Source organism: Tursiops truncatus, chromosome 5 (assembly GCF_011762595.2).
Source record: "Tursiops truncatus isolate mTurTru1 chromosome 5, mTurTru1.mat.Y, whole genome shotgun sequence".
NCBI lineage: Eukaryota > Metazoa > Chordata > Mammalia > Artiodactyla > Delphinidae > Tursiops > Tursiops truncatus.
In genome coordinates, this window is record NC_047038.1 from 51,605,851 (window position 1) to 51,677,552 (window position 71,702).

At 41.4% G+C, this 71,702-nt stretch overlaps 1 protein-coding gene across 6 annotated transcripts; it reads left to right on the forward strand.

The window, feature by feature from the left end:
* Positions 1-231: 231 nt before the first annotated feature.
* Positions 232-41,483, forward strand: ANAPC4 (anaphase promoting complex subunit 4). Of its 6 annotated transcripts, XM_019928385.3 has the most exons (28): positions 234-588; positions 3,347-3,452; positions 5,148-5,280; positions 6,808-6,882; positions 6,998-7,024; positions 7,117-7,161; positions 7,813-7,897; positions 8,534-8,638; positions 9,928-10,011; positions 11,083-11,169; positions 11,592-11,656; positions 12,417-12,459; positions 12,569-12,645; positions 14,102-14,202; positions 14,287-14,338; positions 20,703-20,758; positions 23,068-23,114; positions 31,156-31,212; positions 31,540-31,596; positions 33,678-33,771; positions 36,995-37,092; positions 37,665-37,726; positions 37,809-37,847; positions 37,943-38,044; positions 38,857-38,931; positions 39,848-40,021; positions 40,658-40,781; positions 41,148-41,483. In XM_019928385.3, exons 1-28 carry the CDS (start codon positions 460-462, stop codon positions 41,373-41,375), a joined length of 2,427 nt encoding a protein of 808 aa, XP_019783944.1. In that variant the 5' UTR covers positions 234-459; the 3' UTR covers positions 41,376-41,483. The 6 variants fall into 6 exon arrangements, with proteins under 6 accessions (XP_019783946.1, XP_019783947.1, XP_019783945.1 ...); XM_019928387.3 differs by lacking the exon at positions 39,848-40,021 and having other exon boundaries at positions 232-588; XM_019928386.3 differs by lacking the exon at positions 38,857-38,931 and having other exon boundaries at positions 233-588.
* The last annotated feature ends 30,219 nt before the right edge of the window (positions 41,484-71,702 follow it).

Here is a 71,702-nt window from a genome sequence, read left to right on the forward strand (position 1 = left end):
AAATATTGGCCCCATTCCGTATTAATTCTCTTTTAATCGTCTGGGGTTCTGCCTGGGCAGGGTTTTGAAAAAAACAAAACAAAACCAAAAAAACCCACAACCCTCTCTACTAAGCACCCAAGGCTGAGACCCACTGCTTTAGAAACTATCGAAGAGGTTCCGGCGGTTCGAGAGCGCGCCTCCGTGCTCTCGCGAGGAAGTCCGGCTACCGGAAGTGCTCGGAGCGCGCGCGCGCGCGCGGCGGCGGCGGGAGCCGACGTGCTGGGGGAGAACTGGAGGCAAAGGCTTCCCGGGTCGCGTTGCCTGCCGTGGGGCATCTGGCAAGTACCGCCACCCTCCGGGCTCTGTGCGAAGGGCCGGGGGCGGAGGCGGCGCCGCCGCCGCCGCCGGGCCCGGGCAGGGCGGCCCGGGGGGCCCCTGCCGGCCTCCGATTAGGGGTGTAGTTGCAGGGCCGCCCCCATGTTGCGTTTCCCGACCTGTTTCCCGTCCTTCCGGGTGGTGGGAGAGAAACAGCTTCCGCAGGAGATCATCTTCCTGGTCTGGTCACCCAAGCGGGATCTCATTGCTCTGGCCAATACGGCGGGCGAGGTGAGTGAACCGGCGTGCAGCCCCGAGGACACCGAGCCCGGGCCACCTGTGTACCCCGCCCCTTCCTCCAGCCCTGCTGAAAACTTTAAGTGAATCTAAGGGGCCACATATGGGAAAGGTCATTTATACGCCCACCTCCCGCATTTTATGGCCAGAACAACAGTTTTCATGCAGCTTAACGCAGTCGTACAGTCCTGCATCCCCAAGACTTGCAGTTATTTGTTAAATGGGCTTTTTAAAGGCTCATGTGTCACTCATGAGCTAGACATAGTAGTAGGTCCACAGAGTCTGCAGTTAGTTTACTTGCAGTTTAGGCAGAAGAAAGATGAGTTATTGTCAGACTTGAGCTGCGAATGTGCGTGTCTGTAGCTGCCACAGAGGATGTTTAAGAATCTTTATTCTGTTGTCCAAGTTATACAGAATGGGTTGGATAGCCCATTCCTGATGGAATGTGCACGAGTGTTGTCAGTTAGCATTTCTAGTTCACATTGTATTACGCTTCATCAGGTGTAAACGGGTTGTAGCTTTCTGCTGAGAGTTTTGTTACTTGGCAGCCATGTTGTAAGGAAACCTTCACCTTGGCTTCTTTACTCCTTTGGCCTTTTGGCAGGGTTCCTGATAGTTATCTGGCCGGGTGAGAGTTGTGTGGTGTGCAGCCAACCTTGGAAACTAGGTGGTAAAGAGAACTTAGCAGTCAGGGAAACTTAGCAGCCTGCAAAACTGTGTTGACTCTCATGACCTCGTTGTCAGGGTATTGATATCTGCTTTCTCAAGGCCCTCTATGAAATCTTCTAGTCTCCCTCCACTGCCTGGGTGTTTTGGAACGCTGTCCTGGCCCTGAGAGGAGTGCAGTTAGTACAGCCACAGCAGTAGGAGAGAAGGGAGAGAATAGGAGCGTCACTGTGATCAGATGGATAGATGTAATCAATTGTGGGCATTTGTTGCTTCCGTTTTCTCAGTGAAGAAGAAGGGGCGCTGTTTAGGTGTAAGGATGGAGAAGAAAATATTGGAATTTTGAGGAGAAAAGAGAGGTATGAAAAAGCTGACAAGTGGACTGGTGAAACTTGGTAGGATTGTTCGTCAGTATTAAGAGCCACATGAGGTTAGTGATTTTGTAGTGAAACTAGTGAGCATGGTTGTATGTCTCTTCTGTTCAGCTGTATGGGTGCAGGCGTGGTTGGGTTTAACCAGAGTTGTTGTGACTAGCTGTGACAAAGCAAGAGAGATGCAAGGGGGTTGAAGTTATATGTAAGAGGAATGATTGTAATGATGAACTTTGGATTGTAACCTGATTAAGTAGGGAAGTGAGGTCACGTGTTGGGTGAGGGACAATGAGTTGGTCAGTGGTAGAGTCCATGGCTTGTATGTCTTGGTGAGGTTGAAGAATTGAAGCTGGGTATCTGGGATGAGCAGGAGAGATACAGGTGGTGATGGAAAGTGGGAGGTTTGCAACTGAAGATTATGGCAGCATTTGTAGTTGTTGGTAACGACAAGGTCACAGGCATGACCCTGAGAGTGACTGAGGTGAGGTAGAGGATGTGATCATTGAAGAAGAGGTAGTTGTGCACCAAAAAGCCAGGACATTGTATCTCTTGAAATCGCCAAGAATGATGATGAGTAGTGTTGGAAAGCGTGAGTGAGCCAGACAGGAGTCCAAATCTCCCAGGAATGGGGGGGGGGGGGGCGGGGGGGGGGGCCTAGGAGGCTATAGGTGACTGCAGTTAAGAGGGATAGCAGGTGGTATGGTCTGATTGCATATGATTCAAAGTTAGAGGATTTTAGAGAAGAGAAGAAAAACCAGCCAGAAATGACATCAAGGAGGAAATCTTTATCTCCTAGCCCAGTAGTAGTATAGGGCACATGGTGTGCAAAACGGCCACCACCTGAGAATCCTGTAGGGAAGCAGTGTCCTCAGGTGAGAAGTACATTTCAGGGAAGACAGTGAAGATACAGGGGATCTTGATACCTGACCATGAATTCCAGAGGGCACAGAGGAAGGGTTTCAGAAGTAAGGAAAGTCAGAGATGGGCTCAGAAAAGAGCACTGGGTCTCGGGGATGAGCGATTCCTTGGGAGTCCTGGCTTCCCTGTAACCAAGAGTGAAGGAAGGATGCTATGAGATAAGGCAGGGAGTGGTAAAGCTGTGAGTACAGGAAACTAAGAAGGTGTGTGTGTGGGGGGGGAATCTTCAGGAGCACATGCAGTTCGAGGCCTTTTCTTCATTTCTACCGGTTGTATAGAGGAGAGAATAGGGACAGTTTTACTTTTGAAGCACAAGGAGCTCCAGGGCGTCATCTTTATCCTCCAAGGTGGGAATATACCCGGTGGAAATGGAAATTTAGAATGACTAAGTGACTTGTCTGAGATCCATGGCCAGTAAGTGACACAGCTGAAATTGTCTGATTCCAAGTTTCGTGTTACTTGATCTTACACAGCTGCCTTTCTAGTTCTGTTTGTGTCCTTTATTGCTTTTTTCGTTATCTTCTTGGACAGCCTTATTCCTTTTCTAAAAGGTAAGTCTCTTATTGACATGAAAGTTAGGAAATGTATAGGGTACAGGGTTAAATTAGACCTTGTTTCAGCCATTTCTTTGAAAATACCTTAAGTTCATTCAGACACTTTTGTCTTCGAATTTCTTCTGATAGCTAAATATTATATTTGATATGATTTTTTAAAAAATTTATAGTGGGTATCTAGTTATATTTTATTTTTGGAAACGGATTTTTTATTATTTGCCATTATTATCTGTTTTGTCTCAGGTTTTACTTCATCGACTTGCAAGTTTTCATCGAGTTTGGAGTTTTCCACCAAATGAAAATACAGGAAAGGAAGTGACCTGTCTGGCTTGGAGACCAGATGGCAAACGTAATGATAGTATTGTAAAAAATACATTTTTGTTTTTCAGAAGGAGTATTCTGTAAAGAGAATTTATTTCCAGAAAGAATTTATTGTTCTTATTATATACTAGAATTCTAAATTTGGGAACTTTGCCTTTTTTTCAAATGCTTTAAAGTGTTTTCATAGAACTCAGATTAATTCTACCATCTTGTTTCTTGGCAAAGATATCTCTAAAACGAAATCTGACTTCTTGGCAAAGATAAGGCTGAAAAGAAATCTGATAGGAATATACAGAGTACTTTGGTTTTGTTCTTTCGCTGTCGTGTTGTCCTGCACTGTTTGCCCTAAGCTTCATTTGTCACTCACTCGTCAGTTCAGTACCATCATGGCCCTTTTCTCCCCAGAATGTGTTTTAGCATTAAATGAGTGGCTCATAAATATTCTCTCTGCACATTTGCCTCACCTGAAGGACTGTCAGTTCTGACCCGCTTCCTGCAACTTCTGTGTGATCTTACTCCTTTTGGTGCCCTGTATGTTGTAGCTTGCTGCATTGTAGCTCTGAGGACTGAACTCTCCTCTTCCATGTGTTGTTACAAGGACAGTCATTGTTTGAGCTGTTGTACATGTCCAGTCAGCACAGGAAAATGCTACAAATCACACAGCTTAAAGTTCATCTGTATCATTGGTGCTTAAAAAAAGAAAAAGAATTGTTTTTGTAAAATGATATGTACTCCCTATTGCTTACTTTTTTTCTAGATAAATATAAGTATGTAAAAATGCCCTGAAAGCCTGTCACTTTACAGTTAACAACTATTTTTGTCTGTACTCATTTTGCTCCGTTCTTGTTTCATCTTTTACATAAAAACAAAGTATGTGTAAAATTAGAGAACTTTTGTAAGTAATAATTTGAGATCTTGCACTATTCATCCAAAAATGCCACGATCTCAAAAATTATGAAAGTCAGTGTGTGTGAAAATGTATTTAAGTAGATGATATTTTTATCATTAAAAAATGTCTTGTGATTTTCGACAGTAAAATAGGGGTTTTTTTTGGTAATGATTATTTCAAGATTGCTTTAAATCGTTTTGAAGAAGAGGAGACTTGGATTGCCTCACATCTAGCAAAGCTGCATATATTGGTATACAGTGAAACTCACAGCCCTCTATTTAGAAATTCTTCAATTTGATATGTTAGGACGATGTTAATGACTTATGTAGAGAAACTATACTAGATAATTCAGCCACAGTGAAAGGAAGAAGACCCATCGGTATTTGATGGCCCTGTTCATTAAGGGTTAGAAATAAAAAAGGAATAAAAAACCTTCCAAGAACCAAGCAGATGGAATCACTTTTCCGCTTTTGGGTGGGGACCAATATGTCTTGGTGATAACGATATTATTGTTTATTTGTTGATGCCTGTTCAGTATTTTCTGCTTGGCATCAAGGTTCCAGTCTAGAGGCTGTGATACGTAAGATGTTAAGAACAGTACACGAGAAAGTAGTAGATTGCTCATGAAAGTCTGAGCATTTGAAAATAAGCGTAGGTAACAGCATAACTATATGCAAAGATATCTTTTAGTTTTTTAATTATTTAAAGCAAGGATTTGGGGGTTAAATCATTTCTATGATTATGTTGTCTTTAAAATAGTAAAATTGGGGAAGCAATGAAATACCTGTTTTTCTCAAATATTGCACTAACTTATTCTGATTATTTCTTCTTTAGTTTTGGCCTTTGCTCTTGCTGACACCAAGAAAATCGTTTTGTGTGATGTAGAAAAACCTGAAAGCTTGCACTCTTTTTCTGTGGAGGCTCCAGTTTCTTGTATGCATTGGATGGAAGTGACCGTCGAGAGCAGGTTGAGTAATAAAAAAAGAAAAACCCCAGTAGTCACAGTAGTATGTTTTTGAAATTCTCATTTTTTAAAAGTGGAAACTTAGGAGTATCTGGGTGTTGAGTATGTGTACATTGCATTTAACTTTTTGTTTTAAGCTTATCAAGCTGCAGTTTTTTTAATGCTCTGTTGGGTTTTTTTTCTCTTGAAAAAATCTCTTTTCTTATTGGAGCAGTAACGCCTCAGTGGCCAAGATTTTTCTTTTCAGTTATTTTTAACGGTTTGTATCGATGACTTATACATTCAAGGAATATTAATTAAAATCATTGATTAGCAAATTGAGGTTCTGTTTTCCTTTTCACCATATATTTCACCTGGAGCTTTGTGTTTTTGTGTCCCAGTGAATATCCTTAGAGTACAAAAAGTGCTGAATTGAGCATTCTGTTTTGATGCTGAATGGGTTCTTTCTGTGTTCATGGTCCCTATAGTTTCCTTATTTTCTGAAAATAGTTTTGCCTTAGTCTGTGAAGTCAAGTACTACGCCAGGTTTGCAGTAAAGATGGCTTAAAGAATCAATGGGCTTAGTGAATACTGAAAATAAAAGTTTCTTTTTTGAGGAAATACGATAATTTTCTTTTCATTCTAATTAAGTTTTAAGTTAATATCAAATGAATTTGTAAATCCTGATTATTAATTGACAAATTTCCTAAGAAAGGGACTGTAAAGCATTAGATAACAAGGTCTAGCCTGGGGTTTGAAATTCACTGTAGATAAAACAGTGATTAATCCATCATCAAATAAAGGTTGTAAATGGTCATGTGAATTCATAGAAGATTAGAGGAACAGAATATACCATGTAATTTCTATCTCAGTCCAGTTACCTGCTAAGTGTATTCCTAACACGCTTTTCATTAAGAGTTCAGAAATATTATGTGGAGATTCCAGGGTCTCTCAGGACACTACTTTTTCACCTTCTTACTCATTTATTTCCAGCCATATTCGGAGATAGGATTGAAAAAAAGGGGGGGGGGGATAAATAAGACTGTTTCAAAATACGTGGTGTCATCTTATGTACCTGCTGGGTTTTTACATCTTCATATGTATGTAAGCTATAGAAGCCATCATTACATTATATAATAATTGCAGTGTTCTTTACAGTTACTCTTGGAACTCATATGTTCAGTGTTGGTTCTTAGAGGAGAGTTAAGTCAGTCAGTCTGTATCTGGTGCTGATACTGAATACATTTGAATACATTTCATATGCTGAGAAAATTGTTTATAAATATTTGTTCCTCTAAATGTAAAGTGGGTAGGCTGATTTTTTTCCCCCAGAAATAACGTTATAAGTAAATGAAGAAATTCCAACTTTTCTATTTCTTGTTTGTGATTGTTATAGTGACTATTTTACAGTGATAAACTGTGTGTGGCATCTGTTTACTTGGTGTGATGTATAAAATTGGGCATTTAAAAAAATTAGTATTTTTTAATGGAAAGAAAAGTAGAATCTTTGTTTTTATAATACTTGTTTTTGTTTTGTTTTCACCTTTTTAGTGTTCTAACGTCCTTTTATAATTCTGAGGATGAATCAAATCTTCTCTTACCGAAACTTCCTACACTGCCCAAAAAGTAAGTATCAGAGTTTAATTTCATTGGAATTAATCTTGCAGATTTCTTTCCTTTCCTTTTAACACTGACAATTTTCTCATGTGTTTTAAAAAATGCATTTCTGGTTTTTTTCTAGTTATAACAACACCTCAAAAATATTTAGGTAAGATATGCCTTTTTTCCTTGCAAGTAAGATACTCTTTTATTATTTGAAAGATATAGTTAAAGATAACCCAATTTATGTTTATATTTTAGTGAAGAAAATTCTGATGAAATTATTAAGCTTTTGGGAGACGTCAGGTAAATCTTGCAGATATCTTAAATATTTAACAAGTCTTATTTTCTTAAATTTGATATTTGATATTTGAGGCAGTTTTTAGACTAAAGTTCCAAGGACAATTTCCTTATTTGTCATGTTATTTCATTGCTGACAAATACCTCTGAACAATAAACAGACAATATCTATTATTTACTCGTTCTTATTCTATGATACTTGGTTGTGTCAAGTTTAATATTATGATGTACTTTCATTTTAAAAAGTAAAGGAGGGTGGAAGTGCTAGAGTTTCTAAAATTTAAATTTAAATGTTCAGGTTCTTTAAGCACACTTAATGCATTTAGCATCAGAGCCATGATAAAACTGTTGGCGCTTTATATTAACTGGAAAAGAGATGATTTTGTTATTGAGAGTATACAAATATAATCATCATTAAAATAATATATTCTTATTTTACTGTAAACTGATGTTTTTTTAGGCTGGATGAAATGTATGTTGTTCCTTTGAAAGAAAGGAATAAGCCCAATGTGATTGAGGCTTGGTGAATTTGTTGTGGGATTCAGTTCCCCCACAAGGAAGCTTGAACATGCAGATTATGTGAGGGCAGGAGCATGTCTTGGTGTAAGAACTCGCTCCTGTCTGTTGTCCTCAGCTTGTTGCATTATCTTTAATTAGGCTTAATATTCTTGTCCTTGGAGGAAGCTCTGCATTTATTGAGCTTTATGCTTATGGAATGTTCAAAATTGCTCGAGTCACTGGGGTAAGTTTTTCTTTAAAATCTTCCTTTTTGTTTCTCTTAGAATACAGCAGCTGACTGATTTGTGGAAAAAGAATAAAACATTACTTTTTTTCTTAATTTCAGTTATTGGAATTATTTGTTCTTAAGTGTTAAAAGGATAATTTTCCTACTAAGAATAGTGATACGATGTCTATGAAGATCAGGGGCTCTTAGTGGAATTAGTCAAAAATTTTTTTCTTAACAAAAAGATTGGTATGATACACTGGATTATGATTTAATGTTTTTCTAGTCTTGTGGTGTTTAAGAGCTACACTTTGTAATTGGAATTTGATAAACATCATCAGAAGCAATCTTATGCTCAGTCTCGGTCTTCTCCGTATCTTTTTCTTCTTATTCTTACAGTTCCCTAAAAGGATAGAAAATGTTATAGGCTCTGTGGGAATGTTAGTTCTCCAACACTTAGTTTGGGCCCCTTGCTGGGGGTGTGTGTTTGCGTCCTTGCAACTAAGAGGACACATGCCTTCATGTGCCACGTGTGTGGCAGGAGCCAGGCATGTGTTTCTGCTTTTTAGAGCTCTGAATATTTGCCTCCTATATTGTAAGCAGATGCAGTCTAGCAATAACACTACATATAATGGAGATTTGACTGTTTTACAGATTGTTGGTACTTGTCTTGCATTATGTCTATCAAGTGATTTGAAATCATTGTCAGTGGTCACAGAAGTTTCCACCAGTGGTACTCCAGAAGTTTCGTACTTTCAGGTGAGTACTGGAACCTAATAGCAGCAGAGGGTAAATATATATTTTTAAAGGTTTTATAGTTTTTTATTATCCATTTCACTGGATTCTAAGGTCATCAAAACAAAACAAAGCAAAAAAATCGACTTGGAGCTTCTAAGACATTTATAGAGTCCTACTGGTGAATACCTTACCATTCCAATGGCACAGCATAGTTAATATGGTCTATTAATGACTATATTAACTCATTGCTATACCAGTTCCATCTTTGTACCAAGTGTTTTCTTAGGATTCTGACCCTAATAATAATAAAAGCTAATATTTATTAATTGTTTAATATGTGCCCAGTACTGAGTGATTCAGTGTAACTCATTTGAATCCTCACAATAACCTAATAAGTAGGTACTATTATCCCCATTTTATAGTTGAGTAAATGGGCGCACAAACTGTAATTTGCTTGGTGAGCATTGGAAAGTGATGCTACGCATTCTGGCTCCAGAGCTGGTGCTCTTAACTAACACATTGCCTCTTGTGTAAGATGACTACTTAATGTTGGGAAAACCCTTTTTCATTGTGTGCTGTTTGTATCATAGATTGTGGAAACTGGGCTCCTGTAGATTATTTAGATTGTAGCCTTGTCTTCAAGAAAATCTTCCCTAAAATTTCATCGCAGATAACCCAGCCACTTAGCCTAAGAACGCATGAGCTCTCAAACAAAAGTAGGGTGAAAAGATGCAAGGTGTGATGCATGTGATGCCTTCCAACATTCGTTGTATTCAGAACATCAGAGAACTCTTAACTTCCTGACGTTTGCTGAACAGTTGTTCATATTTGCTCTTCATCTTAAGGTTCTGTGAAAATGTGATTTCCAGGATTGCATTTGGTGCTGTAATAAAATGATTCACTATTAATGTGAAATTTGTAATAGGTATTTTTCAAACTCTGTTGAGATAATTCATGTACCATTGTAATAGATATTTCACTTGTATTTATCAATAACTATAATTCCTTTAACATTTTTACAGAAATTTGTGATCATTTTTTAAATTCCTCATAAGAGTGTTATAAAATAGATTATTACATTTATTCTAACTATGTAGAAGGGGTTGCTCGCCTCGAGAGGGTGATCTGTGCATAGATAGACACTGCAGATTAGAAAATCCTAAGATTGTATTCTGTTACTCTCCAAACCATTATGCTCAAAAGGAGCAGAGTCTGGCATAGTCTTTCTGATATGTAGTTAGACTTTGACTCTTCTTTAAAAGAAGTAAATATGTCTGCTTGTAACTTACTTTATTATTTTGATTTGACAGCTTGAAACCAATCTATTGTACTCTTTCTTACCTGAAGTAACTCGAATGGCCAGAAAGTTTACTCACATTTCGGCTCTTTTACAGGTATTTATTTATAGCTTGTTTTATGTGACTGTTTACTATAAATTTCTAATGTTCTGTAAATAAAAAACTTGAAAATCTTACTTCTTAAAGCCAACTTTATGTGGCGGAGGTGTCTAGTCTGATAGACAAGTTTATAATGTCTGTTAAAGCAAGAAAGAGAAATTTAATTGAAAATCTACTCTTACCCATCTCTATTTCTCCAAAGGAAAAGAAAAAAAGTAGTTTAAACCTTTTTAAACATTCTCATAAATAAAACAATATTTTGGAATTTTAAGTGTTTTTACAAATAAAGTAGTATGGAAAACATCATATCAGTTAGCTTTTGTACATGATAAATGCACCCCAAATTAGCTTGTGATTGGTGTTTTAGTCGACGATTTGGGCTGGGCTCAGCTAGAAGGTTCTGTTGTTCTGGGCCAGGTTCAGCTATTCGGGGCTGGGCTTGGTCGTACATTGGTGGTCAGCTGGCTGGTCCAAGTGTCCCATAGCTGTGATGGCTTTGTCTGGACTGCACATTCCTCATCTCCCAGCCGGCTGGACCAGGCTTGTTCATGAAGTGGTGGCCACGGCAGGGGTGTCAAGAGTGCAAGTGGAAGCATGCAAAACCTTCTGGGGCCTTAGACTTCTGCTTTCGTCACACTAAGCCCCAAGGCCAGCCCGACTGAAGGACTGGAGAAATTGAGTCTGCATCTGCATAGAGGGGCTACATGTACTTCATGTCAAAGATTTCTGGAGATTAGTGTCTTTTTAAAAGGATACTGTTTGAAAATTGAATAGTTGGCCAGTCAGCATTTTGACAGTTACTGTATATAAAATGCATCTTATATGTAGAAAGCTGGAAAATATCTGTTTTACCAGATAAAAACTGAATTTGAGAAAGTTTGATAGTTAAATGATTATCAAGTGTTAGCTATAGTCTTTTCTTTCTCAGGCTTAACTGAGTTAAAAGTGATTTATAGTAAATTTTGGATTTCTTTGAGACAGTTGACAGTAAGAAACATGTATTATTTAGTTAGCATGTAGACCTAAATATTTTTTGCTACTTTAATATTTTTGTCTTCTTGTTAATAGTATATAAATTTGTCACTGACATGTATGTGTGAAGCATGGGAAGAAATATTGATGCAGATGGATTCTCGTCTCACCAAGTTTGTGCAGGTAATATGCCTGGAGTTTCCCGTGGAAGGTGTTAAAGAATGCACGTTATCCTTGTTTACTTCATGAAGGACATGAGAAAAATCAGTCTGTTTTGTAAAAGGCTCAGATCATGATTTCTTTCAAACGGTTTGGTCTAACCTCATACTGTTATCTCAGAGAGTGATACACCAGCTCTTCCCCTTGGTACAACTTAGGTGGGGACAGGATTGTGAAGTGGAGCTGGTAGGGCTTGGGGATTAAGGACAGGAGTTGGAAGAGCTTTCTGGTTGTTTTCCTGTAACTGCTATTCAGATAATCAATTTAAATATGAATTTGAGAGAAGGCTAAGGGTAATAAGAAAGGGAGACATGTTCCTGTAATTTTGAATAAATATGCTTATAATTTAAAAAATACCTATTACGATTTTATTGATCTTTCTCTAGGAAAAGAATACAACCACATCAGTGCAAGATGAATTCATGGACTTGCTGTTGTGGGGGAAAGCAAGGTAATGAGCTCATATTAGGTACTCTTGCTTTTCCTTCTCTTTTTAAAGTAATTTATTTCAAAAGCAATTCACATTCATTGTAAAAAAAAAAAAAAGAAAGAAAATTCTGGTGCGCAAAGACCAAAAAAGTAGTATATATTTTTCTAGGCATTTTTATTCACGTATTTATTTTTTACATAAATGTGATTGTTCTGAGTGTATGTATAATATATGTAAATATATTATATATGTACTTTTTAAATGTATACAAATTTTAAAATTCTTTGTAGCCAAATCAGTCTTTTCCTTTATTGTATTTGCCTTCACATTATTCTTAAAAAGATCTTTCCCATATTAAGTGTTCAAAGATCTGTATTTTCCTCCAGAGATTTTTTTGCGGTTTATGTTTTTATTCCATTTACATGTTCCAGATGTGATTTATTTGGTCATATGCTGTGGAAGACTAACTTCTTTTTTTTTTCAGTGTTCAGGTAATTGCCCAGTATAATTCATTGAGTATTACACCTTCTTCTTACTGGTGTGAAATACCATTTTAGCATATAGTACATTCTTACATCTACTTCAGTCTGTTCCTAGACTTTATTGTTTCCTGTTTTGCCCATTTCTTTGTGAGTACAACAAAGTCTTAATTTTTGTTGGGCTATTTCTTTTTATTAATTTTGTTTAAAAATCTTGTCTGTTCTTTGAAATTTAAACGTTTTAAGTGATGCATTCAGATTTTGAATAGAGGAGACTAAAAATACTTTCTTTTTCATTCTAGTGCTGAACTTCAGACCCTCTTAATGAACCAGTTAACAGTAAAGGTGTGGTTATCTTTGTATTTTAATGGCTATGAACACATTCTTAATTTTTTTTAGAATGGCATATAGTATCTTACTTGTATGCTGAATACTTTTTTTTTCTCTTAATTAGGGCTTAAAAAAGCTTGGCCAATCTATAGAGTCATCATATTCCAGTATACAAAAATTGGTTATAAGTCACTTACAGAGGTATGAAGGCGATGTAGACTCTTTTGGTATTGCATCTACACGTACTTGGCATTGGTCTTCTTTCTGCAACCTTCTTTTCATCATCTGGCATTCTCTGTTTGAGCCTCTTCTGGCTAAGATTGTTGCATTAGCATTTGAGGGGACTCTTGGTGTGCCCAAGATTTAAAGAGTCAATAATGGTAGTTCTGCTTTATGAAATAACTTTCCAACATCTTTTCACCACCCGAGGCCCTGTCTGGGCTTTTATCTCACCCAGACAGCCATGAGGTATGTCTTGAATAGGGCATATACCCTTTTTTGAGTGGTGAAATTAAGTAAGTTTGTATGTCATTTTATATGTTATGTAAAAGCATGTATATATTTTTGCATTTAACTCCTTGGCAAGGTGTTGGTTATGATTATCCTCATTTAGAAGAAACTGAAGTTCAGAATGGTTATATATGGCTGACCCAAAGTTATTAAGTGTCAGAGCCAAGACTGTCCCAGATCTTCAAGTCTCATGCTGTTTCTAGCTACAGCTACCTCAGTGAAGCAGTTTGCAGGTAGATGTTCAGTGTTTGGCTTAAATTTTGATAAATTTCTTTATGCTGAGACCCTGGGCCTTACTATATCACCTCCCGTTTTGATCACTTTAGGACCCTCTGGCCTGGTCTCTTCCAGTCCACGCTATGCCCCTCAAATATATTCTCCACAGTGGATCTGATCATGTTACTCTTATTTAAAAACTTCCAGTGTCTTCCCATTTCTTAGGACTAATACCTTTGGATGGCTGCCTATCTGCTTCACCTACACTGGTGGCCTTCTCAAACTTGACAGTTTTTCTCCTACCCGGGGCCTTTGTACAGCCCTTTTGCTTTCTGGAACACTCCCACCCTGTTCTTCACTTGCATTCTCTAGCTCTCAGCTCAAATCTCACTTGTTCAGAGAAGCCTTCTCTAATTCCCAGATTAGATCAGGTTCTTCTGTTAGACCTGCACCTGGTGTGTTTCCTTTAAGGCATTTATGGTAGTTGGAATGATATACTGTCTGATTGTATGGTTATGACTGTCTCCCCCATTAGACTGGCAGTGTCAGGAGGACCCTTTCGTTTTGTTCACCATTAAGTCCCCAGTATTTAGCATAGTGCCAGACCTAAAGTTGGAGCTTAATAAATATTTGTTGAATGTTAAATACATAGCTGTTGGGTGAACAATATGACTATCTTAAAAGTGCCAGGACTAACTGTGGAGCATAATTTGATCTTACAAAGTTTAATCTTGTGGTCGTATATTCATCTCACTAGTCATGACAACCAAATGTTCTTCTACAGCTTTTCAAAATAATTTTGAGAAATAATTATTTCTCATAGAAAGAAAAAGTTACTTTCAGTTTTTATTTCTGAAAACTTAGAAATATTCAAGCAAGATAGTAGCTGCCTGCCACCTTGACGATGGTGTTTCTGCTCTGTTTTTGATAGTGGCTCAGAGTCTTTATTATACCATTTGAGTGAACTGAAAGGAATGGCTTCATGGAAGCAAAAATATGAACCTCTTGGACTAGATGCTTCAGGAATTGAAGGTGGTAATTTAATTCCTCAATAGAATGCATTAAATCCTCCCTACTTATTTGACAAATGATATTTATTTATTTACTTCCTTTTAGATGCTATTACTGCAGTGGGTTCTTTCATACTCAAGGCAAATGAACTTCTTCAGTAAGTATTGGGGATAATTGAATATTGGAATCATTAACTTGAAAATGTTTTACTTTTTACTTATAAATAAGAACGTAGCAAATTGTTGTGATTTTCTAAAAATGAGTTTTTAAGTTTTTATCAAAATTATACCTTTACATGATTAAAACAATCCAATAGCACAGCAGTTTCATACATTAAAGTGGTATTTTTCTTGTCCCGCCCATCCTCACCCCAGGTCCTCTTTCCAGAGGGAATCCTTTTAACTATTTCTGGTTTTAGGTCTGTAGGTTACTTCCATATTTCTAAATTGTATGACTGTACTGCCTTTCTTTTACTTACCAGTTTTGAGAAATTATTCTTCTCTGTGTGTCTGTCTTTCCTAGACTCTGCTTGCTTTCTCCTTGCACAGTCTGCCTTGCTCACATCCTCAGGCTCTCCGCCATCTCAGGGGCAGTGTCACACCCCTGGAACTGCCTCTGTCCCTGCTGCCTCCTCCATTAGCCTCCCCCTGCTTGCACCAGCCTGCGTGCGGGCTCCATCTCGTGCAGCCACCGCCCTGGCGTTTTCTTCATTGCTTTCATGGGTTAGATCCTTACTTCCAGGATCTCCTCTGTTTCTTGGTTCATTTAATCACTTTGTGGAAAATATCTTCCAGTAACTTAGAAAACGGATGTGTGAGGGTAAGCTTTGTGTGTCCTTTTGGGTCTTTTCTCCTTCACCCACACTTAATTGATGGTTTTGACTGGGTATAGATTATGGAGGGAGATTCATTTTCTCATAGAACTTTCAAAGCTTTGCTCCATTGTATTTTGGCCTTTTTGTTGCCAGTGGACGGTCTGGTGCTTCTGATTCTCATTCCTTTGTGTGCTATTTTTTTTCTCCTCTCAAAAAGCTTTATTCATCCTTGATATGTTGAAATTTCACAATAGAGTTTTAAATGTGGGTCTTCTCATTTGTTGTACTCATAATAAGAAAATGCCATTTTAACCTGAATTCTATATTGTATTATTATTTTGATAATTTCTCCCTCTCCTTTTTTTAACTAGATTTTTGTTCTAGAAATCTAGTTAGTCAGATATTAGACTTCATGGATTGATCCTCTATGTCTTTTATTTTTACTCTCATTTTTTAAAATATCTTTGTCTTTTCTATTTCCTGTGAAATTTTCTTGACTTAATTATCCAACGCTATCATTCATCATAGACAATTATTTAGCATTTAACTATGTTTTAAACACTATTCTAGATGCTGAGGGTATAGCAGTAAACAAAACTGATAAAAAAAATCTTGCCTTCATAGATATTATATTCTTACATGATGAGACAGACAATAAAGAAATGAATAATTAAAACATACAGCAAGTCAGATAGTGATAAGTAGTGGTGGGAAAAGCTAATGAGGGAAGGAGGACCTAGGGCATGCTGGGGGTAGAAGTGCAATTTTTTGGTCAGGGAAGGCCTCACTGAGAAGGTGATGTTGGAGAGAGGAGGGAGTGAGCCCTGTTACTTTGGGGGCAAAGGAGACAGCAAGTATGAAGGCCTTGAGTTTGGAGCATGCCTGGTATATATGAGGGACCTCAAGGAGCCACTACAGTTAAAGTGACTTGAACAACAATGTAAGTTGTAGGGGATGAATTGAAAGAGGTCACAGAGGATGGGACAGGTTGTGTAGAGCCTGTAGGCAGTTGTAAGGACTGTGGCTTTTACTCTGGGTTTAATAAGCTCTTAGGGAGTTATTAGCAGTGGAGCGACAGGATATGACTTAGGTTTAAAGAGATCCCTCTTGTTATTTACTTGGTATTGAGAATAGATGATATGAGGGCAGGGACAGAAGCCATGAGACAAATGGTGGTCAGAATCAGAAATGGTCAGAACCTGGATATATTTTGAAAGTAGAAATAACAAGATTGCTGAATGGTTGTGTGGATGGTAAAAATAGAGGAGTCACAGATAATTACAAGTTTAGGTCCTAAGCACCTGGTAGAGTATGACTAACATTTACTGAAATGGGGAAGACTTGGGGGAGAATATAGGAAATATATATGTATTTTATGTTCCTCAATTTGGGTTTATCTGATTTTTTCATGGTTTGATTCAAGTTATACATCCCTGGCCAGAATATTACATAATCGGTGGAGTGTCCTTCTCAAGGTGTCAGATCCAGAGGCAAACAGTGTCCATCTACCTCTTCTTATTGATGTTAATTTTGATCACATGGTCAGTGTATTAGGCATATTAAATTGAAATGTCTGTTAGATACCCTGGTGGAGCTGTCCAGCATGTTGTTGATTGTATGAGATTATGTTCAAGTGAGGGATCCCGGCTGGAAATGTAAATTTGGGAGCCATCAGCACATTGGTATTATTTTAAGCCAAGAACCTGGATGAGATAGTTAGTGCGCTTAGAGGAGAGATCTGAAGACTGGGTGATGGGCTTTCCAGTGTTAGAAATGGGGTTGATGTGGAGCTAGCGAAAGAAACCAGAGAGGCAGAAAGACCAAGGAGTGGGTGTCCTGCAGGCTGAGTGAAGGACGCATTGCAAGAAGTAATGAGGGATTGGTTGTCTAATGCTGCTGAGTCAAGTAAGGTGAGGACCAGAAGTGGAATAGATCAGAATATTATCAGAATAGATGATGGGTGACCTCGATGAGAGCCACTTCTGTGGCGTCATGGGAGCAGGTATGATGCAGAATGAGAGCAGATGCAAAGAAAACAACAAATGTAGTCTCTTGAGTTTTGCTGTAAAGGGAATGGCCAGCATTTAAAAATAGTCGTTGGGTTTTTCTTTCTTTTTACAATGGGAGAAATTAGAGCATATTTATTTATGATGGGAATGTTCTTCTGAAGGGGAACAGCTGAGATGGCAAAGAGAGGGAAGATTGCTAGAACAAGAGGATTCAAGAGGGGATGGGATTTAGTGTGTCAGGGAAGGGGCTGGAAAAATAGTTCCTCCATAGTTATAGGAGAGAAGGCCAAGACAGGGGTCAGAGATGCTGGTATATGAGCAGATGAGGGCTTGGGGATGTTCACTTCTAATTGTTTTTATTATCTTAGTGGAAATATGAAATGTTCTGTCATCAGCTGAAGGTAAGGATGGTGAAGTGGTATTGAGCTTTGAGAATAAAGGAGGCGGTGTGAGCCATTTGTCTAGTACAGTAGGAGCGTGAATGGGCTGATGAAGCAGGAGGATTGTCAGTAGTGCTAAGGGCTGCTTGGTTAGCGTTCCCAGGAGCGTTAAAATGAGACCAGCCAACATGGCTGTGTGGTTTTCTCCAGCCAGGGTCAGCTGCTCGAGTGGGAGCACGGAATAGGTGAGCAGTTTGATTTACTAGGCTTGGTGAGTAAAAGGAAGCAAAGGGGAGGCAAGAAATTGAAGCAAGGGCATGATTAAAATGATAAACCTCAAATCTGTACTGATTTAGGAGGGAAGTGAGGACACAGAGGGGGTGCGAGACAGTGAAAGGTGGTAGAACTAGTAGGTGGTAGTCTTGGTGGGATGAATGTTGGGCTACTGGAGAAAAGTCACTGGAAAGATAGTTGCTGGTTGTTGGTGAGCAGGGTGCTTTAAATTGAGATTTAAAAGGTTCACGTTGGTGGACTTCCTTGGTGGCGCAGTGGTTAAGAATCCGCCTGCCAATGCAGGGGACATGGGTTCGAGCCCTGGTCAGGGAAGATCCCACATGCCACAGAGCAACTAGGCTCGTGCTCCACAACTGCTGAGCCTGCGCTCTAGAGAGCCCACAAGCTGCAACTACTGAACCTGCGTGCCACAGCTACTGAAGCCCGCGTGCCTAGAGCCCGTGCTCCACAGCAAAAGAAGCCACCACAATGAGAAGCCCATGCACCGCAACAGAGTAGCCCCCGCTTGCTGCAACTAGAGAAAGCCCATGTGCAGCAACAAAGACCCAACGCAGCCAAAAATAATAAATAAATAAATTTTTACAGAAGGTTCACGTTGGTAATGAAGGTCTAGGGTGTGAACTTTAGAATAAATAGCCCAGGTGGAGTGCAGGACGAGATCTTTGACCTGAACCATGCTATTGAATGTCTTATTATGGCAGTCCCGTCTTTTAATTTCTAAGCGTTTTCTTATTTGTTTAATCATTTTTCAAAGCTGTGCTCTTGCTTTGTGGATGTGACATCTTCCCACAGCTCTCTGAGGACGTTAACTAGAGTTTTAAAAAATCTCTGCTGCTCCCTGAATTATCTCCTCTTTGTGTGTCACTTTGCTGTTTATTTTGGTCTCTTGTTGCAAGCTTTCTTCAAAAACCTGATGCCCGATTGTTTACTCATATTTATTCGTGAGGCAGTTTAAAGTTGCCTGGAATTGCTGGGTGCAGAGCGGCCCAAAGCCAGCATGAGTGCCAGAGCATGCGGACCTGTGCTGTGGGCAGCCAGTGCCGACCCAGAACCGCCTTGGCTCTTCCCAGTTTATTCAGCTTCTTTGAAGAACTCTGTTTTTGTCTGGAAGGAAGTAAATGCCTAGGCATTCATATTTTGGGGGAAAGAGTGTATTGGCCACTCTGTGTTTCAGTTTGTCCTCCTTTGTCCAGCCCCAGATGTCATCCTAATGTCTTCTGTTGAACTTGATGTTTCTAAGGACTGAGTATCCTTGGCGTCTGCCGGGTGGATGACTCCTTGCTGCTCTCTTTCCACAATGCCTGGCACGTGGCCGCCTCTGGTGACCTTCACCAAATCACTAGTCTTCTGTCGGCTTTTGACATTTCTGAAACTCAAAAAAATTTTTTTTCTAGTGTCCTCTTTTTGTGTGTGAGTTTATAACACATCCACCTCTCCCCACCAATCCACCATCATTTTAATGGGCTTTTATTTTTTTTAATGAATTTATTTATTTATTTTTGGCTGCGTTGGGTCTTCGTTGCTGTGCACGGGCTTTCTCTAGTTGCAGCGAGAGGGGCTACTCTTCATTGCGGTGCGCAAGCTTCTCATTGCAGTGGCTTCTCTTGTTGCAGAGCACAGGCTCTAGGCGCACGGGCTTCAGTAGTTGTGGCTCGCAGGCTCTAGAGCGCAGGCTCAGTAGTTGTGGCACACGGGCTTAGTTGCTCTGTGGCATGTGGGATCTTCCTGGACCAGGGCTCAAACCCATGTCCCCTACATTGGCAGGCGGATTCTTAACTGCTGCGCCACCAGGGAAGCCCCTATTGGGCTTTTAGAAGGTAGAGCTTATTACAGATCTGTGTACTCAAAGAACAAAGCAGGAGAAGAAATGATATTCCTTTTCCTGAATGTTGAATAATTTTTTGGTTCTTCGTATTTGCAGAGAGTAAACATAAAATATTAAGCTTTCTGTGATCACCTTTCACCTTTCAGTGGAAGGTAGTTTTTGATTTAACTTCTTCCTCCTTTGAGCTAAGTAGAATATAGCATTATTTTAGGTTATAATGGAGAAACTGAGGCAGTGAGAACTTTGACGTTAGCCTATAATAGATCAGTGGTTGCCTGGGGGTTGAGGTGAGAGTATTGACTGGGAAAGACAGAAAGGAACGTCTTTTCTGTTTTTCATTTTTGCTGCAAGACAATTTTGATCATAGTGATTGGTAACGCAAGAGATGTTACAGTCTTTTATGTCAGGTGTTTTACTGTGTACAGAAAGGTTAATGATGCTGACCTACTTCTCCAGTAGTATTTATGACATTTAATGCTTGGAAGGGACTTTGAGATTTAGGGGTGAAAAGTGCACATATTTGCTTAGAGTAATTATCTTACAGATGTGAGCTTAAAGAGGTTTTTAAAAAAATGATATCCATATTTATATTCAGAGACAGTTTCATCAAAGGGAAGATGACTTCCACTTATAACCCTTAATCTTGGGGGTACATTTGTGTAAAGCCCAAGGAAATTCAAATTTTGAGATTCATTACTGTAAGGATAAAAAATCAACTTCCAAAAGTAATGTCTGTTGATATCAGAGCTAGTGGTAGTGACATATTACAAGTTTATAATAATGATTTTCTTTTGTGTTTGATGTTTTTTTCTTCTTACTGATTAGTGAGTATTTTTTTTTAAACTGAGAATGGTGCCGGAAACTTTTTTTCTAATTTCTTTTATTTCCAAAGTTAGAAAAGGATTTTGTACTTTACTGAGTGCCTGGAAAGGAAAGACTGTTACACAGTTTGTGGCAAGGCTGTTATAATCAGTTAGAATCTGAGTTATTTGCATTTTTTTTTAAGAAAATCAGGATTTGCGTTTTTGAAATTTTATTTTTGGGTATGTGTTTTATTTGTTAAATCTGTTGTAAAGGCTTAAATGTCATCCAGATAGGATACAGTAGAACAAAAAGGATTATTATATTCTACAGTAATTGAACAATGATACATGAACCCCATATAATAATTTCATTTCTGATTTATTTTTATCTTCTAGAGTTATAGATAGCAGTATGAAAAACTTCAAAGCATTTTTTCGGTGGCTGTATGTGGGTAAGTGAATTGAATGAAGCATTCTTGTATTTTTAGCACTTTTTAAAAAAATTGTGGGAGTATCAGTTTAGCATATTTCAATTACTGTAGTAAATTTTAAATACCTATTGAAGTAGAGAGAATAGTATAAGTGATCTGCCTTCTACTAGTCACTCAGTTTCAGCAGTTTTCAACACATGGCCAGTCTTATTCTTCTATACACCCACCCATCTCCACCCCCGCAGATACACCTTCTAGCATTGATTGTCTCTGTCACTCACTGTGAATTGACCCTTATTTACCTTGTAATGTCTCCTTAGGTTAAAATAACATTCTTTAAATCTCTGCTTTGTATTAGGTATTGTTAGGTGTTAGATTTGGGGGGAAAGGGGGAGAAAAAATAAGACAAAACCTCTGCCCTTGAATAGCTTAGCTCCTGTTTTATACTTTGGTCTTCTGTCTCTAGATCTGTGCCCTTCATTATGGTAGCCACTAGTCATGTATGGCTGTTTCAATTAGTTGAAGTTATGTAGAATTATAAACGCAGTCCCTTAGTCATGCTAGCCACATTTTAAGTGCTCAGGAGCCACATGTGGTTAGTGGCTACCATGTTGAACAGCACAGAGCTAGAACATTTCCGTTATCTCTTCTATTGGACAGTGATGCCCTAGCTAAATAGAATGCAGACCACTTGTGGCCTTTCTTTATGTCTCCACAGTATCTTTGCATTTGTAGGTAATTAACAAATAGTTACTGACTTGATACTAAATGTTTTAATGCTCACTCTACAGGATATGCATATTTTATTTAGGTCCATTTGTACTGCTATTTTTGTGACCTCTATTAATATCTTTGAAATAATTTAGCATACATTTCCCTCCAACATATGCAAAATTTAGTCGTAAATGGAATTTATCCCATATTTGTTAAAATTCTAAAGAGTAAAATAGAAAGTAAATTACCTATCATGTGCTAATATCCTTGAAACAAATGCCCAGATCTTTAATTCTCATATTTTTAAAACAGACTTTTCATATTTGTTAGCCTAGTACAATTGCTTTCAATAAAAAAATGAAAGCGATCTGTAGATGTTGACATTTAAAATTCTTATATTTTTCTCAAAACCATACCAACACTAGCCAGAATGGGGAGCCAAAGTGTTTATCAGGCCAGCCTGTTTAATATCAGAGTTAATTAGAATAAATTACAATGTTAAAATTAAACGAAACCTTAGAAGTGACTTTCTTTTACAGAAGTAGTAGCTTGGTTTTACTGATAATTATTGGAGTAATTAGGCAGTTTATATTCTTATTGCCTGTCCTAACTGTAATAAGAAGCTGCATAAGAAGATAAATGAATTACTGCTCAGTCCTTATCATTAGAGCAAAGCACACTGGATTGGAGAACTGGAGACCTAACTGTAACTGGGTGCTGCCACTAGTTAGCGCTCTAACCTTGGTTTGCTCTTGTGTAAAATGCAGTCTCCCTGAAGGCAGGGACTTCTTTTATACTGCTGTATCCCTAGTACCTATATTACACTCAATAATTAATTTTTGGATGGATAAATGAATTAGTGGAACCTAGATTATGGCTGGTTTTTCAGATAATTTAGAAGTTTGAATTAATTAAAAACAGTTTCTTAAAATAATCCATATTTGCAGAATAATGTCCAACGTGCTCTTTCTCAGCCAAATATAAGCATATTCAAAACTATGCAAAAGCACATGCAGCATACTTCTTGACTTAGGTGGATGTAATGTATAGAAAACACGGTATTGATAAAGACACCCCTATGAAAGGACAAAAAGAACCAACCACAATATTAAAGAAAGTATATAAATATATATATACACACATGTAAGTGTGTGTTTACACACATAAGTCTTAGTGCAAATATCTTCATGTAGCAAAAAAGCCCAAGGGAAAGAAATACATCTTTTTGGTATTCTGAGACTTTTGGAGGAAAGAACTGCTTGCACATTTTAAGAGAAGAAACATCACCGAGTTAGGAGGAATCCCTACACACGTAGTCTTAGCTCAAGGCAGCAGTTAGGTTTCTTTGTCTGGAGTGGCAGTGGGTTGAATTGAAGGAGAAAATGAAAAATAATAGTTTAGGATGGCTATACCCAACCATTTTGATCCTGAAAATATAAATCAAATTTAAATTCTTTTAGTTCTTCGAAGAAAAATAAGTTTTCCTTGGTGACAAGAAGCTGTTGAAAATGGAAAATGTAGTCCAGTGAAATACATTTATTTTTTGAAATGCATCTATAATTAAAATTATGTTTGTAGTTTCCCTTTAAAGATAGTTTTAAAATTTATATTTCCAGCAATGTTGAGAATGACGGAAGACCACGTACTTCCTGAGCTGAATAAGGTATATAGTAGTATTTTTTCTCACATCTTTATTGGAGTATAAATGCTTTACAATTGTTGTGTTAGTCTCTGCTGTACAACAAAGTGAATCAGCTATATGTACACATATATCGCCATATCCCCTCCCTCTTGAGCCTCCCTCCCACCCTCCCTATCCCATTCTTCTAGGTCATCACAAAGCATCGAGCTGATCTCCCTGTGCTATGAAGCAGCTTCCCACTAGCTGCCCATTTTACATTTGGTAGTGTATATGCGCCAATGCTACTCTCTCACTGCATCCCAGCTTCCCCTTTCCCCCATGCCCTGAAGTCTGTTCTCTATGTCTGCGTCTTTATTCCTGTCCTGCCACTGGGTTCATCAGTACCGCTTTTTAAAATTCCATATATATGCGTTAGAATACGATATTTGTTTTTCTCTTTCTGACTTACTTCACTCTGTATGACAGATTCTAGGTCCATCCACCTCACTACAAATAGTTCAATTTTATTTCTTTTTGACTGAGTAATATTCCATTGTATATATGTGCTACATCTTCTTTATCCATTCATCTATTGATGGACACTTAGGTTGCTTCCATGTCCTGGCTATTGTAAATAGTGCTGCAGTGAACATTGTGGTACATGACTCTTTTTGAATTATGGTTTTCTCAGGGTATATGCCCAGTAGTGGGATTGCTGGGTCATACGGTAGTTCTGTTTTTAGTTTTTTAAGGAACCTCCATACAGTTCTCCATAGTGGCTGTATCAATTTACATTCCCACCAACAGTGTAGGAGGGTTCCCTTTTCTCTACACCCTCTCCGGCATTTATTGTTTGTAGAGTTTTTGATGATGGCCATTCTGACTGGTGTGAGGTGATACCTCACTGTAGTTTTGATTTGCATTTCTCTAATGATTGGTGATGTTGAGCATTCTTTCATGTGTTTGTTGGCAATCTGTGTATCTTCTTAGGAGAAGTGTCTGTTTAGGTCTTCTGCCCATTTTTGGATTGGGTTGTTTGTTTCTTTGATATTGAGCTGCATGAGCTACTTGTATATTTTGGAGATCAGTCCTTTGTCAGTTGCTTCATTTGCAAATATTTTCTCCCATTTTGAGGGTTGTCTTTTCATCTTGTTTATGGTTTCCCTTGCTGTGCAAAAGCCTTGAAGTTTCATTAGGTCCCATTTGTTTATTTTTGTTTTTATTTCCATTACTCTAGGAGGTGGGTCAAAAAGGATCTTGCTGTGATTTATGTCATAGAGTGTTCTGCCTATGTTTTCCTCTAACAGTTTGATAGTGTCTGGCCTTACATTTAGGTCTTTAATCCATTTTGAGTTTATTTTTCTGTATGGTGTTAGGGTGTGTTCTAATTTCATTCTTTGACATGTAGCTGTCCATTTTTCCCAGCACCACTTATTGAAGAGGCTGTCTTTTCTCCATTGTATATTCTTGCCTCCTTTTTCAAAGATAAGGTGACCATATGTACGTGGGTTTATCTCTGGGCTTTCTGTCTTGTTCCATTGATCTGTATTTCTGTTTTTGTTCCAGTACCATACTGTCTTGATTACTGTAGCTTTGTAGTATAGTCTGATGTCTGGGAGCCTGATTCCTCCAGCTCCATTTTTCTTTCTCAAGATTGCTTTGGCTATTCGGGGTCTTTTTTGTTTCCATACAAATTGTAAAATTTCTTGTTCTAGTTCTGTGAAAAATGCCATTGGTAATTTGATAGGGACTGCGCTGAATATGTAGATTGCTTTGGGTAGTATAGTCATTTTCACACTATTGATTCTTCCAATCCAGGAGCATGGTATATCTCTCCGTCTGTTTATGTTATCTTTGATTTCTTTCAACAGTGTTTTATAGTTGTCTGAGTACAGGTCTTTTGCCTTCTTAGGTAGGTTTATTCCTAGGTATTTTATTCTTTTTGTTGTGATGGTAAATGGGATTGTTTCCTTCATTTCTCTTTCTCATTTTTCATTGTTAATATATAGGAATGCCAGAGATTTCTGTGCACTAATTTTGTATCCTGCAACCTTACCAAACTCATTGATTAGTTCTAGTAGTTTTCTGGTGGCATCTTTAGGATTTTCTATGTATAGTATCATGTCATCAGCAAATAATGACAGTTTTACTTCTTCTTTTCCAATTTGTATTCCTCTTATTTCTTTTTCTTCTCTGTTTATTGTGGCTAGAACTTCCAAAACAATGTTGAATAAGAGCGGCAAGAGTGGACATCCTTGTCTTGTTCCTGATCCTAGTGGAAATGCTTTCAGTTTTTCACCATTGAGTATGATGCTTGCTGTGGGTTGTCATATATGGCCTTTATTATGTTGAGGTAGGTTCCCTCTGTTCCCATTTTCTGGAGAGTTTTTATCATAAATGGGTGTGGAATTTTGTCAGAAGCTTTTTCTGCATCTATTGAGATGAACATATGATTTTTATTCCTTAACTTGTTAATGTGGTGTATCACATTGATTGATTTGTGTATATTGAAGAATCCTTGCATCCCTGGGATAAATCCCACTTGATCATGGTGTATGATCCTTTTAATGTATTGTTGGATTCTGTTTGCTAGTATTTTGTTCAGGATTTTTGCGTCTATATTCATCAGCGATATTGGTCTATAATTTTATTTTTTTATGATATCCTTTTCTGGTTTTGGTATCAGGGTGATGGTGGCCTCATAGAACGAGTTGGGGAGTGTTCCTCCCTCCGCAATTTTTTGGAAGAGTTTGAGAAGGATAGGTGTTAACTCTCCTCTAAATGTTTGATAGAATTCACCTGTGAAGCCATCTGGTCCTGGACTTTTGTTGGTTGGAAGATTTTCAATTACAGTTTCAATTTCATTACCTGTGATTGGTCTGTTTATATTTTCTAATTCTCCCTGGTTCAATCTTGGAAGGTTGTACTTTTCCAAGAATTCGTCCATTTCTTTCAGGTTGTCTGTTTTATTGGCATATCGTTGCTTGTAGTAGTCTCTTACGATCTTTCGTATTTCTGCCGTGTCAGTTGTAATCTCTCCATTTTCATTTCTAATTTTATTGACTTGCGTCTTCTCCATTTTTTCTTGATGAGTCTGGCTAACGGTTTATCAATTTTGTCTATCTTCTCAAAGAGTATTCTTTTAGTTTTATTGATCTTTGCTATTGTTTTCTTTGTTTCTATTTCATTTATATCTGCTCTGATTTATGATTTCTTTCCTTCTACTAATTTTGGGTTTTCTTTGTTCTTTTTCTAGTTGCTTTAGGTGTAAGGTTAGATTGTTTATTTGAGATTTTTCTTGTTTCTTGAGGTGAGCTTGAATAGCTATGAACTTCCCTCTTAGAAGTGCTTTTGCTGCGTCCCCTAGTTTCTGGCTCATCATGTTTTCGTTGTTATTTGTTTCTAGGTATTTTTTCATTTCTTCTTTGGTTTCTTCAGTGATCTCTTGGTTATTTAGCAGCACACTGTTTAGCCTCCAAGTATTTGTGTATTTTTTACTGTTTTTTTACTGTAGTTGATTTCTAATCTCATAGCGTTGTGGTTGGAAAAGATGCTTGATACGATTTCAGTTTTCTTAACTTTTCCAAGGTTTGATTTGTGACCCAAAATGTGATCTATTCTGGAGAACGTTCTGTGTGCACTTGCGAAGAAAGTGTATTCTTCTGCTTTCTGGTGGAATGTCCTAAAAATATCAGTTAAGTCTGTCTGGTCTGTTGTTTCATTTAAAGCTTGTGTTTCCTTATTTATTTTCTGTCTGGATGATCTGTCTATTGGTGTAAGTGGGGTGTTAAAGTCCCCAACTATTATTGTGTTACTGTCGATTTCTGCTTTTATGGCTGTTGTCATTTACCTTATGTGTTGAGGTGCTCCTGTGTTGGATGCAGAAATATTTATAATTGTTATGTTTTCTTCTTGGACTGATCCCTGATCATTATGTAGTGTCATTCCTTATCTCTTGTAACAGTCTTTATTTTAAAGTCTATTTTATCTGATATGAGTATTGCTGCTCCACCTTTCTTGTGATTTCCATTTGCATGGAATACCGTTTTCCATCCCCTCACTTTCAGTCTGTATGTGTCCCTATGTCTGAAGTGGGTCTCTTTTAGAAAGCATATATCAGAGTCTTGTATCCATTCAGTCAGTCTGTGTCTTTTGGTTGGAGCATTTAATCCATTTAGATTCAAGGTGATTATCGATATGTACGTTCATATTACCATTTTCTGAATTGATTTGAGGATTTTTTTGTGAGGTTTTTTTCCTCTTGTGTTTCTTGCTTAGAGAAGTTCCTTTAGCATTTGCTGTGAAGCTGGTTTGGTGGTGCTGAATTCTCTTAGCTTTTGCTTGTCTGTAAAGCTTTTGATTTCTCCATTGAATCTGAATGAGATCCTTGCTGGGTAGAGTAATCTTGTTTGTAGGTTTTTCCCTTTTCATCACTTTAAATATGCCCTGCCACTCCCTTAGGGCTTGCAGAGTTTCTGCTGAAAAATCAGCTGTTAACCTTGTGGGGATTCCCTTGTATGTTATTTGTTGTTTTTCCCTTGCTGCTTTTAAATTGTTTCTTTGTATTTAATTTTTGATAGTTTGATTAACATGTGTCTTGGCATGTTTCTCTTTGGGTTTATCCTGTATGGGACTCTCTGCACTTCCTGGACTTGATTGACTATTTCCTTTCCCACATAGGGAGGTTTTCGACTGTGATCTTTTCAAATATTTTCTCAGACCCTTTCTTTTCTCTTCTTCTTCTGGGACCCCTATGATTCAAATGTTGGTGTGTTTAATGTTTTCCCAGAGGACTCTGAGACTGTCCTCAGTTCTTTTCATTCTTTTTTCTTTATTCTGCTCCCTGGCAGTTATTTCCACCATTTTGTCTTCCAGCTCACGTATCCGTTTTTCTGCCTCAGTTATTCTGCTATTACTTCCTTCTTGAGTACTTTTAATTTCATTTATTGTGTTGTTCATCACTGTTTGTTTGCTGTTTAGTTCTTCTGGATCCATGTTAAATGTTTGTTTTATTTTTTCCATTCTGTTTCTGAGATTTTGGATTATCTTTACTCTCATTGCTCTGAATTCTTTTTCAGGTAGGTTACCTATTTCATCTTCATTTATTTGGTCTTGTAGGTGTTTACCTTGCTCGTTTGTCTGTAACATATTTTTTTGTCGTTTCTTTTTTTTTTTTTTTTATGAGTGGGGCTGTATTTGTGTCTTATTGGATGTTTGTTTGGCCTGAGGTCTCCAGCACTAGAATTTGAAGGCAGTTGGATAGAGCCAGCTCTTGGTGCTGAGATGAGGACCTCTGGGAGACCTCACTCCGACTAATATTCACTGAGGTCTGAGGTTCTATTAGTCTAGCAGTTTGGACTCGGAGCTCCCACCGCAGGAGCTCGGGCCCAGCCTCTGGCCCGGGAACCAAGATCCTGCAAGCCGTGTGGCATGACAAAAAAAAACAAAAGTAAAACAAGGAGCAATATAATAACAAGGAATAAAAAGCAAAATAAAATTAGAAAGATAAAAAATATATTAGGAAAAATAAAAGTATAATTGAAACAACTGCAACAAAGTAAAATAAAACCACAACAGAAAGAAAGCGGGGGGGGGGGGAGGGAACAAGCCAAAAGGAGAACAATAACAAAGTATAAAGAATAATATAAAATTAGAAAAGTAAAAGATTTATTAGAAAAAAATAAAATATAAATGAATCAAAAAGGTAAAACAGAACCCCAGTCTAAAAGAGGAAAAAAGAAGAAAAAAAAAAAGCCGTGGCTATGGGGGCAGAGCTCAGGCAGGGGTAGAACTTAGGGGTGGGGCTTAAGGTGGGGCGGAGCCTAGGTGGGGTTGGGGGTGGTGTTTGAGCATGGGGCGGGGCCTCTGCTTAGGACCTGCGCCTTAAGGGGAGAGGCAGCATCTCCAAAGGAGAGCCTTCCAGCTGTGGAGTTCCAGAGTGTGGAGGCGGGGCCCTGGGTGGGGGAGTGTGGGTGGGGTTTAGGCCCAGCGCAGTTGGAGGGGTTCTCAGAGGGCATCTCTGAGTGTGGAGGCGGGGCCCTGGGTGGGGGTGTAGGAGCGGGGCTTGTGTTCTGCACGGCAGGAGGGAGGCTCTGAGGGCAGAGGATTAGGCCCAGGAGCCCAAGAGGCTCCCTGGTGCCTAAGTGGGCAGGGAAAGCACTGGCCACATTCCCTTCCGTTCCTCCACGCCCCCCCACCAACAGTCTCCCTCATCCCCACTGGACCCCTAACCATGGGAGGGCCTCTCTGGCTGTAGGAACTCCTCCCCTCCCCCAGCTGCCCCTCAGGGGTGCCGGTCCCATAGGTCTGGCCTTTATTTTTGCTCCCCCTTCCCTCCCTCCTGCTCCCTCAGGACCCACGGCTGGAGGGGGCCTCGGTGGGCAGGGGCAGCCTGGCCACGCTCCCTTTTGATCCTCTGCCCTCTCAATGGTCCCACAATTCCCCCCTTTGGGCGTGGGATCCCTTCCCATCCCCCAGCTGCCCCTCAGGGGCGCCAGTCCCCTCCTGCCTCCACTTCTGCTCCCCCCTCACTCCCCCCACACCCCACGTTCTACCCGGTCGCTGGGGGTTCCTCTCATCCCCTTAGGTGTCCATGGTCCCCCACTGTGCCTGGTAGGTGCCCTAGTTGTGTGGAGACAGAAATTCTCCATCCTCCTAGTATGCCATCTTGACTCCGCCCCTCTCCTAACATGTTAATATTGCCCTGGTTGAGCTCAGCTTTGCTGGTCATCTTGGTAGTCTTATGCAGTTATTAGTTAACAAGATGTTAGGCTCTAGACACAAGACAGATCCTAGTAAGCCTTTTTTTTTTTTAATTTGCGTGTTTGATATTTTTTTTAATCTCACAGAACACCTTTATTATGGCTAAGTTTATTGTTTTCATGTTTGTGTAAGATTTTGTAATCTATATAACATAGGGTGTTTGGATTCCTTACTTTAATTTCCTAAAATGTTAAATGCATTTTTATTTTCCTTGGAAAGCTAGTACTTAGGTATTAGTACCTATGTTGAGGTCTGGCAAACACCAGTTTCTTTCTGACTCTAAGGATTGTGACAAGTAGCAATGGAACCTTCTTCTAAAAAAATCTTACAGAATAAGGCAAAATTCCCACTTGGTTCCTGCAGCTCGCTCATCCTCACCCCTGCCCAAACTGTCTGATTCAGATAGATTAGGTAATTTTGAGTCTGAAAAAATGGAGAGCATTAAGAGTAGCCTTGGGCTTCCCTGGTGGCGCAGTGGTTGAGAGTCCGCCTGCTGACGCAGAGGACACGGGTTCTTGCCCTGGTCCGGGAAGATTCCACATGCCGTGGAGCGGCTGGGCCCGTGAGCCATGGCCGCTGAGCCTGCACGTCCGGAGCCTGTGCTCCGCAACGGGAGAGGCCACAACAGTGAGAGGCCCGCGTACCGCAAAAAAAAAAAAAAAAGATTAGCCTTGGTGGCCCAGATGAGTAAAGGATCACAGCTTTTACACAAAGTAGATCTTTTGTGCTGTGGATGACTGGCCTTGCAAACCAGAGGCGTTCACCTTAGCTGTTTCTCTGATATCACTCTTAGCTTTATTTGGGGAAACATAATATGTTACTTGTTGGGAGAGCCCTCAATGTGTAATTTTTTGAGGGCTGAAGAACCGGGATAGGGAGAAGGCAGGGTCATTGAAAGAAGCAGAGGGCCAACACTGAAGCGCTCTTGGGTTGCAGCCTTTAACTCACATTGAGGTCATTTATCTGGACTGACAGTCCCCTACTCCCAAAGGAGGGACTCTACACACGTAGTCTTAGCATAAAGCATAAAATAATAAACAGCCTTAGGCCATAAAGAGTTCTGTAGCTATTGGCGTCACTGATTGGAAAATGGGTTTAAAATATTTAATTACATGCTTCTCAGAGCACTAGGATTTCATATTTTCAGAGTTGCATAATCTCCTGAATTTCTGTTGACATTTTCTTTGAAGGAACTTTGCTTATTTGTCCCATAACTTTTAGTAGATAGTAGAAAAGTCACATTTATTATTACATAGAATTTTATTGGCAAGCTTTCTCTTATCTTAATCTGTTTTCTTTTTGTTCCTTTTGCTTTTGATAGATGACTCAAAAAGACATCACATTTGTTGCTGAATTTCTTACTGAACATTTCAATGAGGTAGGAAATTGGTATTTCTATAGTGCTTCTTAAAAAACAATCACAATAAATCGGGATAATGGTAGGAAGTAATCAAATTTAATCCAATTTAATTGAAGTTCTAAGCAATTCTGTATGCTTTTTAAACTATTGAGCTAATTAATGGCAGTACTTATTTATTAAATGTAAAGCATAGGAATGGAACTTTTGTTTGTGTGTGTGTTACTACATATAAAAGAGTAACTGCCACCAACATTTCTTAAACAATAGAGTTTTTGGTGTAAATATATAAGATTTTTTTTCCTCAGTGAGTTGACTTAAGAATTAAACTATATTTATTCTTTCTAGGCTCCAGATCTTTATAATCGAAAAGGAAAATATTTTAACGTTGAAAAAGTTGGTCAGGTATGGGCTCTGGATTGAATCTAGTTACTAATTTTTTTATTTTTAAAACTTTAGCAGTGTTAGTCTTTATTATACAAAACTTTTTGAAAGTAATATAATGCCACATTATATAGTAACCGTGCCCTTTGAGTAAAATCACCAAAGAGTAGCTTTAAACTTTTTCGTCTCAGAACCTTTTACATTCTTAAAATTATTGAAGACTCCGGAGAGCTTTTATGTGCACTGTATCTATCAATAGTAGATATTATTAGGTATTCGAAATTAAACAGAATAAAGAATTATCTCTTAATTAATTTAAAAAGAACCCACTTACCGTTACACATTAATATAAATATTTTTAACGAAAAGTAACTATACTTTACAAAACAAAATTAAGTGAAGAATGGCATTGTTTTATATGTTTGCAAATCTCCTTGATGTCTGGCTTAAGACAAGGCAGCTATATTCTCATATCTGCTTCTGCATTCGATCTATTGTGATGTGTTGTTTTGGTTAAGAAAGCCTGGTTTCACGCAGGGGTGTCGTTGGAAAGGGTAAAGTATTTTAATAGCTTTTTAGATAACTGTGAATATTCTTTGATACTACACCAGATCCTGACAAGTGGTAGTATCTTAGGTTAGTTTCAGTATGGAATCTAAATTGCATCATGGACTTTTCACATTCTGATTCACTAAAATTCATTCATCTACCTTGCACTTTGGATGGATCTTCTACGCTGTGCATGTGGTTTTGCCATATCATGTATTGGTCATTTGGAAAATACTGATTCGCTGAATTACAACGATCTTCCATATGCTGACACCTTTCTTCATAAAGTATCCAAAAGTCAGATTTTGTTAATGTCATTACCAATCTCATCAGACAATGTTTAACTACTGTGAGGTTGTCAAGCACATAGTGGCAGATACATGTTTTTCAAAAATTTTAATTTTGGCTTAAATGTTTAAATTTTATCATTGGTAATAAATACTGTCAGTTTTTTGTTGTTGTTGTTTTTGTGGGTTTTTTTTTTTTTGTGGTATGCGGGCCTCTCACTGTTGTGGCTTCTCCCGTTGCGGAGCACAGGCTCTGGACGCACAGGCTCAGCGGCCATGGCTCACAGGCCCAGCCGCTCCGCGGCACGTGGGATCTTCCCGGACCGGGGCACGAACCCGTGTCCCCTGCATCGGCAGGCGGACTCTCAACCACTGCGCCACCAGGGAAACCCCTGTCAGTTGTTTTGCTTAAAGTGACAGGATCACTTTCTTTATTTTCAAGAACATATCTGCCAAATACCCAAGAATGAATAATCATAGTTTGTCTGCCAGTTGTTCTTTTGAGTGAAAATGGAATTCCATTAATAACAAAGAAGTGCCTGGCCTGACTCACAACTACATTTTCATAAATGCTTTCCCTCATGATAACTGTCATACTTTGGTAGGCAGCAAAAGTGCTTTATTTATACTTCCCAATTCTGTCACTCAGAATATTAAAAAGATTTTGTTGAGATTTAGTTTAATCATTTTAATAGCCTCATTAGAGATTAGTGAAACTGTATGTGGCAAAAAGGAATATAGTGACTGCTAGTATGGTTTGGGGCCACTACTTTGATTCTTGGTGACAGTGCCAGCAGTTTTCTCCACCTGTGCTTTTGACTATCAGGGCAGATGTCATTACAGTGAAAAGGGCAAATAATATCTTGATACTATTATAAAAATAGTAATGACCTCATGGATCTCTGAAAGCATCTTGAAGACTCTCAGAGCTGCATGGATCACACTTTGAGAACTACTGCCATAGATTACACTGACAGTTGATACTTTTCAAATTAATTTATAAACTTACATATGTAAGTTTAAAATGTGCTTCCTGAAAATAGAACATGAAATTTAAACTCAATTTATAGTCTCTAAATCTGCAGCATTCTAATGTTTGCAGTTCAGTTGCTTGGCATTTAGCAGATTTTGGTCATCTCACAGAATAATGCACTTTCAGAGGATTTGGCAGTAAAACAAAATAAGTAGAATAATGTTAAATATAAACAATTTCGGAGCCTAATGCTTTGGTTTACAAAACTTAAATTTCTAATTCTGTACTTCTAGTACTTGAAAGACGAAGATGATGATCTTGTGTCACCCCCTAACACAGAAGGGAACCAGTGGTATGACTTTCTTCAAAACAGCAGCCACCTTAAAGGTATTTCATGAACCAACATGGATTTTGGCCATGTTTATATTTATTTGAGACCAGTACATCAGCAAGTGTACTTGCTGAATACTTACCCAAGTTCTTTAGATTTATCTTCTGTGTCCATTTTATTTGATTATAGAAACAGTAAAATAATAACAGTATATGACATTACCATGTTCAGAAACACTCTGATATTAACTGTGATGTAGTAAGATTGCTTAAGTATCGTCCATTATAAAAAATATGTATTAAAAAATAGGATATTGGGAAGAAAACTGTAGAGCCTATCAGTCAGAGAAGTCTGTTTTGCCAGTTCCAATTTATTAGCTTTTAAGAGCATATGATGCTTTTAACTCCTATAATGATGCATCACTGTATTCTTCTGAGGTTGTATTTTTAATTGTTATGCTTTCATTCTCTAGGATGTTGATTTGGTAAAACTTTATTTAGCCAACATTACTGGGAATACAGCACAAAATAGCAACCATTAAATATGTCGAAACGTCTCCATTTTAGATGAAAAGATTTTTAAAGCATCTGTTTCTTTGCTTTCTCAAAGAATAATCTGACCACAGTTTAGCTATTTCTTAGATCCTTGGGGTAATAGCCACATACATATATTACCTCCTTTAATCTTCACAAGAACCTATGAGGTAGGTACTTGTTATCTTCATTTTACTAGTGAGGAAACTGAAGGTTAGAGAAGGCCCCAAGGTTGTAAGCGATAGAGCTAGGGTTCTGCTAACTTGAGAGCCTGAGTTTTTAACTGGACTTAGTAGTGACCTCTGCTCTGTGTGGTTGCTGTGTATCTGAATGAGTGAGTGAGTGGGGGGAGGCAGAGAAATCTCAGGCCCAGAACTTTGCTTACTGCTGTTTTGATTTAACCCTACAAGCCCAAATTCTTTTTCAGAGCAGGACGTATTTTACATTGTTTGAGAGTCTTAAGATCAATTGAGAGAGATGTATTGACGTAAGTTAGCTATTGGATAGAGGGGAAATAAAAGTACAGCTGACTCAGCTCATTTACCGTATTTAATCAGGATGTCCAAGGAGTAAGGAAGGATGCCTGGGGAGGGCTGATGGCAGTGTACCAGCAGGGGTGTGGCACCTGGACCCTGTCACTGTTGGGCTAATATCCATCCTGGGGACTTTGGACTAAAAACGGGTTCTACCCTTTTTTCTCCCCACATCTTCTATGGCTGAATAGAAAGGTGTAATCTTAGTTACAGTTCTCATGTTTAACTTCAGATTAACTCCATCTCTTAAATGCTTAAGAGTTTGCTAGTGTGTGACTTTGGGCAAGCTCATTAATCTCCCAGTTTCTTAGTCTAGTATGAAGTAATACCAACTGTCATTATGGAGCTATTAAGAAACCTTTAATGAAACTTATTCCTAGCACTTTGCAAAAATCAAGTGCTAAATGCTTAGCACACCTAGCTTCCCAGGGGATGTGAGAGAGTCGGTGTTGTTACGTGGGTAGAGGTCGGTGTGCTGGAAGCCGGGCTGCCTGGGCTGAAGTCCTGCTCTGCCACTCCCTGGTGTGGGGCTGAGGGCACGTTGCCTGACCTCTTTGTGCCCCAGTTTTCTCTTCTGTAAAGTGAGGGTGATCAGAGCGCCTCCCTCAAAGAGCTGTTGGGAAGATGAAACAAATTAACCTAGATGAAGCACTTAGGATAGTGCCCGGCACATAGCATATAAGCAGGCAGTATGCATCTGAGCTGTTTTTACTCAAAACACTTCCAACACCAAAATGAGAGGCTTTTTTCCCTCCTGAGACCAATTCTGACACCACCTGGGTGTCCTACAGTTTGATTCTGACACTAACTCTGCAGAGTTACCACCAGACTCCACAGGGTTAGGGCTTAGTCCCACAAGACTGCCCCCACTTCAGAGTTCAGTCACAAGTATGGGGTCCCCAGGTTACCCACACTTCTGTTCCACTTGGCTACAAAGTTGGGGCTTCCCATGCTTCAGTTTTAATAATTTGCTAAAATGGCTCACAAAACTCAGAAACACTTAACTTACATCTACCAGTTTATTATAAAGGATACAACTCTGGAATAGCCAAATGGAAGAGACCCATGGGGCAAGGTATGGGGAGGGGCGTGGAGCTTCCATCCCCTCTCCAGGCGCACTGCCCTCCCAGCACCTTAAGCATCGACCCAGAGGCCCTCTGCTCTGTCGTTTAGGGGCGTTATGGAGTTTTCATTATGTAGGGGTTAGGGGCCATTGGTGACGGGACTCAACGCTAGCTTCTCTCCCCTACCCGCAGGTCGAGGGAAGGGGCTGAAAGTTCCAAGCTTCTAATCAAGGCTTGGTCTTTATGGAGACCAGCACCCATCCTGAAGCTATCTAAGGGCCTCATTAAAACTCATTAAGGAGCTCTGGGCCAGGAACTGGGGACAAAGACCAAATATCTCTCTATGATACCACAGCGTCTGTCCCCTGTTGGGAGCTTAAAATGTTAACACGATTAAAGCTCCTTTTATCCAGTGTAGCTGGGACATGAGGTGCTATGAGGGAGGCCTACAGAGCACAGTGGAAGAGGGTGGGCTTGGGAGTTGGACCTGGGTTTGATTCAGAGTCTAGCTTCCTAGTCATTCTCACGCTGGGCAATTGCCTACACCTCCTAAGCCTCATTTTTTTTCTTTTTTTAATCAGTAAAATAAAGAGTATGATGCTTAATATATACAGCTGTTGTAAACAATAGAAATAACAGGTATAAAAAGAACCTAGCATACTTGGTGTCACTAAATGAAAAATTATATATTACTTTCTACTGATAAAGTAGTCTTTTCAAAAGTAAAGAGCTTATTTTCATAGCACCAGTTTCTTGTCTCCTGTTTTTGTTTTCACTATCACACTCTTCCAAAACAAGCGCTGTTGTTATACCATTGTGGCAAAGAAGAGAGAAAAATGAACTTATCATTATATGTCTTATGGTTTCCAAATCATCCCTTTTTTCTTATAGCCAGCAGAAGCATACTGTTGGATTTTGGTGGGAAAAAATAAAATATAGAATAATAAGCTGCAAGGACTGGCAGCAGGGGATGATGCAAGGCAGAAGGCCACGGTCATCTTTAGTGAGGTCGTGCCAAGGTATAATGAAGTGGCCAGGGAGAGTTCCACCATCAGATGAGCTGTGTGGGCTGGCTCTAGCAGTAGATCAGTTTCTCCTAGTTATCTGGTTTGTTATAGCTTTTTATTTTTTGTTTTTGTTTCAAACCAGAAAGTCCTCTGCTGTTTCCTTATTATCCTCGAAAATCATTGCATTTTGTGAAAAGGCGGATGGAGAACGTTATTGATCATTGCTTGCAAAAGCCAGCAGTAAGTTTGAAAGAAATGCATGTTTTTGTGTAGGAGCAAGAACATCTGCGCTATGCGGCTCGCTTATGTAAATGGTCGTAGTTATTAAGATGAACCATATCAAAATGCTGGTGTTCAGCTATTTCTGACTAACAAAAATGGCAGTTTCATATGGCTCACTCTAATATTTCCTCTTATTGTTGCTTTCTTACATAAATTAAAAAATAACTACATGGTTATTGAACGTGTTGACGTCCTTTAGTATTTTACTTGTGCCCAGAACAGACTTATTATAAATGGTCTTAGTTACAGAGCTGATGTGTCTGTTAACTACTGAATGAATGATGGATGATTGATGCTATGGGACTAGAAGAGGTGGTTTCTAACCTGCCATCACTTATCTCCAGGGTCCTTTTCAGCTCAGAACTTTCTCTCTTCCTTACTGCCATGACTGTCATTAAAGTTTCTTGCATGGAGGTTGGTGATATAGATGATTTTGCACTAGACTTAAACAGTGACAAGCAGTCACTTTCTGTGGAGTATTTATTTTTGTGTATGTATATGCTTTAATTATATGTTTAAATCTTATTTAGGATGTAATTGGAAAATCGATGAATCAAGCAATATGTATTCCATTATATAGAGATGCTAGAAGGTAATTCTCTTTACCTTTTTGGGTGATATAATTCAGCAGCCAATTAAAATTTTTCTTACTTCTTTTTTTTCTTTTGTTTTAGTGAGGACTCCACACGTAGATTGTTCAAATTCCCTTTTCTGTAAGTCTCTCCCCTATCTCATGTGAATAATACAGTTTGGTTCTCTGCATTGGTAGCTAAATAATCATGTTTTGACATTAATTTTTTTTCCTTAGGTGGAATAATAAAACCTCAAATCTGCATTATCTTCTTTTTACTATTTTAGAAGATTCACTTTATAAAATGTGCATCTTAAGGAGACATACTGATATTTCCCAGTAAGTATTAATCTGAAGTTTGAACCAAGGAGATAAGATTTTATTATTTTTAATCATAAAACATACCACTTCCCTTCCCTACATTTCAGGTTTTAGTTAAGCTGCCTTATGACTTTAGGCTTGCTAACTTAACTGTTCTGGTCTTCGTTTTCACATTTTTAAGGTGGTAATGCCAAATTAGGAAGCTATGTGATCCCTTTTAATTCTAGATTATTTAATTTTGTATTGGTATATAGCTGTTACATGTAGGATATTTTTAGGGTTAGGAAAAATATAACAACAGAATAGTCAGGATTATATCTCATCAACTTGTGGAAGTTCAAAATTATATTTTGGCTTCCTTATAGAAAGGATTTTTACCTCAGGTTAAGTATGCCTTTCATTAAACAAGAAGCCTTGCATATAGAGACTTCTTTTGAGAATGCCAATAAAAGTTCTGAAAAATAAATCATATTCAGGATGTCACTAGGATCTTAAATGATTTAAAACTAAACCTGAGGGAAAGTTTTTGAAACCAAGATGTAGCCCGAGAGAAATAATTTGGTTGTCCCAAACATCCTTATTTTATAAGGAATCTTGCTACTTTGGTGACTATAAGATTTTAAACTAAGCTGTAATTTTGATGTTAGTTTTATCTATCAGGGGTTTATATCAGTTATCAGTATTCTAGAGTGAGTGTAATAGTATTTGGGTCTCAGGTTTGGTGATTAGGTAAATGTACTAACAATCATGTTCTTTCAAGCATATATAGATTATTGCCTATCCAACTTGTTCTACAAAGTCTCTTCCCCCACCCCCTTTCTTTCTTGAAGATCTGTAAGTAATGGACTAATTGCTATTAAATTTGGGAGCTTCACATATGCCACAACTGAAAAAGTGAGAAGAAGGTAAATCTTGAATCTTGTTTGAGTGAGATGTATATATAATAAATACAATTATAGGAATATGGCTAGACTCAGTTACAGTGATGATATTCTTAGAAGGCCTTCATCATTTGCAACTTAGGGGGCTGGGTTGGTTATGTATTTTATACTTAGAGGATGATTTGACTTACAGTGAAAGGAACCTTACTGGCCTGCAGGAATTTTTATAGTGTGCTTTCCTACAATTAATACTTCTGAGCTCTTTGTCAACTAAGAAAGTAATGTGGGTCCAGGGGGCAGATGGCTGAAGGTCTTCTTATGACCAGCGAGGTGTGAGGTGGTATCCTTCTCACTGGGGTGGGATTTTCTTAGGGCACAAAGGGTAACAATACTTGATGTCATCCTGAGGCTTTTGCAAGAGAAAGAACTGACACTAATCCTAAACCAACCTTTTTCTTACTCTTTTCCTTACATAAACGAAGTTCTTTATGATAATATCTTTGAAGTTGTGTCTTTTCATATGTAAATCTTATTTTTACTTTTCACTCTAGTAAACTCTGTTTATTATATATATGTATATATGTATACACACACACACACACACATATGTATATACATGGTGTCATTCATGGAATCTCTACAGGCTTAAGGCCTGACCATTGATGTCAAGAGTTTTCTGGAGCTGTGAACCAAGTTCACAGGTTTTTCTTTTTTCATGATTATCTATTTTCAGGGCCTAGTTATATTTGTGAATAATCAGTACAACAGGTAACTGTGACTTTAGTGTAAACTAATGATATATTTTAAATGTTACTGTATAGAATGTCACTTGATATTTTCATTGTCAGTTTTCTGCTTGGTACCAGTATAATGTTATATATACAGTATTTTCTCAGTCATGATAACATCTTTGATATAACAAAACTTATTTTAATTCTAGCACCTACAGTTGTTTAGATGCACAGTTTTATGATGATGAAACTGTCACAGTAGTTCTTAAAGACACTGTAGGACGTGAAGGAAGAGATAGACTCTTGGTCCAGTTGCCGTTGTCTTTAGTGTATAACAGTGAAGATTCTGCAGAATATCAGTTCACTGGGTCTTACTCTACAAGGTAACTTACATTAGTAAGATTGTCTTTCTGATAGAACAGTTAAATGTTTTTTTAATGTATATTGTACATTCTGGTTCTTTAGGTTTGATAGATAAATAAAGTCAGCTGAGCAGAAATGCTTCTATTTTTTTATTGAAAAAATACTGGCTTCAACAGCTCTTCTGTCAAGAATTATTTGCTGGAACAAGGTGGGGAATTATTTGGTGTGGAGAATGGAACTGTTTTCAAGGATAGCATGAACCCCAATTTGTAGTAGAGTTATTTTAGATTTGCCTTTAGTATTTTCCTTTCAGAATTAGGACTTCAGTAGCCACATAGACGTTCAAGGTCAGTTGAACGAGATGGCTTTAGATTGAAATTTAAATAGGCAGATCTCTAATTTTTAAAATGAGTCCATTTGCTTACCTTGAAAGTGAATCAAAAACCTTACTAAGGTTTCTGCCTTAAAAAGGTATTCTGCCTATTTGGAAATGCAGTTTTTTCATAGAATATAGTATCACAGCTTTTTTATACAGTAGCTGGTAGAATTATATTGGAAATGGGAATACTGGTAGAAATCAAACCCTGATACCACCCCTAGTAAACCAGGGAGAACAGCCCCATTTCACTCCTGGATTGGTTTTCTCCCCTCTCTAGGCTAGATGAGCAGCGTAGTGCTATTCCCACCCGTACCATGCACTTTGAAAAGCACTGGAGATTACTGGAAAGTATGAAAGCACAGTATGTTGCTGGGAATGGTTTTCGCAAAGTGTCCTGTGTGGTAAGTATTAAATTGTTGCAAAGAGTAACAGAAGCAACAGGATCTGTAAGTCCTCTCAGTGCAAACATTTAGTGATGTCAAGCTTTTATTGATTATGAGCAGGTAGTGGCCTTAGCTATTTAGTTCTCTTGTTCTGAGAAAGCTTACTAAGTAATTAATAACAATTTTAGATTTTAGTAATCTTGAAATTGTATGTGGAGATCCTTTTATACAAAATGAAAGCTGAGTTTAGTGATTTTGTTGTAAATTGATTGGAAAATAACTTGCCTATAAAACCACTTTTTTCCGATTTCTTGTTTCTAATTTTTTATATATAGTGTATTAGTTAAGCCATTTTAAAAGTTCTTTATTTGGCCTTTTCTTTAGTTAAGCTCGAATCTCCGTCATGTGAGAGTATTTGAAATGGACATAGATGATGAATGGGAGCTTGATGAGTCTTCAGATGAAGAGGAGGAAGCCAGTAATAAGCCTGTAAAAATAAAGGAAGAAGTACTGTCTGAGTCGGAAGCAGAGAACCAGCAAGCTGGCACTGCTGCTTTAGCTCCAGAGATGGTCATTAAAGTAGAAAAACTTGACCCTGAGCTAGACTCATGATCTAGCTTGCCATTATTTTGTATGTCCTCTTGTCAGAAAGGACACAGATGATGATCGAAGATGTGTTGGACCACTTAATTTTCTTTGTGAAATAAACAGTAAATTTTATTTTTTTTGTTCTGCGTCATCTTCTTTTAGTGGTATAGCCACTGTGATAGATTTTCTTTTCACCATGATTTCTTTTTAATACTGTGTGCAGAACTAGTGTTAAAGAAAATATAAATTGAATGTGAAGAAAAAGTTTAATCTTTTCTGTCAAAAGGTAGGTATCAGGAATCATTCCTGTATCAGGAAGAAATTACGTTTAGTCATTCATCACTGGAAGTTTTGATGCATTTAGTATGTTTAAAACGCAGACAACATTTATTCCTGTTTTTCCATCTTCCTCTTCTAGTTCACTTTAGATCTCCAGAATGCTTTCAAAATTATGTTTTTATACTGATTTACTGTAACCCTAAATAAGCCAAGAGATGGGTACTATCTTTATGATCTAAATAGCAAAAACATTGCTTGACACCTGCATGATTATCTTTTCTCACTGCTACTTTATTTGAGCTCTGAATTCTTTGAATCACCAGTGTTTAGAAGTGTATTTTTCCCCTGTTCAGAATTGGTCAAGGACATATGTGGCTGTCTGTGTGGTTGATTCCTTGGGAACATGAGAAATAGGGATCAACTAAACATAATTTAGCATTAGTGCAAATGAGCGCTTGTTGATTTCCTAATGCTCGTTTCTAAAGTAGAATGGTACTGTCATGTGACTTTCAAAGTTCCCATTTCATATATGAATTCTTTTTTTTTTTTTTGTCTGTGTTGGGTCTTCATTGCTACTCGTGGGCTTTCTCTAGTTGCAGCGAGCGGGGGCTACTCTTCGTTGCGGAATGCGGGCTTCTCATTGTGGTGGCTTCTCTTGTTGCAGAGCACAGGCTCTAGGTGTGCGGGCTTAGTAGTTGTGGCGCACAGCCTCAGTTGCTCCGTGGCATGTGGGATCTTCCCGGACCAGGGCTCGAACCCGTGTCCCCTGCATTGGCAGGAGGACTCCTAACCACTGCGCCACCAGGGAAGTCCTATGTGAATTCTAATATCAGTTCACTGGTAAGTAAAAGAATCACTTTTGAAAGCTTTAAATATCTTTAGGCAGCAACATATACTATAACCAGGTAAGTGGGTAATTGCAAGATTGCTGTGTCATTTGTTTCTTTAATAGGGATCTGTTGTACTTTGATTTTAGGTATGTCACACTTAAGATTCTCAAGGTACCTCAGTTGGACTGATCTTTGTTGGTTTCGAAGGGAAAACTGAAGAGAATCCACTGTTGTGTGCATGAGCTTGGAGATTAGAACTCTCTTCAGGAGACCAACCATGCTAGCCCTCAGCCTTGCACTTAATAGTCCTTAAATACGATTAATATACAGTTTATATATATGTTTATTAATGGTTGGTCAGTGTTGATGGCATGGTGCAGAATGCCTTGAATTAACTTCTGTCAGCAAGAAAGGTGAACTGTCAGATGACATTACAGAGAAAGTACAGGTTGTAGGTATGTGGAGCAAATTAGGGTGAATGCATTGCACAGATATACCACATAACATTTAAATAACTTTGATGGATTTTAGGGACAAATAATTACAGATTGTTCTTAGAATGAATTACAGTCTCAAAATAAGCAGCCAGTTCTTTGTTAGACTAATCTGTCTCATGTGACGTCATTAAATTTATAAAGATTTTTTGATATGTGAATATTTGCTTTCTATGGTTCCAGCATAGGGATAGATTGAAACTGGGACTCCTAGACTCTGCCCTTATCTTGAGCCAGGGATCAGAAATAGTTCTGTTGATGCACTAGCTGTCCCTTAACATTGAGTTAAATTAATGTGAGTCGCTTCTTCATGCACCCAGTGTTCATAGCAGGAGTGTGTACAGTAGCAAAGACATGGAAGCAAACTAAGCGTCCAACAGATGAATGAATAAAGAATATGTATGATACACACATGCACACGCACACACACACCGTGCGCGTGCACACACACACACACACACACACACACACACTGGAATATTACTCAGCCATAAAAAAGAATGGAATATTGCTGTTTACAGCAACATGGATGGACCTAGGGAATATCATAGTTAGTGAAGTAAGACAGAGAAAGACAAACATTATATGATATCACTTATATGTGGAATCTAAAAAATAATACAAATGAATTTATTTATAAAGTAGACTCACAGACACAGAAAAACTTATGGTTACCAAAGGGAAAGCAGGGGAGGGATAAATTAGGAGTATGGGCTTAACAGATAACATACTATTATATATAAAATGTGAAACAAAGACTTACTGTATAGCACAGGGAACTATATTCAATATCTTGTAATAAAGGAAAAGAATATGAAAAATATATATATATATATATAACTGAATCACTTTGCTGTACACCAGTAACAAAATATTGTCAATCAACTATACTTCAATTTAAAAAAATGTGAATCATTCCTAATTATAGGAGTATAGTTTTTTCATTAATGCTTTTAATGTACATGATAAATCACCTATTTTGGAACTGGGTTTGTATTATATCAAAGTGAAAAAGTTTAAACTGATATCTGCATATATCTTTTTTATGTTTTAATAAGTATAAAACAATTTTCTGTTTATCATTGTATTTTTAGATACGTGCTATCATTTCCACATCATAAGAAACTTTGCTTTTAATATTTAGAAGCAATCTGATCATTATAGATTATCACTTTATTTCTAGTGTATTTAGCAGCACATGCTGAATTTGAGTTTTGAATTTAGTGAATGACAAGTAAGGTGTGGTGACGTGAGCACCCTGGGCCGTGGGCCTCCACCAGTTACTGGCTGTGTGCGGAACTCTGGGCCCTGACGTTTGTACAGTGGGGATAAGTGAGAACCTGTCCCAGGTTTGAGGACTAATGAGGGCTCAGTAGAGCATTGTGGTTGGCATGTAGGAGACACCTGATAGATGAGCACTTCTTAGTACAGTATTCTGTGCTGCTCTTTTCTGTGTTAAATTGTGTTAGTTTTTTAGAAATTTAAATAGCCTTTTTTTTTTTTCCTCTGTCAGACTTATTGGACAGTGACAATAGTCTTTTTAAGTCTCTGGGTTTCTTTTTTTTTTTCATTTTATTGTTGACTTTTTTCCAAAATAAAAATTTTACCCTCCAAAAGATGCTAAAACATGTTTTATTCAGAGCATTTGAATATAAATGTGAAGAAAGCTATTAGGGTATAGCCTGAGTTTATGATGCCATAACTAGAGGAGTCTGTATATATCTGAATTAATCTAAATTTCCCTTCTTGAGGAGGCCCAGCAAGCAGATGTACGCTAAAAACTTCTAGAGGATGCTATACCTGAAATTGTGGTTTGCATGATTTCACCAGGGGCAAATCAGTTTCTTTGGCACCTCTTGAAGTTGTGACAATTATCTATAGACTGTTTGCATTTATTAGAATCTATGTTTGACTGCGCGTATCATCTTTAGTTCTCACTGAGCCGGAGGGAGATGGTACCTAGGATTACACAAAGTCAGGGTCACAAAAACCTTATAACGTGAGAGTAAGATATTAATATTTCGATAATATTAGAGCAGAAAATAGTATTTGAACTCGTAGGAGGAATATTGTGATCAGAAGTTCTCAGTTGTTGAAGGGTTAGTGCTAAGCAGTGAACTGTTAATATGGTAGATAATCAATGTTTTTCACTTTCTGAGTGAACTAGAACAGGATTTCCCATGAAGCACAGGCCACCACATAAAAATCACCTGGGCCAGTGATTAAAGATGCAAATTTATGGGTGCTTCCACAGGCCTGCTCAGTCAGAATGTGAAGGTGGGGCCCAGGTCTGTGTTTTTAACCAGCTCACCTGATCTTATGCCCACCAAGGGTAAGAACCAGTATTCTCCACAGAAGCTGTTTTTTAGTAATTAGATGTTTAGTATTTTGTTGTTGTTGTTGTAAGGTTAAAAGCTGCTCCCTTAGATGCACTGAAAATTGATGTATTTTTTTTCTTTAAAAATAACCCTCACTGGTGATGAATTTCACATGCATGGTGCTCATACTTCCATTAAGTCTATTTAGATGGCGGTGGACCTAATTGTACCCCAACTCTCTATGTACTATGGCATGTATAAATGAATCCCTTAAGGCCACATTTCAGCCCAAGGAAGGTATGGTTCAACCAAGTAATAGATGCTCAGTTGGGTCTCTGTGGGCCATGAGTTGGTAATAGTCCATTTCAGTTCATAAATGTCACCTTTCCTCAGGTGTGTGCAGTCAGACTGAAGCCACAGTGCTTCTGGACACGAAGTGTGCTGTGTGGTTACCGCTGTACCGATGATAAAACTGTCCCATGACATGACTTAATGACACTGTGTTTACCGGCTTGATAGATGTTTTAAACGTTCAGGCAAGGAGATAAATCTGTAGTCCATGCCTCCTGCCTCCGAATTCCGACGTTGTCATGTTCCCCCAACCAGACTGGATTCCTGATTCCGGTTGCAGAGGAAACATTATTATTTTAAATTTCCCCACTGTTCAGATGGTAAAACTGGGTGTTTAGGAGCCCAGCTAGATGTGATTGTCAACATTTTAAGTGACGCTGCCCAACTTTCTAACATTGATAACAGGTTCCTTCCCATTTTCCTTTCCACCACTTATTTTGTCCTGCCCAATTCCTGCAGGAAGGCATGTGAAGGATTTAAAAAAAAAAAAAAAAAAGATTTGGTTTGCTCTCTTGGGGTGCAAAGTCAAGGTCTCCGCCGGGTGGCAGAATGTGGATAGCCAAGGGGCCAAGGCTATTGTTCTGGGTGCCATTTTCTCCCTGCTGCAGGAGGAGCCATCAAGGGAGACTTGGAAAGAGTGACCCACGTGGCAGGAGGAGACCCAGGTAACAGGCTGACGGAAGCCCAGTCAGGAGAACAGTCAGCCGCGTGAAATGCTGCCAACAAGTGGAGAAAGGGCGTGGTGGGGGATTGGCTGTTACCTCTGAAAAGCTGAGAGTTGGTGGTGGTTGCTTTTCAGATAACCCTCAGTCTCCTTAACATCTTCTCCAAGGCTCTTCAGGCTCTGCCCCGGCACTCTCCCGTCATCTCAGGGCTCTTCCCCAGCTCAGATGGGCTTTCTTTCTGTTTTTCTTGAATGAACCAAATTCTTTCCTACTCCGGGGCTTTGGGATATGCCCTTTGCTAGGGATGTTGTTTCCTAATCCGTCACAAAGTTAATTTACACTTATTCTTAATTTCTCAGCTCAGTGTCTCTTCCTCAGAGAAGCCTACTGTGCTTCTAGGAGTCTCTTACTGACCCCTTCCCTTCAGATCAGTTGTCACAATTTTGTACTTATATATTAATTTGGTGCTTAGTATTTTATTGTCTAAATTAAATTATAAACCCTGTAGCATCAGAGTATATGTCCATTTTGTTTACCTCTCTATACCCAGTGTCTGGCATAGTGCCTGGCACATAGTAGGTGCTCAAAATATACTCGATTCAATTATCAAAATATACAGCAAAATGGAGGACACTGGTTTGAAATATGATAAGTTATCCTGAAGTCTTAACAACATTGCAATGTGTTGAATTTGTTCACAAATGGGCTGTATTACAAAATGTGCAAACTGATTGTTTGACACTCAGATTAGATTTCTCTAATTTCTGTTTTTCTATAGAAAAACTGTCATTGCTGGTCCCGGTCTGCACCTACCGAAAATAACAATTACAGATCTGCAAGCTCACCTCTATCCAAATATCAGCCTTGATTTCCAAATCAGGATTCCCAGTTTTCAACCTTCACATAATTTTTAAGGCCTTCCTTCTTGTGAATTTAGGATAGAGTTGATGTATTTAGAAAGATGATTTTTAGTATTAAAAAAAAAAAGTGGTGACCCTGACAGAAAGTGTTCCAGAGGAGTGCTAGCAGCAGCAGCCCTATTTGAGTGGGTGTGAAATAGATGTGAAGTGAGCAAGTGGCGACCACAGAAGTAGGCAAGTCTTGAAGAATCTTGCTGCAAGAGGGGAGAGGAATGGAGTGGTGGCCAGAGGGAGACATGGCATCAGGGCTCTTTAAAAAATATGGATGCTGTGAAGGCATATTTATACAACCATAGGAGTAATCCACGAAAGGGGGAGAAATTGACCATTCTAGAGAAGGTGGGGAATATGTGAGAGTGAAACCCTCGAGAAGGCAAAGAGCTAAGACCCATTGGTCAGCAGAAGGATCTGTCTTGGGTTGGAGCACGGTGTTCCTTCCACGCACGCTCACAGGAGTGTGTGGGGACAGTTGCTGGTGGGTGGTGGAACTGTGGGTAGTACAACAATTTCCCCCAAGAGGTAAGGTCTCAGCAGAGAGAGATGGGAGGAGATGTGTGAAATTGTTGACCTCCAACAGGAAAGTGAATTTTGCCGAGGAAGTGTTAGCATTGAGAGTCTGCTGGAGATTTGTGGCATAAATTCAAAGAGTCCAATTAATGGAATCATTTTCTGCCACTGCTCAGGTGTCAGGTGGATTAGGTGGAACATTGGGTTTAATCTGGGTTGGGCTTTTGTCAAACCACTGCGACAAGGCAGAGAGGGAGGAGGGGCTTAGAGAAGGTAGTACCACTGTGACAGGGCCAGTGGGTTAGAAGGTGGAGGATCATGGGGTTTTGGAACCAGAAGGATGGGGAGACAGGCGGCAGCCAGAGGGGCCGTTTGCAGTGCGTGGTGCAGAGGTGGTGGAGTTGATGAGGACAAGGGGAACTGTGGCCATGGTGGCTGCTGTTGGGAAGGAGAAAATCACTGGGGATCAGTAGATCAAGAATTGAGTGCCCGGGGTTTTTGGATGGCTCATCCATCCATGTGGCTACTCAAGCTGAGAAAGGAGATGACAGCAACCAGGTGGAGAAGGTTACCGTGCGTTGGGTGCTGAGGTCACCAGGGCAGGAGGAGGATGTGATGACAGCTGTGAGCGGAACAGGAGGGAAAGGAAAAGCTGCCTGTGCTTCCAAGGCTCCTGGGCTTTGAGAGGCCCAGAGGAGGGTCCGTGACTTACATAAGGTCGCTTAGGAAGTCATGAGGCAGGGAGTCAAGCCCAGGTGGGCTGAGGCAGGGCCAGGCTCCCAAGCCCCACGCCGACTGCCCAAGAGGGGCTCGAAGCAGAACCCACGGTTGTAGAGGACCTGGTGCAGGATAAGAATAAAAAGTCAGCTTGTGAGCACTGCAGTGTTTTCCAGTCCTGTATCACCCGGAGATTGGTACTTCCTCCATCTGGGAGATAAGACTAAAGGCCAGGGTGGAGGTGGAGCTCAGTTCTGATTTTTAAAGCTGGACTCAGCAGCTCTCCCTGCTGGCTCTGAGAAGTGGTTGTCCATGGTTGTTCTCCTGCCTGATCCTGTCTTTTTTTTTTTTTTCCACATTTTTATTGGAGTATAATTGCTTTACAATGGTGTGTTAGTTTCTGCTCTACAACGAAGTGAATCAGTTATACATATACATACGTTCCCACATCTCTTCCCTCCCGCGACTCCCTCCCTCCCACCCTCCACATCCCACCCCTCCAGGTGGTCACAAAGCACTGAGCTGATCTCCCTGTGCTATGCGGCTGCTTCCCACTAGCTATCTACCTTACTTTTGGCAGTGTATATATGTCCATGCCACTCTCTCACTGTGTCACAGCTTACCCTTCCCCCTCCCCATATCCTCAAGTCCATTCTCTAGTAGGTCTGTGTCTTTATTCCTGTCTTACCCCTAGGTTCTTCATGACATTTTTTTTTTCTTAAATTCCATATGTATGTGTTAGCATACGGTATTTGTCTTTCTCTTTCTGACTTACTTCACTCTGTATGACAGACTCTAGGTCTATCCACCTCATTACAAATAGCTCAATTTCATTTCTTTTTATGGCTGAGTAATATTCCATTATATATATGTGCCCTATCTTCTTTATCCATTCATCCGATCATGGACACTTAGGTTGTTTCCATCTACGGGCTTTTTTTTTTTTTTTGCGGTACGCGGGCCTCTCACTGTTGTGGCCTCTCCTGTTGCGGAGCACAGGCTCCAGACGCGCAGGCTCAGCGGCCATGGCTCACGGGCTTAGCCGCTCCGCAGCATGTGGGATCTTCCCAGACCGGGGCACGAACCCGTGTTCCCTGCATTGGCAGGCGGACTCTCAACCACTGCGCCACCAGGGAAGCCCCATCTCCGGGCTATTTTAAATAGAGCTGCAATGAACATTTTGGTACATGACTCTTTTTGAATTATGGTTTTCTCAGGGTATATGCCCAGTAGTGGGATTGCTGGGTCATATGGTAGTTCTATTTGTAGTTTTTTGAGATACCTCTATACTGTTCTCCATAGTGGCTGTACCAATTCACATTCCCACCAGCAGTGCGAGAGTGTTCCCTTTTCTCCACACCCTCTCCAGCATTTATTGTTTGTAGATTTTTTGATAATGGCCATTCTGACCGGTGTGAGATGATATCTCATTGTAGTTTTGATTTGCATTTCTCTAATGATTAATGATGTTGAGCATTCTTTCATGTGTTTGTTGCCAATCTATATATTTTCTTTGGAGAAGTGTCTGTTTACGTCTTATGCCAATTTTTGGATAGTGTTGTTTGTTTTTTGGTTATTCAGCTGCATGAGCTGCTTGTAAATTTTGGAGATTAATCCTTTGTCAGTTGCTTCATTTGCAAATATTTTCTCCCATTCTGAGGGTTGTCTTTTGATCTTTTTTATGGTTTCCTTTGCTGTGCAAAAGCCTTTAAGTTTCCTTAGGTCCTATTTGTTTATTTTTGCTTTTATTTCCATTTCTCTAGGAGGTGGGTCAAAAATGATCTTGCTGTGATTTATGTCATAGAGTGTTCTGCCTATGTTTTCCTCTAACAGTTTGATAGTTTCTGGCCTTACATTTAGGTCTTTAATCCATTTTGAGCTTATTTTTCTATATGGTGTTAGGGAGTGTTCTAATCTCATACTTTCACATGTACCTGCCCAGTTTTCCCAGCACCACTTATTGAAGAGGCTGTCTTTTCTCCACTGTATATTCTTCCCTCCTTTATCAAAGATAAGGTGACCATATGTGCATGGGTTTATCTCTGGGCTTTCTATCCTGTTCCATTGATCTATAATTCTGTTTTTGTGCCAGTACCATACTGTCTTGATTACTGTAGCTTTGTAGTATAGTCTGAAGTCAGGGAGTCTGATTCCTCCAGCTCCATTTTTCATTCTCAAGATTGCTTTGGCTATTCGGGGTCTTTTGTGTTTCCATACAAATTATAAAATTTTTTGTTCTAGTTCTGTGAAAAATGCCAGTGGTAGTTTGATAGGGATTGCATTGAGTCTGTAGATTGCTTTGGGTAATATAGTCATTTTCACAATGTTGATTCTTCCAATCCAAGAACATGGTATGTCTCTCCATCTATTTGTATCATCTTTAATTTATTTCATCAGTGTCTTATAATTTTCTGCATACAGGTCTTTTGTCTCCTTAGGTAGGTTTATTCCTAGATATTTTATTCTTTTTGTTGCAGTGGTAAATGGGAGTGTTTTCTTGATTTCACTTTCAGATTTTTCATCATTAGTGTATAGGGATGCCAGAGATTTCTGTGCATTAATTTTGTATCCTGCTACTTTACCAGATTCATTAATTAGCTCTAGTAGTTTTCTGGTAGCATCTTTGGGATTCTCTATGTATAGTATCATGTCATCTGCAAACAGTGACAGCTTTACTTCTTCTTTTCTGATTTGGATTCCTTTTAGCCACAGCAATCAGAGAAGAAAAAGAAATAAAAGGAAGCCTTTTGCTTTATTTTCTAAAAGACTTCTTCAACTTTGTCTTCCAATCTTCTAATTAATTTTGATTTTTTTCTAGAATATTTTAATTTCCAAGAGCTCTTTCCTCTTCCTCGATTATTATTATTTTCTTCATTCACCTCCTCCTTCTTATAGATCTGCAGTATCTTGTGTAATGTCTCTGAAAATATATGTGAACATTGTGTGTGTGTTTTTAGTGCATTTAGTTTTTATTTCCGTGAACTATCTTTAGCTTGATATTGGATACATGGAATTGGAGATGCCCTTGATATATCCAAGTGTGGTTGTTGGCTTTCTGGGGGTATTCAAAAGAATGGTCTAAATTGGAATATAAATTCATACATTGGCCTGGGTGTGGCGAGGTCATCTAAGGAGAGAGCAGAGAGTGAGAAGACAATGGGATTTTGGTAGAACCTGGCTACTGGCCTTCTGGATGTGGAACTCTGGAGAAGGACCAAATCCGGAAAGGAAACCAAGAAGGAACAGCTGGGAGGTAGGAGTGAGCCTGAGATGGGTGTCAGGAAGCTAAGCGTAGGGCTTTCGAGGAGGAGCAGAGGTCAACCATGGACCATCGTGAGAGGCTTATGAAGATGGGCAGTGACCTCTCCTCAGCTGAGTATCCCACGGAGTCCGTGTGGCTCATCATTCAGGCCCAAGTTTCTGCCTTGGATGTTTATTTCTGTTTTCTTCCATGACTGTTGAGCTCATGCTCCCGAGATGCAGGATTTCCACAGCAACACATGCCTTGTTTTCTTGCACCTCCTGCTCTTCCTCTTCACACATTCATTTAATTCTCTTTTCTTTTTCTTGTATCTGTATGAGAAGATTGATGAGCCTATGGTAATCATTTTCCAGTATATGTAAATCAAACCACCATGCGCTACACCTTAAACTCATACAATGATGAATGTCAATTATTTCTCAATAAAACTGGAAAAAAATAGAGAAATAATTACAAAAATCAAAACACGAAAACAACCAAACATGCTCTCATCACTGTGGACACTGATGATACGTATTCATCAACCCTAATCCTCACCCCTGTGGTCTTACATTCCAGTGGTGGGGGAGGGGTAGACAAGAATCCAGCAAAGAAATAAGTGAGCAAGATAATTTCAGAGAATGGCACCCTTAATAAAGAAATGTGAAGCAGAGAATTCCCTGGCAGTCCAGTGATCAGGACTCGGTGCTTTCACTGTGTGGCCCTGGGTTCGATCCCTGGTCAGGGAACTAAGATCCCACAAGCTGTGCAGTGCAGCCAAAAAAAAAAAAAGAAAGAAAAAGAAATGTGAAGCCAGTTAAAGAGTTAGAGAGGAAGGAAGGAAGAGGGAAGAAGTTGCTGTTTTAGGTTAGGTGGAACATTCCAGAAGCGATCTGAAGGAGGTGAGAGAGGAGGCCAGAGAGTATCTGGGATAGATTTATTCTGACAGAAGGGACAGGATCTGCCAAGGCCCTGAGGTGTGTGCAGGGGACAGGGGAGGAGGGCAGCCCACAGTGGGAGAGGCTGCATCACAGGGCCTTGGGGGACATGGTGAGGCCTGTGGGTTTCATCCTAAATGAGATGGGACATTGCTGGAGGATTTTAAGCAGAGGAAGAACATGATCTGATTTCTCTTCTGGGGCAAGTGAGAGAGACACTGCCTGCTCGCTCGAGATGATGAGGTTGAGGAGTCCTGTGGAGTTTTGAGGCAGAAACTGGCCTGGATCTCGTTTGCCTGTTAGGATAACTCCCCATGGAGGGAGGAGTGGGGGACCTGGTAATTAGCACGAGGTGATGAGGGTACCGTGAAGGCCAGTGTGCCTGTGGATGATGCAAGAAGTAAGAGACAAGCAGTAAGGTATAAAATAGCTAATATTTGTTGAGTGTCAGTTATATGCTGGGCACTGTGCTGTGTCACTTGGATTATTCTGTGTAATCCTTGCATTGCCCTCGAAGGAAGGTAGGTTTTATCATCATTCCCACCTAACAGAGGAGGAAACTGAGGCTGGTTGAAGTTATAAAAGAAGCACGACACGCACAACTTTGTGAATGTAATTAGTGCCACTGAATTGTGTGCTTGAAGATGGCTAAATAGCACATTTTATGTTACATATATGTTATTGCAATTTAAAACAAAATTTTAAAAAACACACCAAAAACCCCACACCATTTTGTCTGTGAGACAGCAGAATTCAAACTCGGGCAGAGTGAACCCAGTTCTGAACTCATCCACACCGTGGTTTGTGTAAGAGATAGACTTGATTGGACACGGTTGGAGGGTGTGTCATCTAATGAGTATTCATGTCCATTTATTAATTCGGGGCATTTTATTAAAATGCACTGTGGTCCAGATTCCCAGATCAGAACGCTTATTTACGGCTCGTCTCTTCTGTTTTCCTTTTACTGATCCACTGTATCCAGTCTGAACTGTACTTGTGAAATATTTTTTCGGTTTCATGCCCTGCTCCCCATCCACAGTGGGCCTTCCCCATCCCAGAACCTCCAGCAGCCTCCTCCTGGGGCTTCCAGGCTCCCTCCCAGCTCTTCTCCAAGCCATACTTACAGTCCTAAAATCCTGGGGTCATAGTGGACCTCTTTACTTGGAAGCTGAGAGCTCAGCTTGGTTCCCCAAGTATGATGATCCCCAGGCTCTGGAGACGCCAGAGTGACTCTTCTAACCAACATGCTGATGGGCTTTTCTCAAGACTCTCCAACGACTCCTTTTCTCATCCAGAATAAAAGAAAATACCCTAAGGGGTCGGCCCCTGAGTGAGTCTGAGCCCCCTCCCCCCGACACTTACTCCCCCTCCTCCCATTTACTCACTCACCTCCAGCCTCACCAGCCTCCTTGCTGTACTTAGAACTCACAGGCACACTCCCCGCTCCAGGCCTTTGCCCTGGCTGTGCCCTCTGCCTGGAACACTCTCTCTCAGACTGTTGGGGTGGTTTCCTCCTTCTCCTTTGACTCTTTGCTCAATTTGACACCCTATTTAAAACTTTGATTCCTTGCCCGGGAACCCTGATCTCCCTATTCTGTGATATTACCCCCCAAAACACCCATCACCTTTGCCCACCACGGTATTTTGGATCCAAGTCTGACTCCCCGCTCCTGTGAGGATGAGGACTTTTGCTGTTCTGTTCGCTGATGTATCCCAACCCCCTGGCATATAGTAGGTGCTCAATAAACATTGTAGACTAATTGAATGAATGGATATTTCCCCAATTTCCCAAGGAAAGCCTGGGATTATATCATTTCCTTCTTACTTCTGTTGCCATTCATTTCTCAGTGAATCTTAAAGCTAATGAGGACAGAAGTGGAGGCCATACGTGGACTGTGAGTTTCAACCTGACTCTGGGTGGGGATGATGGCCAAGGCCTCTTCTCTAGGCTAAGGGGCAGAAGGAAGTAATGGCCTCTCCGAGCATGGCTTCTCTGCCCAGTGCCCTCAGCCTTACTCCAGTTCTGGCCCTTCTAAGGCAGGGTGGCGGGGAGGACCCCAGGGAGGGGGACCAAAATTGGTTTGCATTTCCTGGTAGGGGTAGGGGCAGGAGGACCAAGACTTAGGCAACAATTTTTTTTTTTAATTTGAAGAAAGATGCTTTTCTGTCTCTCCCATCTTTTTTTTTTTTTTTTTTTTTTTTTGCGGTACGCGGGCCTCTCACTGTTGTGGCCTCTCCCGTTGTGGAGCACAGGCTCCGGACGTGCAGGCTCAGCGGCCATGGCTCATGGGCCCAGCCGCTGCACGGCATGTGAGATCCTCCCGGACCGGGGCACGAACCCGTGTCCCCTGCATCGGCAGGCTGACTCTCAACCACTGCGCCACCAGGGAAGCCTTGTCTCTCCCATCTTTAACTTCTCTGCCTCTGGCTAGGTTTTCAAACCCAACCCAGTCTAGCAAGGGCACAATAAGAAGAATTGAAAAGAAAACTTTCATTTTTGTGCCTTATTGGTAAAGCTGGGCTTTCCTGTCACCCATTTTCACCTGGATCTGGACTTCTGCATCACCTTTCTCCTGCACATTGCCAGCTGCTCTTGAGCTGCTGTTGGGTCCTTTGTCAAGGAGGAAGTTTGCATCCAGAGCGCTCGGCCACTTTGGTGACAGCTCCCGCAGTCTGAGCCATGCCAAGATGGGAACGTGGGTGACCTCCTTTCCAGCTGGCTTCTCCACCTCCTGTCTTCACAGAGCTGTCATTTTCAGAAGCTATAACATTCTTCCCCCAGTCCTTTTAGTAGAAATCCTAAAGGCTCTGAAAACCGAAAGTTGTTTTTTACTTTGATAACTAACTTGGCATCATAATGTGACCTGGAACTTCCCTGGTGGCGCAGTGGTTAAGAATCCGCCTGTCAATGCAGGGGACACGGCTTTGAGCCCTGGTCTGGGAAGATCCCACATGCTGCGGAGCAACTAAGCTGGTGCGTCACAACAACTGAGCCTGAGCTCTAGAGCCCGCGAGTCACATTCCCCAGAGCCCACACTCCGCAACTACTGAGCCTGCGTGCTGCAACTACTGAAGCCCTCGCGGCTAGAGCCCATGCTCCGCAACAAGAGAAGCCACCACAATGAGAAGCCCGCGCACCGCAACAAAGAGTAGCCCCCTCCCACCACAACTAGAGAAAGCCTGTGTGCAGCAACGAAGACCCAAGGCAGCCAAAAAAAATTTTTTTTAAAAAAAAGTGACCTGAATTTGGTGGCAAAAACCTCACCTGAATGGAGGCTATTAATAGCTCTTTATTTAGTCCACTGAAAGTGAAGATTAGTATGTTTTTCCACTGAGCGTGAAGATTAGTATGTTTTGATGCAGAAATACGAATATGTCTAATTGTGTGCTGTCCCGGATTCCCTGGGGGTGTCATGGACCATGCCATACTGCACTGTGTGAACATTCTTAAATCGGAGTCTTCTGGATTTCAACCCACAGCTGACCAGGGTTTGGATACGGGCTGTGGATCTGTGTGTGTCCTATGACAGAGAGGCAGGGGGGAGTAACGCCTCTCAGGGTCAGTTGGCCCGGCTTCAGCTAGCACGCACGTACTGGCTGTGCGGTCTTGGCAAGCCTTATAACCTCCTGGACCCTCTGTCTCTTTATCTGTAAAATGGCAGCCATGACAGTGCTCTCACAGCCCTGGGACAAGGTCTGCCCTGGCTTGAGTCACCACCTGCATCTCCCGTCACGTCCTTGCTGGCCCCTCTTCTTGGACCCATTCTCCCCCAGATGTCTCCATCTGGCTCCCACCCCGTGTTCAGATGTCCACTGTGCTCTGAAGTCGCCTCCCCACGGAGGCCTCCTGACCCTGTTGATGAGGCATTGTTCTCACTACTCCCACCCTCCGCCTCTTTCTCCATCTTGCTTTTCCGCCCAGCACGTGTCTCCGCCTGCAGTGATCCTGTGTGACTGTTAGTTTACTTGTAAATCACCTGTCTCCCCCACTGGAAGGTAAGCTCCTCCAGACATGGCTCCTTGGCCTGACTCACAGCCGCCTGCCCGGCAGGCACAGCAGCCCGGCTGGTGCCCAGTGAGGAGCAGAGAGTGGGTTGCAGCCCTGCAATGTGCCCTCAGGGAGCACGGGGACGACGCATGCAAGACCGGAATGGACTGGCCATCGCCCCGCACTCCCAGCTTCCGCCCTTTCCTCCCTGGAGTGGCTGAGTTCCCTTTCTGTATTTAGAAGGGGCTGGAGGAGGTAGGGGGGCTTCTGAGGCAGTGAACTGAAAGGCAATTTTGGTTTTTTGTCAGGACTCAAGACCAAGTCTGATGAGATATTTCCCCGAAGGCCTTCTTAAGTGCAGATTTCGGGAAATAACTCAGAGGGCATCGTGCTCTGCCCCCGCTGTGAAGTTCTTGAAACTCTGGAGTTGGTTTTTGCTTTTGGCAAAGGCAGGCGGCAACCCCCAGAAACCTCCTGAGGGTAAAATAAAGATAAGCTGAGGGCTTGGAGAGGAAACCAGGCCCTCTGAGTGCCACAATTACTGGAAAAGCCTTTCCCTCTAGACCTGTGTCCTCAGGTTTCCTGGTACCTGGGACTGGGCAGAGTTCCCTGGGGGAGGAGGCAGTGTTTTCCTGAGTCCTTTTGCACAGCCTGAAACTTCTCCGGTGATGAAGCAGAAACAAGTCAAGTGTTCTTGGGGGCAGCCTGCATATCAGAGGATTCTGAAAACAAACTGAAGCAAATGCTGGATTTAACAAGAGTGCACTCACCCGAATTCCGGGGCCGTGGAGTGAGGACTGAGAGCTCTCTTACGGAGCTGGGAGGGCAGGGTTTTAGAGGAGGGTCGAAGTCTTTAGGAACACGTGAGTGAAATTAGTTAATCAGAGGGGTCATTTGAAATATTGAGCCCAAGGGTCCCAGAATGAAATTCATGAAATATTAGAGACCTTATAAATGTATGCACAATGCCAGCAAGCAGAAGAGCCCGGCAGCCATGCACCTGCTACCCGGGTTTATAAAATTTTCCCATTTTGCCAGATTTCCCAAGAAAAACCCCAAACGTTACAGGCATAATTGGAGTCCCCTATGTTCCCTTCCCTTTCCTTCCTCTCTCTGAATTTGGTTATTACTCCCAGGCTTGTTTTTATATTATGAATACAAATATTGTCTCCATAAATAATTCTATTATTGTATATGTTGTTAAAGTTTACATATCATTTATAACATAAAATTTTTATTATGTAATAATATATACTGTGTATGTACATACATTATACACTGTTATGCTACAATGTGCAGCTTTCTGTAACTTACCTTTCTTTGTTGTTCAATATTATGCTTTGGAGATTTGCCCAGGTTGATCCACAGAGCTGTAGTTCAGTCGTTGCAAGTCTGTCAAACATTCCATCATGTTAATACATCACAAGTTATTTAGCCATTCTTCTGTTGATGGCCGTTCAGGCTGTTGCAAGTTTCTGCTATTACAAACAATACTTCAATGAACATTTTCATACTGCGTCCTTGTGTTCTTGCTAGAGATTCTTCAAAGTATTTATCTGTGAGCGGAATTGCTAACTCAAGAGGTCTGCAAATATCCAGCCTCATTTACTTTTGCCGGATTGGTCTCCAGTTGGTCAATACCAATCTAGATTCCCGCTAGCAGAGCATAAGAGTTCCTGTTGCTCTACATCCTCCCTGACTCTTCAGTGTTGTTCAAGTGTTTCATCCCTGGGAGGTGAGGGTTCCAGGCCTTGATCCCCCCACAAGGGCTGATGGCTGATGGCGGTCTGGCAGCAACACCCCCAGAAGCTGAGGAAAGCATCCTTCTGTTCTCAGAGGGAAGCAGAGGCCACACTCTACCTTCCTCCCAGCCCCATTCCTCCTCCATCTTTCACCCTTGAACTCTTTGTGGGGCTGGCTGATCTCTATGGATCGAATCACTCTGTCTTTCTGTTTTTGGCCATCCTCTTGGGTTTGACCTGAGAGAGAGGCTGGGACAGGAGATCAGGGGATGAGAGGAGACAGAAGTCAAGGTGTTATTCCTGCCACCCCCCTCCTGGCAGAGGCGGCCTTCTTCTTTGGTCTCAGTCCCTGCTGGGCCAGCTCCAGCTCCGCCTGCTTCTAGGGATGCTGTTTTCTCCTCTCACCGCTCTGGGCCTCAGGTGGTACCAGCTCCCCACTGATGCTGGTCTCTGGGGTCTGCACCAGCTCACTAGCTCCCTTCATCAGCCCACTCGTTATAAATAGTAACTAAACCCTTGGAGTATGCCATCTCCATCCTTCCCTGAATGATACACTTTTTGATTTTTTAAATAATTCTAATATTTATGAATACTATCCTCCATCGAGTTTTCCGCATAAAAGAGGAAACAATGGGACACAACCAAGTGACACTGAGAGCTGAATCAGGCCTGTGAGCTACCGAGCCACTCGCCAGCCGTGACCTTCCCACAAGGATTTAGATTTAAGCCCCAGCAAGGAGACCAATGATTTCACATCACAGACCGGCTTTGCTTTGGGGGGTCCTGCAGATAATCAAGCCTGTCAATGTTGTCTGTGAACTCTGGGGGGCTACTGTACCTTCCTGAAAGGGTTGTTGTAAGAGCAAAAGGAAATAGGCTAGGTCAACGGCAGAGAGACCAGTGGCTCATCCAGCCCGTTTGGATGAATTAGGAACAGGTGGGAGCTCATGGCCTTGCAAGGAGTCTGGCAGGCAGAGCCCTTCCTGGTGGGGAGCTCTTGTGCAGTCCACAACCTATGCAACATCATGCAATGGGCCTGCTGAAGTCCTCACCCAGTAGTGGTGAAGATCCAGTGGATCCTGGATTCTGGCAGATCTAGGCTCAAGTCCTGGTCTAGCCCTAGTCTATCCCAGAAAGTTCTGTGGCACATCTGATAAATCACCTAAACTCTTTGTCTTCGACGAGGGTAAAAAGCAGCCTCTACTTTGGAGAGTTGCAGTGAGAACTGAATTGAGAAAACGTCTGTAATATGTATAAAATAGTGTTGAGCACACAGTAGGTGTTCAAGGAATGCTATTATTCTGACTTAGTTGCTGTTATTCTTATTTGCAGTCAGTGTGGTCCCCACCTTTCCTTGTAGGCGGGACCTAAAGTTCTTGCTGGAAGAGACCTAGGTTAGGGGCAGCTGCTGTCATTTAGAGTTGGTGCTCTGAGATGATTTTTCCTCTGAAATCCTCCTGCTATAATTACCCCAAAGACAGTTTTTCACTCCAAAGAGCAGGCTTGGCACCATCACTTTTGCTTCTTGATGTCTGGCTCCTTCCTCTAAACTGTTCTCCAATCCTCCTCTCTCCCTCCTTCTCCCCTCTTTCTTTCTTCCCATCTTCCTCCCCCATTATTTCCTCCCCCTCTCTCCCCTCCCTCCTTTTTATCCTCTTCTGAACAGGCTCTGAGCTGCACAGATGCAGTGCTGGGTGCAGGGATTGGAGAGGAACAGCGCTGCCCAGGAGCTCAGAGCAGTAGAAGTGTTACCGAATGCAAGTTTGTGCGCCAAACAACCTGAAATGTTGGAGTTTGGAGCAGAGAAAGGTTTATTGCAGGGCCATGCAAGGAGAATGCGCGGCCCATGCCCCCAAACCCTGAACTCCCCAGAGGGTTTCAGCAAAGCATTTTTAAAGGCAAGGTAAAGGAGGGGCATGGTTGGTTGTTGCAAACCTCTCTGGTGCCGGAATCCTTTGTTCTTGCAGCTGTCCATGTAGGTCAGGTCAGGATGTTCCTGAAAACCTCCAACAAGACAAATATTATTCTCTGTTCTGCAACTTTGTATCTCCATATGAATGAAAAAGTATTATGCCCTTAAAGGTCAGAGCCTTGAGAATGGGCTATCCTGTATATTTCAGGCTATAGGCAACATTCTTAACTGGAAGCAAAAGCAATAGAACACAAAGGTTAAAGTAAAAGAAACAGATCTAATACGGAGTCAGATTTGTTCTTCCCTATTACAGAAGGACTTCAGTCCCGCATGAACCAATACCCAAGGGCATTGGTTACAGGTCACCAGATGGGAAAGCTGACGGCTGGGCTGGACAGAGGGGTCATTCACAGGGAGGCCTCTGTCCAAGGGGAGAAACAACTTCCCTGGATCGCTGGTCTCACTGTAACATTTGCTCTCCAAGTAGGAAATGACCACTCGGCCCCTAATGGAGCCTATGTCCTCCCCAGCCCCCTGCCTAGCCTCTGCCCTAGAGAGAGAGTGTGTCCACTGCCCCACCCCCCAATACCCAGAATCCATCTTCTCCTCCCAGAGTAGAAGTCAGGTCAAGCTCCCCACAGAAGGCAGTGGAGAGAAAGGGCAGGACTCTGGGAGAATATGAGGACTTACTGGGCCTAACCTGTCGTGTGTGTGTGTGTGTGTGTGTGTGTGGTGTGTGTGTGTGTGTGTGTGTGTGTGTGTGTGTGTGTGTGTGTGGTGTGTGTGTGTGTGTGTGTGTGTGTGTGTGTGTGTGTGTGTGTGTGTGTGTGTTGGCGGGGCAGGGGAAGGAGAAAGTGGCTCCCTCTAGTGGGCAGCTGTGGGAACAGCATAAGCTGGAGCAGTTATTGAGCATGGGGTTAAGTGGTGGAGAAACATACAGGAGAGCTGCAAATGTTGGCTTGTTTCTCCTCTTAGGACCCCCTCTCCACCTCCACCCCACCCCTACCCACAATGGCTCCCTTGACAAATAGGCTCCTCTGACCCACAAGATATTTTAACAAATGCTCACCGTGCGTCAGACCCTAAGTACTTTTCAACAGTAATCCATTTAATACTTGTAATAACCCTGTGAAGTAGGAACTATTGTTAGCCGCATTTTACAGAAGCCAAGGAACAGAGGGGCTGAGTAACTCTGAGAACACACAGCCAGTACACAGAGAAACTGTCATGCAAACGAGGATCCTCCAGCTGCAGATTCTGTGCCCCTGACTGTATCCCCAGGGGCTCTTGGCCTCTGGTTTCCCCAGGTCTCTTGTTGTGTTGGGGCACTGATAATAACACCTACATCATCTCCCTTCTCACCCCTAGACTTATAGTTACCAGAGCTCTTTATTATTCATATCCTTCATCTCACTTGGTGCTCTGTGAAGTAGGAAGCACAGGCACTATCTCCTTTTTACAGATGGGGAAATGCAGGACCAGAGAGGGACAGGACGTACCCAGGGTTGCACAGCTGGTAAGGCGTAGAGCTGGTGTTGAAGGCAGGTCCACCTGCTCCACTCTGTCCCTCTCCCTGGCCTCCCTGCTGTATAACTCCCAGCAGCTATCCCTCCCCACGGCAAGTCCCTACTCCATCTTTCCTTATGTGTCCTCTCTGAACCAGTTTCCTCTGCCTTCCCCTTCCTCACCCTCACATCCTCTTGCCCCGAGGTCCCCTTGCCCACCCTCTGAAATAGTTTCCATTTCACCCATTACCTTTGCCCCTTTGCTCCCTCCTTGGCCCCGAAATGTCCATTTTGAGGCCGTTTTCTCCTTTACAACGTTCTCCGAAGGCTGACATTTTGCCTTCCCTCCACCTGGCTGACGGAGCTTCTCAGGGACACAGTACATTCGGGGAAGTGAGATGGGTACCTTCAGAAAATATATCCTAGCCCATCCTTTCTCAAAATTTTCTGTACATAAGAGGCCCATGTGATGTCTGTTAAAAATTCAAGCTGCTGGGCCCCAGATGCTGAGTCAATCGGTCTCAGCATTTTATACAACTGTCTGAAGTGATTCTGATCCAGTGGGTACCACGGTTTGAGAAACACTGTTTCCAACAGGGTGATTCTGGTGTGGATCTTGAGGCAATGCCAGGCCTCTGTGGGGATGCTCGGAGTTGCCCCTCCAGTCAGAGCCCTGAGGGCTGCAGCAGAAGTCAGAGCTGTGAGGTAAGATGGGTGAGGTGGGGCTGGGAGTTTCCCAGAATTACAGTGGCCGTGTGGACAGGGTGCTGATTGATGGAGGGCGTTTCTTAGGGCTGATGTAACAGAGTACCACAAACAAAGTGGCTTTACAACAGAAATGTATTCTCTCAGTTCTGGAGGCTAGAAGTCCAAAATCAAGGTGTCAGTGGGGCTGTGCTCTCTCCTGAGGTTCTAGGGAAGGGTCTTTCCTTGCCTTTTCTCGCTTCTGGTGTTTGCTGGCAATCTTTGGGGTCCCTTTGCTTACTGTTGCCTCACTCCAATCTCTGTCTCTGTTGTTACATGGCTGTCCTCTTCCTGGGTGTCTCTCTTCTTCTTTTTTGTTTTTTTTTTTTTTTGCGGTACGTGGGCCCCTCACTGTTGTGGCCTCTCCCGTTGCGGAGCACAGGCTCCGGACGCGCAGGCTGAGCGGCCATGGCTCACGAGCCCACCCGCTCCGCGGCATGTGGGATCTTCCCGGACCGGGGCACGAACCCGCGTCCCCTACGTCGACAGGCGGACTTTCAACCACTGCGCCACCAGGGAAGCCCCCTCTTCTTCTTTTAAGGACACTAGTCATGCTGGATTTAGTGCCCATCGTACTCTGGTATGACCTCATCTGAACTTTTAACTAATTCCATCTGCAACAGCCCTGTTTCCAAATAAGGTCACATTCTCAGGCACTGACTACGGATTAGGACTGCAACATATCTTCTGGATGAATACAATTCAGCCCTTAGCAGAGAGGATCATTTTGATGCTTTTATTGGGAAGTGTACATGTTTAAGAATTTTCTCTTTGCTCACAGATGGGGAGAAAATAGCATTAAATTGCATAAAATACCATTTTATGCACATAGCATTAAGACTTGGTTTTTACAAAAAGGCCCGAGTCAGTCTTCACAGATCAGAATGCTTTCCTGCTGACGAAGTACTTCTCCACGACCGACGGGTAAAGCGGGACCGGGAGTTGAGGGTGTCAGCTCTATGGGGCCAGGGGCACCTGAAGGGTGAAGAAGACATAGAGAAGGTGATTTTAAATGTTCCTAGAAGGTGATTCAACCCCCCTCGTTTATTCTCACTAATCCCCAAGGCACTGGCAGTTGCGGGAAAGATAGGCCCTGGTTCAGAGCTCTGTTGGGTTCCTAGCTTTGTCCAAATTGCATAAGCTCTGTGACCTTGGGCAACTTAAACTTTCTAGGCTTCATGTTTACTTGGGTTTCTCATTGTAAGTGGGAAAAATAAAACATAAAACATGATCACTAGACATTGCAGCACTGTTTACAATAGCTAAGACATAGAAGCAACCTAAGTGTCCATTTACAGATGAATGCATAAAGAACATGTGCTACATATATATGATGGAATATTACTCAGCCATTAAAAAGAATGAAATAATGCCATTTGCAGCAACATGGATGGACCTAGAGATTACCATACTAAGTGAAATAAGTCAGAGAAACACAAATATCATATGATATTGCTTATGCAGACTCTAAGAAAAAATGATACAAATGAACTTATTTACAAAACAGAAACAGACTCACAGACTTAGAGAACAAACTTATGGTTACCAGTGAGGGAAGGGTGGGGGTAGGGATAGACTGGCAGTTTGAGATCAACATGAACACATTGCTATATTTAAAATAGGTACCCAAGGGCTTCCCTTGTGGTGCTGTGGTTGAGAATCCACCTGCCAGTGCAGGGGACATGGGTTCGAGCCCTGGTCTAGGAAGATCCCACATGCCGTGGAACAACTAAGCCTGTGCACCACAGCTACTAAGCCTGCGCTCCAGAGCCCTTGAGTCGCAACTACTGAAGCCCACGTGCCTAGAGCCCATGCTCCACAACAATGGAAGCCACCGCAATGAGAAGCCCGTGCACCGCAATGAAGAGTAGCTCCCACTTGCTGCAACTAGAAAAAGCCTGTGTGCAGCAACGAAGACCCAACACAGCCAATAAATAAATAAATAAACTTATAATAAAATAGATAACCAACAAGGATGTACTGTATAGCACATGGAACTCTGCTCAGTATTATGTAACAACCTAAATGGGAAAAGTATTTGAAAAAGAATAGATACTTGTATATGTATAACTGAATCACTTTGCTGTACACCTGAAACTAACACAACATTGTTAATCAATACTCCAACATAAAATAAAAATTTTTAAAAAATCAAATAAAAGAATTAAATATCAATCAATCGTACGAGAAAAAAAAAACATAATCACTAAAGTTGCATGAGGAGTAAAAGAAATAATGCAGTGAGGGAGGAGGTTACTTAGTGGGCATCCAGAATGAATTATTTCCTCTTCCTCCTCTCTTCCCCTCCCACTCTCCCTCCTTTCCTTCCAAGAGGAAATGTGAGATATTTATGATTTTAAGGCACACCGCCGAGTGGACGGCTCTTTCTCTCTGGGACATCTGGCCCCATGGGTGTGTGGGTGGTGGGTGAATACGTAGTAAAATACGAGTGGCGGCAGCTAACATGTGACAGCTGTATCCATAAAAGCTCATGTTATGCTCCAAAGACTCTCCTAGGTCACGCTATTTGTTTCCCTTTTATAGATGAGGAAACTGAAGCACACTTCCATCATGCTCATCCTCATCCAGTTATTGGGCACCTGCCGTGTGCTGGCTTGCGGTAGTTGAAGGGGGACAACGGGAGAATACTCAGGAGAGGACATGCCTGGCCAGCCCAGGTCCAAGCTCTCTGTACTTACCCAAGGCACTTCCAGCTCAAGAGTTAGTGGTTCCAATATTTGCAAGGTGGAGTCAGGAGTTATTGAATTCCTGCTGATTATTGTTGAGAAATATTTAAAGTTATTAATCAAAAGATGAGCTAGGGCTTCCCTGGTGGCGCAGTGGTTGAGAGTCCACCTGCCGATGCAGGGAACACGGGTTCATGCCCCGGTCTGGGAAGATCCCACGTGCCGCGGAGCGGCTGGGCCCGTGAGCCATGGCGGTTGAGCCTGCGCGTCCGGAGCCTGTGCTCCGCAACGGGAGAGGCCCCAACAGTGAGAGGCCCGCGTACCGCAAAAAAAAAAAAAAAAAAAAAGATGAGCTAACATAAAATTTGATTGGTAAATAAAACCAGAGGGACAGGAATATATCCAGGTTGCCTTTCAACCTCTCTCTTTGTTCTTTGCCAGGGTTCCTCAGGGTCATTGGGTGGGAATAAGCAGATTGCTTTAGAATATCATTGCTCTTTCTGGAACCCCATGGGTGTGAAACACGCTCCACTGACAAACATTTAAGTGCTTTGAGATCTTCCAAATACAGTGCAGCACAATGGATGGTGGTAAAATCTTGAACTATCAAGGGGCAAGACCTCTGGATGGAATGGAATCATCACCTCCTGCCCGCTTTTGTCAGGTGATTTGGTTGCCATGGTGATGTGAGATTGGGGAGGAGACTGAGAACGCATTCTCATATAGGAACTTTAAAATCTTTCTGGAAGTGTCACAGCTTCTCTTGTTGCTGAGTCCACTTTAGCCTGGGACATGACTGACCCCAGTAGCAGCGTGGATGCTATGTGGACAGTAATGACCAAACGTGTGATTCCACCAAGTGGATTCTGTGTGCCCTTGGTAACCAAAGCACAGGAGTGGGTCCTGGCAGTTGGCTGGGCTGCACTGGTGTAACCTTTCTCTTTTGATGTTTTAGTCTCATCTCTCTCTTGGTCCTTCCTTCCTCCTCCCAGGTCCTATTTTTAGACTGTTGTTTCCTCTTTGATCTGTCGGGAAGTTGAGGCTCCTGGCCTTGCCCAAAAAGATTACGGTGAGTTTTTTCCCCGTGGGAGTGTATCTGTTTGCTCATGTCCACCACTCTCCTGCCTCATCATTCTTGCTGAGGTTGGGCAGTTATTTCTGCCCAGAGCTGGAGATTGAGTAGGGAGAGCTGATGGGCAGCAAGATTGGTGTCGCAGGGACTGTTTGGTCCATTTACCTGCCAAAGCACATCCCTCATGGTAAACTCCAGCGTGGTTCTAAAGATGCGTGAGCAGCCAACCCAGCCCACTGCAGTAGCTGCTTTTGACTTCATTCCTGGCTCATATTTTCAATTAATTGAGAGAGGAAATGCTGGTTAAAAAACTTGGGAGGTGGGACTTCCCTGGTGGGGCAGTGGTTAAGAATCCGCCAGCCAATGCAGGGGACACGGGCTCGATCGCTGGTCAGGGAACACCCCACATGCCATGGAGCAGCTAAGCCTGTGCGCCACAACTACTGAGCCTGCGCTCTACAGCTGGTGAGCCACAACTACTGAGCCCGTGTGCTGAAACTACTGAAGCCCGTGCGCCTAGAGTCCGTGCTCCACAACAAAGAGTAGCCCCCGCTCGCTGCAAATAGAAAAAGCCTGCACACAGCAGCAAAGACCCAATGCAGCCAAACAAACAAACAAACTTTGGGGGTGGGCTGGTTTGACACTAGGTAGTTGTGTTAGTCTGTCCTATCCTCTCACAGGGAGGTTTCAAACAGGAAGTTCTGCTGGCCAATAATCACTGCCATCATCTGCAAGGTTCCTTTACTGAGCGCCTTCTAATGCATCCTGCACTGCCCTAGATATCGTAAGGAATACAGACCTGATCTCTGCACTCAAGGAGAAAATAACGTCACACAAAAAGTTGTCTACAAAAATAACTACATATGTAGATCAAAGACCTACACCTGAGAGCTCAAACTGTGAAACTCTTAGAAGGAAACAGAGGAAAAGCTTTATGACGTTGGATGTGGCAATGATTTCTTGGATATGACACCAAAAGCACAGGCAACAAAAGAAAAAAATAGAAATATTGAACTGCACCAAAACTAAAAATTTCTGTGTGTCAAAGGACACAATCAGAGTGAAAAGGCAGCCCATGGAATGGGAGAAAATATTTGCAAATCACACGTCTGATAAGGGGTTAATATCCAGAATACTCAAAGAATTCCTACAAAGCAGTAGCAAAGCAACCAACAAACAAACAGCTCAATTAAAAAGTAGGCAAAGGACTTGAGTAGACAATCTCCAAAGAAGATATACAAATGGCCAATAATCATGTGAAAAGATGCTCAATATCACTAATCATTAGGGAAATGCAAGCCAAAACCACAATGAGATTCCACTTCATACCTATTAGGATGGCTACTATCAAAAACACAAGATAATTCTTGGCGAGGATGTGAAGAAATTGGGATGCTTGTTCATTGCAATGTAAAATGGTCCAGCGGCTATAGAAAACAGTATGGCTATTCCTCCAAAAATTAAAAATAGAATTACCACGTCATCCAATTATTCCACTTCTGGGTATATACCCTAAAGAACTGAAAGCAGGAATTTAAAGAGATTTTTGTACACACATGTTCATAGCAGCATTATTCACCGTAGCTAAAACGTGGAAGAAATCCAAGCATTCGTCCACGGGTGAGTGGTATATACATACGATGCAGTAAACACATACATTGGAATATCATTCAGCTTTAAAAAGGAGGTAAATCCTGACACACGCTACAACATGCATGAACCTAAAGAAATTATATCAGGTGAAATCAGCCGGTGGCAAATGGTCAGATACTGTAAGATCCCGTTTATATGAAGTACCTGGAGTTGTCAAATTCATAGAGACAGAAAGTAGGATGGTGGTTTCCAAGGGCCAGGGGAAGGGAATGGGGAGTTATTGTTGAATGGATACAGAGTTCCAGTTTTACACGATGAAAAGAGTTCTGGAGCTGGATGTTGGTGATGGTTGCCCAACAATGTGAATGTACTTAATGCCATTGAAGAGTCTACTTAAAAATAATTAAGATGATAAATTTAATTGATGTCTATTTTGTCACAATTTAAAAAAACCTTAACAATTATATGAAGTAGGTATGATTCCCATTTTGCAGATGAGGAAACTGAGGCATACAGAAGTTAGGAGACTTTCTTAAAATTACACAGGTAGGGTTTCCCTGGTGGCGCAGTGGTTGAGAGTCCGCCTGCCGATGCAGGGGACACGGGTTCATGCCCCGGTCTGGGAGGATCCCACATGCCGCGGAGCGGCTGGGCCCGTGAGCCATGGCCGCTGAGCCTGCGCATCCGGAGCCTGTGCTCCGCAACGGGAGAGGCCACAACAGTGAGAGGCCCGCGTACCGCAAAAAAAAAAAAAAAAATTACACAGGTAATACTTGATAGAGCTGTGCGTTGAATCCAGCCAGTCTGCTTCCCACAAATATCCGTATGGCCCATCCTCACTCGCTGCAGGGCTCTGCTCAATGTTCACCCCACTGCCCCACCTTCGCTCCCCACCCTGCCTAAAATAGCAGTCCCCTCTCCAACACAATTCCATCCTTGTTACTCTGCTTTAGTTTTTCTTCTTGGTGCTTACAATGACTGGACTTGTAATATACTTTCTTGATTAATTTTTTTATTGTCTGGCTTCTGGCTTCATGATGGCAGGGAGTTGGCCTTTTTGTTAACCACAGTCTCTGTGTGCCAGGCACAGAGCAGGTGCTCAGTAAATACTTGTTTAATGAATGAATCAACAGGTATTGGGTGTCTTCTATGTGCCAGGTGCTGGGAATGTTACTATATCAGTGAAATCCGGTCTCTGGCTCCAGGGCTCTTGGTCTGGTGGGGAGATGAGCAAACAAGCAGATGTTCAGAGTAGTCACAGAGGGAACACCCAGCCCAGCCTGGGTGGGGACAGGAAGGCTTCCTGGAGGAGGAACAAACCCCTGAGCTTAGTTCTGAAGAATGAGTTGGGGATGTCCAAGTGAAGAAGAGGAGGAAGGGCTTTCTAGGTAGAGGGAACAGCATGTGCAAAGGCCCTGAGGCCTGAAAGAACACCAACATTTAGGAGAACCTAGTTAGTGTGTGAGAGGGAGGGGGAGGTTTGAGTGCTGAAAGGAGGCCAAGGCAGATCTTAGCTTGCTAGGGGGCCCCAGAGTCTGGAGAGCTGTTCCTTTCATTGTCTCCTTTCCTGTTTCCTATGTTCCAAGGGATGCCTTATATTAACTTATATGAAACCTGTTTCCAGCTCAGGGGGGCCTGGAATTCCATCAGTGATGTTTAAAATCATCATAAATACAAACCTCACTGGGAAAGGGTTGGAGACTGGCATTGATTAAGCAGCCCTCCTTGGTGTCTGAAACTTGGCTTGCCTTGGTGTGGAATCTGCACGGCCACCCTGAGCAGCGGGCAGGGGAGCGTGGCCCGTGCGTCCATCTTGGAGGCCAGGACATGCTCAGCATCGAAATCACACAGGTGGCAGAATTAGGACTCGAACTCAAGGCCGCCATTCCAGAGCCTGGGTGTTCTTGCAGCGTGGGGGACAGGCCTCACCACTTTTGCTCTTCCTGACTTCTCTGAGCCCTCTACTGGCTTATGTCACTCGATTGGCCTCACCCTGCAGAGCAGCGCAGTGGCAGAGGAAACTTATCTAAGTGTTGGGTGCAGACCACCTGGCAGTTCTTTCCAAAGCCTCTCAAAAGATGATAAACCAAGGCTAACACTCTTTCTGACTTTTATCATCTGGCCAGGCAGCAAAAGGACACCTGGGTTTTGCGGATAAAACCAAGAATCTGGCACCCATCCTGCAATGCAACCTGGGAGGAATTATTGTTTCTCTCGGGATGCTCGTATGTGTCTCCCGCCAGGGCGTGGCCGGGGAAGGCTGCATCGTGCTTGTGGCACACACAGCAGAGCCAGGAGGGCGTGGGTGGCCCTGGGGTCTTGGTGGTTTGGAATAAAGGTAGTGTATGCAAATAAGCTTTGGACACTGACAATCGCTGGCTGTAAAGTGGAGGCGGAGGGCAGGGGCTGGGTATTTAAAACTCAGAAGTAGATGGGAAAGTAAATCCCATCTTGATGACTGATGGGCTGATGGAAATAGCCCTCATTGTGTTTGCTGCCACCTCTTCTCACTGCTTTCTTGACACATGTGCATTTCTGGAAATTTCCCACATGCACTCCAGGGACGGAGAGAGGTCAGTCCTCTGGGTTTGTGTGTTTGCATGAGTTTCTTTCCAGGGGGTGTTGGTGCCCTGTGTATGTGTGTGTGTGTGTGTGTATGTGTGTGTGTGTGTGTGTGGCGGGGTGGATCAATGGCACGTCCATGTCAGACACACTTCTGCCTTCCAGAAATTGAGTGAACCAAATGTTGGTTTTCCTGGGGAGGGAGCCGTCAGAGCTTTGTGGTTTATTCGGGGACGAGCTCTTAGTCACAGTTTGAGGCGTGAAAACGACACTGGATGACCCAGGATGAGCCTGGTCTCACTGCTATCACACATCTGCTTTCTAGAGACTTCCATTTTACGTAAGTGTTTGCCTGTATTTGTTTCTTCTTGCTACACTACAGCTTTTCATCTTTGTGTCCCCAGAGCCAGGTCTGGCTTGGCCCATAGTAGGCAATAAATCAAACGTGTTGAAAGGATGGCTGATTGGACGGCCCAGGACGGAGGCACTCCAGTCATCGGGACCCTGGTGTCTGAGACATTGTTCCCAGTGTTTCCACTTGGCCCATGCAGGAGTAATGTTGATTCTGAGGAGTTTTGCTGAGAAGTTTGAACAGGCTCCCCAAATCAATAAGTATGCTATTGGGGCTTTTTTGTTTTTCTACTAGATTCCAATTCTCTGCTCTCCTCCAATCAGTCTTCACTGAGGGACAGGGCCTAGCCTCCTGTAGGGTGAGGGGAGGATGTCTGAATCCATCTGATCAAGGTCCTCGACAAAGGATGCCCCAGGAGCCAAGGGGAGTGTGGACGCAGGGAGTTCTGTACGGAGTAGGGCTAAGCCACGGGCTCTGAAGCTGGGATTAGGCTGAGGCAAGTCAGAGAGACAGAGAGATAGCCGTGGATGCACGGATTCTTATGACGCTGTAAACACATGAATTAACTTAGTATTCCAGACATCCAGTGCCCTGCACGTTTCAACGGTACAAGCCGACAACAAACGCCAGGCTTCCTCTGTGACGCTGAGCCTGTGCTGGCTAATGTTGTCACTCTGGGTTATAATTATCGTAGATGCGTTTATCCTCCATGCAGTGAGGGTGGGGGGATCCTTTAGGGCAGGGCCCGTGCCCTGGTCTTTACTTCCCAGAACCTCACTGAGTCGATGGTGCTCACCGATCCCCCAGTAAAGGTTCGCTGAATGAATGATGAAGCACCAGTTACCTGTTACTGGTGATTTAATAGAAACTATGAAGGATATAAAAATGACAGGAAATAGTCCTTTCCCTCAAAAACACTATAATCTATTGGGAA

Bases quoted from the DNA above. Each gene is read 5' to 3' on its own strand.
- ANAPC4 (XM_019928385.3), top strand. From the start codon at position 460: ATGTTGCGTTTCCCGACCTGTTTCCCGTCCTTCCGGGTGGTGGGAGAG. The intron at 12,646-14,101 runs GTATGAAGGCGA...TGTTTTTGATAG, and splicing joins GTTATAAGTCACTTACAGAG to TGGCTCAGAGTCTTTATTAT. The intron at 33,772-36,994 runs GTATTTCATGAA...GTTTCAAACCAG, and splicing joins AAACAGCAGCCACCTTAAAG to AAAGTCCTCTGCTGTTTCCT.